Source organism: Malania oleifera, chromosome 5 (genome assembly GCF_029873635.1).
Source record: "Malania oleifera isolate guangnan ecotype guangnan chromosome 5, ASM2987363v1, whole genome shotgun sequence".
Taxonomy (NCBI): domain Eukaryota; kingdom Viridiplantae; phylum Streptophyta; class Magnoliopsida; order Santalales; family Ximeniaceae; genus Malania; species Malania oleifera.
In genome coordinates this window covers 55,417,988-55,490,076 of record NC_080421.1, presented here as the reverse complement: position 1 = coordinate 55,490,076, position 72,089 = coordinate 55,417,988, and the positions used below count along the sequence as shown (strand labels likewise).

The following is a 72,089-nucleotide window of genomic DNA, read 5'->3' as shown; positions in this document are numbered from 1 at the left end:
CAAATGAGTGTTATATGTAATGGACAATAACTTATAAAATCTTGATTGAATTGTTTGGAGTTTTAAATTGAATGAAATGCATTTCAATCTCAGCACATCTCCTAATGCCGAACTTTGTCTATGTTAGCTTGCATAGATTTCTTCAATAACCCATAAGATTTTCTTTCGAGAAGAATTTTCAAAATGAAAAAGTAAAAGAAATATGAAATTTAAAGCATAAAGGGGTATATAAAAATCAGGGAGAAACAAATAATAAGCAAGTTGTTGACTTTTTCAGTCCGATCCCTATTTTGATTATGACAAACAATAGCATCTCACTTGTGTACTTAGTGAATATACAGGTTTATAATTTTGGAAGTACAAGTGAAGGATGCAAAATGAAAGCCGTAAATGCACTTCAAGCTCGCACCAATTGGCGTATTCCATGGGAATCAGGAGAGCAAGCTTGAAGACTTTATTTATTTTTGGGTTGTAATAATTAATTAGGTTTAATTGTACATGTATCTCATGATTTAATTTAAAGCTCATATTTGACCTTAGACTGACCTTAGGCACTTTCTATTTCATGTAAAATCATTTCACAAATGTGTAAAAATTATTTCAAGTGCAAAAATCTTTTTTTGAAATGAAAAACTCCAAAGCAAGCTTTTCAAAGACCCCTTCATGTTTCTTCTATCTTAGTGATGGGCATTTTTCTCAATCCATAAATTATTATCTTAAGATATTTTCAACATAAAATTTATGTGATTTTATCTTATCTTTCTTTTGGTACCAATAACGTTCAATTTGGAGTTGTATAAAAAAAAGTTATGCTTAAAATAATGAAGGGTGTCCGCAGTAGAAAATTTTCCTTTATGTTTCTTTTGTCTCATTCATGAGCAATTTTCTCTATCAAAAACTCATTATCTTAAAAAGTGTTCAACATGAAAGCTGTGTGATTTTCTCTTATATTTCTATTTATACTAATAAAGTCTAATTTGGAGTTGTATAGAAAACGTTATTTCTAAAAAACCGAAGGGTGTCCTTGCAGAAAGCGCCCTAACGACCAAAAAACGGCTAGTTTTCAAATTAAATTATATTTTAATACTTCAGCAGCCATAAAACGGCTAGTAATGGGTTGTCCCTATAAACGCAAGCCAAAAAAACTTGAAAAATTAAGGAGAGACATCTTGAGAGCATATCTACACATTCTTTGTTTCTCCCTCATTTTCCATACCCCTTTTGTGCATTAAATTTCATATTTCTCCTACTCTTTTACTTTGAAAATTCTTTTTGGGACAAAATATTGTGGGTTATTGAAGGAAGCTTGGAGCATATATCCACTCGTATATTTCTACTTCAAAGGCTTCTTTTTCTTGAGGTAATTTTGAAAAGGCTTGAGCATATATTCAAGTTTATATATATTGCTTGAAGGCCTTTACTTTTTATTCTTGTTATTTTTCAAAGATCAAATTCCTTCGACTTTTCTTGAAAATATTTTTGGAGAAAAATATTGTTAGAGTTGGTGCAATCCCAACAGGGGGGGGGGGGTGAATTGGGTATTTAGATTTATCACATAGGTCAATTGGTTTAACAATAGTATTACACAACCTAGGGTCAGTCTATGCGATTAACAAATAAACATGCATGTGCAATAAAAGTAAAGTGTAGAAAAGTAAATAGTACACGCAATATGTCATCGAGGTTCAACCAAATTGCCTACATCCCTACCTTGGCTAACAAGTACATGGATTACCATTAGAGGCTCACTTAACGGGTGGAGCGGCACCTAAACAACCAAGTCAATTCAAGGGGCTGACCTCAACTGACACGCCTTAACAGGATAGTGCACCTAACTTTCCTAATTGGTTCTAAATCAATCCAGGACTATTCCATAGGGCTAGTTTCCCTTTCCAGACCCGTGCCTAGAATACAACCAATGTGTATAAAGTGTTTGTACATGGAAATTTGCTTCTAGACAAGTAGATGTGTGCACCAATATAGCTCAATCAATAATGCAAGCACAAATGATATATAAATATGTTCAGTGCTCTAATGTGTGCTTAAACACTCAATCACGTATAAGTTTTTAGTTCAAATCGAGAGTGTATACCCAAGTAATATTTGAAACACACTATGTAAATTATACAATATAGCAATATTTGAAACACACTATGTAAATAATACAATATCATATCAGAGTTTTAAAATATGCTAAGCAAGTTCAAGCAAACAAACTCAATAATAAATTCCAATATTCAAAGTACACTAGAGTTATTTGAAGCACTAGCTTTTGAGAAGGATTTTTGCACACAAAATCCTAGTTTAGGTATCTTGCAACAATTATGCAAGAACCATAACCCTCAAGGTTTTTCCACACTAAATTTATCAAATGAAATTGGTGGAAGAACCTTAATGCTAAACTCTCACAGAAAATCAATCAAGCAACAATGTAAATGAGAGTTCTAGCAAATGTGATTAAACACCCTAGTCTTACAAGACACTTACAATGCTTTTTGAGAATGAAGAATATGTGGGTGTTTAGAATTGGTATTTGGCGAATATGGGGTTTTGAAAGTTGAGAGAATTTTTCCCTAATCAAGTTTGCTAATCCTTGCTAATTAAGACAAATGAATGAGTATATATAAGCAAAGAGGAATTTTTGACCGTTGGGGATATAGTGGGTATAATTAAATTTGTTTAAAAGACCATTAAGAATATTAACCCCTTTTTACCCCATTTAAAAATTCGGTAAAAATATTTTAACCCGCGAGATTCGGGTGCCCGGCCAAAGGTTCAGGTGCCCGAACAAACACAGTCAAAAATTCATCTTTTAGAGGTTCGGGTGCCTAAAGGGTGAGTCGGTCAACTGAAACAAAGTCAGTAGCAATTATTCGATAGTTCAGGTGCCCGACTCACAGTTCAGTTAATCGAACTAGGCTGTTCAGTCGCCCGAGCCACCTTTTGAACGTAAACTTTCGGTCGCCCGAGTATTTGAAAAATGCTCTGACAGGCATTCGGGTGCCCGAGGAAGATGCATTCAAAATAGGTTCGGGTGCCCGAAGACCAAGTCAACATGTTGACTGGTTCGATCGCCCGAGCCGCTTTACACGACATAGGTTCGGTCGCCCAAACCTTCTCATCTTTTCCCATTAAGTGCATTTTAGTCTTATTTTGATTCCCCTGGTTATGATAAGTGATGTAGGGGACTTGTGTTCTTAGTGTAGGTACCTAAGGTCCAACTATGGTCGTTTTGAGCATACCTAACTATCATGCATGATGCAAGATATTACAAGTCATACAAGCGCATAGTTTATAATAAATTACATCCCAGAATGAAGAAGTAACAAATGAATACAAAATACAACACACAGATCTTCATTCTTTGGCACGCACACCCCATGTCATCATGATATGTCTTTTAGTCTTGAAGCGCGCACAAGGTGAACTTGCATGCAATTCTTAGTACAACCATTAGTACCAAGAGTATTTGTCATAATCAAAACTGGGTGTGACCTATAAGGTCAATGATATGCCCAAAATAAACTAGCCAATAAGAGCAAGACAACACCTAACCTGTAATCCCCCCTGAAGTCAAATAGTCTGACGAGAGCAATTAACTCCGACTCAATAAAGAGGAGGAGAGATCTACGCCAGTGGCTTAAATGGCTGAGTGATGTGCGCAACACTTGTTGACCCGGGAGCAATTCAAGCTCCGCGCAATAAAGGCAAATCAACCAAAGGGTCAACTCTAACTCCTATAAGAAGGGGGGCGAAGAAGAGGCTAAGGTAGGTCATTCAACTCATTCTACTGTTGCATTCAGCCTTTCTAAAAGCATTTCTCTTACTTAGGCATCGGAGTGATCCCCTGGAGTTCACCCCGAGTCCTCCAAGCCTTTCTTCTCTTCCCCTTTCAGGTCAGCGGAAGTCGAAGGAGCAACCCTGCTAATTTTACCCTGCAACAGTTGGTGCCGTCTGTGGGAACCTGCTTTTGAGAGGTGATCATATCTTGCTCTTGACTTTCGACATTCAGGCAATGCCGACCTCACATAGTTCTACTTCCATACCTACTGTGAGAAAAGAATTGTCCCAGTCCATCCACTCCACACCCACAAAACCATCGGGTGTCAGCAAGGAGGAATTCCTTGCTATCCAAAAGGAAATGAATGATATGCTCAACCAGCTCTTACAACAAAAGAGTCAGGAAAGGCACGTCCTCCACCAATGGCAAGAGAGCCCCAATACAAATAAGAAAGCTGACAAACCAAAGGAGAATGAGGAAAAAATCTACCTCAACAAGAAGGTAGAGGACGCACACTGCGTAGATGTCAACCAACAAAGATCCACGAAGCTCAAAGAAAGGATCAAGAAAATAGATCACATAGAAAAGATGATGAAAGAGGGAAAAACCAAACCCTTCTATGGGGAAGCGTCCCTAAGGTCCTCAGAGCCGCCATTCAACAAAAAGATCATGGAGGCTCCACTACCAAGTAGATTCAAAATGCCCACCTTCGAAAGGTACGAAGGTCTGTCCGACCCAATTGATCATCTAGACACCTTTAGGATGGTAATGCAGCTGCAAGGCGCTCCAAACACTATCATGTGCCGAGCTTTTGCAACAACCCTTAAGGGTACTGCCAGAGATTGGTACCAAACTCTGAGACCCGGATCGATCGGTTCCTTCTCAGAGATGGAACAACTGTTCACCGGCCACTTCCTTAGTAGCCGGAGAATTACTAAAACAACGGGCCATCTCATGAGTATGGCACAAAGAGAGCAGGAGACTCGAAAGAAATTCATGCACCGCTTCAACACGGCAACCCTAGAAATCTGCAACCTAGAGATGGGGGTGGCTTTAGCAGCCTTGACAACGACTCTTCAGCCCGAAAGTTTCTTATACTCTCTAGGGAAAAGGCCGCCGTTGGATATGGGGGAGCTGATGGATCGAGCACAGAAATACATCAACTTGGAGGAGATGATGGACACAAGAGGAAGTCGCATAGAACAGAAAAGGAAAAGTAGTAGCAGGGAGACGGAAGAATCCTATAAATCCACAAAAAGACAAGAGACTAGTACACTACACGCAAGCCCAAAGATAAGAGGGCAACCCAGTAAGTTCTCCACCTACACACCCCTGAATGTACCGCGCTCAAAATTATTGATACAGATTAGAAAGAAGGACTATGTCTCGTAGCCCGAACCCATGTGAACACCTCTTCAAAAGTGAAACATGTCCAAGTTCTGCGCATTCCATAGGGATCATGGCCATGACACAGAGAAATGCATCCAGTTGGAAGCCCTAATAAGAAGGGGATACCTGTCAAAGTTTATAAAGAAAGAAGATCCACAAAGGGAACCTTTCGAGTAGAGGAGGCCCAGCGTAAAAGAGAAGGAAAAGCAGGTCGTAGGGGAAATTGCTGTTATCTTCAGAGGATCCGCTAGTGGAGGAGATGGTAGGGGTGCTCGCAAAAGATATACTAAATAGGTGCTCTCGATGGAGAAGGGGGAAACAAGTAGCAAGTGAAACAAAAAAGATGATGACATAACCTTTGACAGCGGAGACGAAGAAAGGGTACAACAACCACATGATGATGCACTAGTGCTCTCCCTACTGGTGGCGAATTACAAAGTCAGACGCATATTGATAGACAATGGGAGCTCAGAAAAGGTCATGTTCTGGTCGGTCCTAGTCGGAATGAAAATTGGTAAGGAACGACTCAAACCAGTCTCAACTTCCTTGGTCGGATTCGGTGGATACGTTCTTCACCCCTTGGGTATAATCATGCTATCGGTGACAATGGGGACGACCCCACAGCAAGTTACTATGCTGACAAAGTTTCTTGTGGTTGACTGACCTTCAGTGTACAATATCATATTGGGCCACCGTTTCCTTAATGCAGTTCGGGCTGTAACGTCAACATACCACCTTAAAATAAAATTCCCTACACCGCATGAGACAGGGTTTGTCAAAGGAGATCAAGCAGCTGCTCGGAGCTGCTACGTAATGGCTCTGAAAGGAAAGATGGAGGCAAGAGAAACCCTAATGGTGGAGGACCTAGAAGTAAGGGGCGAGTATCCTCAGATCAGTACAGTGGATGAAGACATCATGCACATACCCCTAAATGGGCACTAGGAGAGAAGTGTGTAGATCGAAAATCACCTGCCCGACACCTTGAAAGTGGAGCTGAGCGAACTGTTGAACGAATTCTCTGATGTGTTTGCTTGGTCGGCCGCAGACATGCCAAACATCGATCCTGTAGTTATGGAGCATAGGCTGCAGGTTGACCCCAACCATTGACTTGTGAATCAGAAAAAAAAGGAGTTTCACAATGGAGCAGATCAAGATAATCAACGAGGAAGTGAAGAAGCTAGTGTAAGCCAACTTCATCAGGGAGGTAGACTACCCGGAGTGGCTGAGCAACGTGGTTCTAGCAAGGAAGCCGAATGGAAAATGGCGCACTTGCATAGACTTCACAGACTTGAATAAGGTGTGCCCAAAGGACAGCTTTCCTCTCCCTCGAATTGACCAACTGGTGGACTCGACCTCTAGGCACGAACTCCTTAGCTTCATGGATGCCTACTCGGGATATAATCAGATCCCTATGAGTCGAGCGGACGAAGAAAAAATATCTTTTATCACCGAAAGGGGCCTGTATTGTTACCGGGTAATGCCCTTCGGGCTAAAAAATGCAGGAGCCACGTACTAGAGATTGGTGAACAGGATCTTTAAAGATCAGCTCGAAAAAACAATGGAGGCGTACGTAGACGATATGCTGGTAAAAATCTTGGAGGCAAGGAAGCACTGTAAAGACCTGAGGGAAACATTTGAACTCCTTCGTAGGTACCAAATGAAACTGAACCCATCGAAGTGTGTGTTCGGTGTTTTTGCAGGGAAGTTCCTTGGCTTTATGGTGACCCACAAAGGCATAGAAGCCAACCCGAAAAAAATAAGAGCACTGCTAGATATGGAGGCTCTGCGAATGAAAGAGGAGATCTAAGTCTTGATAGGGAGGATAGCCTCCCTCAGTAGGTTTGTCTCCTGCTTGAGAGACAAAGACTTACCCTTCTTCAGAGCACTAAGGAGGAAGGGAGAATTTGAATGGGGGGAGCAACAGGCCAAAGCCTTCGAATAGCTCATGTAGTACCTCGGTTCCCCACCCCTTTTAATGAAGGCAAGGACAGGAGAAGACCTCTACCTATATATAGCATCTACGGAAAATGTCGTCAACTCGGTCTTGGTCTTGGAAGAAGGCAGGAGGCATCAGCCCATATACTATATTAGTAAGGTGTTGGGTGGAGCCGAAAAGAACTATTGTACGGTGGACAAAGCGGCCTTCTCCATCATCTATGTTGCGCGAAAATTGAGGCCCTACTTTTAGGCCCACAAGGTAATTATGTTAACAAACCTACCAATAAGACAGATTCTGTAGCGGCTGGAGAGTTCGGGAAGGATGACGAAGTGGTCAATCGAATTAAGTGAGTTCGACATACAATACTAACCAAGGCCCGTGGTCAAGGCCCAGGTGCTCGCTGACTTCATAGCCGAAAGGCTCCCCGAGTCAGCTACTAAGTAAGATGTATGGGCGCTACACGTTGATGGGTCATCTAACACGACTGGAGGGGGAGCTGGATTCATCCTCTCAGCCCCAGATGGCAGTGAAACGCTTTTCGCACTATAACTAGAGTTCTCAGAAACCAACAACGATGTGGAGTATGAAGCTTTGTTAGCAGGTATACGCTTGGCACTAGGGGTGGCACGGATCAAGGTATCGAGTGATTCCCAGCTGGTGGTTGAGCAGCTGAAAGGAGAATTTGAGACTAGGGATCAAGAAATGAAGAAGTATCTCGCCAAGGCCCAAGAATACGCAAAAGCGTTCGATCATTTCGATATAGAACACATACCAAAGGCCGAGAACAAAAAGGTCGATGCACTCGCGAAATTGGCCTCAACAACTAGCTCGGAATGGAAGGACGCTATTTATCTAGAGCGGATAGGGAAGCCCTCATATGAGGAGCACAACATTAACTCATTAGAATCTGAAATCAATAAGGAGGATTGGAGGGCGCCTCTATTCCTGTACCTCTGGGACGGATCCCTACCAGAGGACAACAAGGAATCTCTAAAAGTAAGAAGGAAGGCAGCAAGATATATGCTGATAGGCCGGGAGCTATACAGACGATCCCTAACATTGCCATACCTTCGTTGTCTAAGCAATGAGGAAGGGAAATACGTACTAAGGGAAATCCACGAAGGAGTGTGCGGAAACCACCTTGCCAATAGGGCCTTAGCCCACAAAGTCATGCGGCAGGGATTTTATTGGCCCACAATGAAGAAAGATGCGCTCGAACTCGTCAAACGATGCGACAGTTTCCAGAGACGCACAATAGTACCACATGTACCTTCTAATGTCCTCTCCCTTCTTACCAGTCCCTGTCCCTTCACCCAGTGGGGAATAGACATCGTGGGACCTCTACCGTAAGTAACTGGTCAAAGAAATTTTTTGGTGGTAGCGATCGACTATTTCACTAAGTGGGTAGAGGTCGAACCCCTAGCCACCATAATAGAGCGGAAAATTACGTGCTTCGTGTGGATATCAGTGGTTTTCCTGTTCGGAATCCCATGGGCAATAGTTATCGATCACGGGAGGTAGTTCGACAACGAGCGCTTCAAAAAGTTCTGTTCGGACCTATCTATTAAGCTCGTTTTCGCGTGAGTGGCACACCCCCAAAGCAATGGACAAGTAGAGAACATGAACCGAATGATACTGCACGGCCTGAGGACGCGACTCAAATCTATGCAAGGTAGGTGTACAAAGGAACTCTCGTCTGTTATATGGGCATACTACACCACCAAGATAGCGGCAACAAGGGAAGCCCCGTTCATGCTCGTATTTGGCGTAGAAGCGGTCATCCCAGAAGAAGTAGGGATCCCCTCCTGGCGAAGGCAATACTTTAACAAGCAGGCCAACAATGAAGAGCTCAGATAAAAAATAGACCTGCTGGAGGAGAGATAGGATCAGGCTAGTCTAAAAGTTGCAGCATACCAACAAAGGGTAGAAAAATACTGTGGTCAGAGCCCTCACGCGCTGCGAGGAAGACTCCATAAAGAGAGCGGAATATGGAGCGAATGAAATGAAGAACTACCAAACAGATCAAACAGACAAGTCTCCCACAAAAACAAGGGAGATAAGACACCAAAGGAGATCAAACGAACAAATTTTGTGAGAAAAACAACAAAGCTATCATACAAAGGAAGATTAAACAAGCAAGATTCTATCAAGAACAGTGAAGAACAATAAGACAAACATGCAAATCAACACAAAGACGGAGAAAAACAAGGAGAGAGGCCGAGCGAGAGCGTACCTAGCAAGAGGTAAAAACCCTTCGAATGAGATGGGGAGCAAATGAAGGGGCCCTGCCTTTATAGAGAAAGGCCTGTATGGATCCCCAAGAGAGTGGGAATCTCGAGAGAGCTCCTCTGTAGGGTGGGATTGCATCTTGAGGAAAAGGATTAAAAAATACTCGTACGTATGAAAGTCTCCGTAGACTTTAACGTTACACCAATATCAAGGACTCGCAGCTTTCCAAGGTACGACTGATTTAAACAGGTATTTATTACACTTTTGCAGGAAAGATGGTGCCTCGTCAGGCCAAAAACAGCCCAGCAGATGAGCACGACTCATTAGGCACAGAAGCCAAACTAACGAGCACGACTCATTAAGTATCAAAGGCCCAAATGACGAGCACGACTCGGAAGGCCAAAAACAGCCCAGCAGATGAGCACAACTCATTAAGCATCAAAGGCCCAAATGATGAGTACGACTCGTAAGGCCAAAAATAGCCCAGCAGATGAGCATGACTCATTAGGCACAAAGGCCAAACTAATGAGTACGACTCGGAAGGCCAAAAACAGCCCAGCAGATGAGCACGACTCATTAAGCATCAAAGGCCCAAATGACGAGCACGACTTATAAGGCCAAAAACAGCCAGTAGATGAGTACGACTCAATAGGCACAGAGGCCAAATTGACGAGCACAACTCGGAAGGCCAAAAATAGCCCAGCAGATGAGCATAATTCAGTAGGCATAAAAGGCCACGAAGCTGCTTAGTAAGATCAGTTCGGCAAAATTCGCCCCATGAATCAGTTCGGCACGAACCGCTCGACAAACTTGAGTCCCGATATGAAAAATTGCTCTATGAAGTTGCTCAGAAAGATTAGTTCGGCAAAATTCGCTCCATGAGTCAGCTCGGCACGAACTGCTCAGCAAACTTGGTCGACAAGCCTTGCCCCAAAAAAAAAAAATTACTCCATGAAGCTACTTGGTAAGATCATTTCGGCAAAATTCGCTCCATGAATCAGCTCAGCACGAATCGCTCGGCAAACTTGAGTCCCGCTCCAAAAAATTGCTTCATGAAGCTGCTCGGTAAACTCAGTTCGAGACATCAGCTCTGAACATGAGCTCAGAAAATGTCCTCCACCACTCAGCTCGGAACATGAGCTCAGAAAATGTCCTCCACCACTCAGTTGGAAACATGAGCTCAGAAAATGTCCTCCACCACTTAGCTCGGAACATGAGCTCGGAAAATGTCCTCCACCACTTAGTTCGGAACATCAGCTCGGAACATGAGCTTGGAAAGTGTTCTCCACCACTCAGCTCGGAACATGAGCTCGGAAAATGTCCTCCACCACTCAGTTTGAAACATCAGCTCGGAATATGAGCTCGAAAAATGTTCTCCACTACTCAGCTCGGAACATGAGCTTAGAAAATTTCCTCCACCACTCAATTCGGAACATCAGCTTGGAACATGAGCTTGAAAAATGTTCTCCACTACTCAACTCAAAACATTAGTTTAGAAAATGTCCTTCACCACTCAGTTCGGAACATCAACTCGGAAAATGAGCTTGAAAAATGTTCTCCACCACTCAGTTCGGAACATGAGCTCAGAAAATCTCCTCCACCACTCAGTTCAAAACATCAGCTTGGAAAATGTTCTTCACCTCAGCTTGGCAAATCATTTTATATATATATATATATATATATATATACATACATCTGGGGACTAAGAGTGCAGACACAACAATTTTTCAAAATTCCATCTAAAAATTTGAAACTGAGGGGGGGGGGGACAACTGATATGCCCAAAATAAACTAGCCAATAAGAGCAAGACAACACCTAGCCCGTAATCCCCCCCCCCCCGGAAGCCAAACAATCTGATGAGAGCAATCAACTCCAACTCAATAAAAAGGAGGAGAGATCTATGCCAGCAGCTTAAATGGCCGAGTGATGTGCGCAAACATTTGGTGACCTGGGAGCAATTCAAGCCCCGTGCAATAAAGGCAAATCAACCAAGGGTCAACTCTAACTCCTATAAGAAGGGGGGCGAGGAAGAGGCTAAGGTAAGTCATTCAACTCATTCAACTGTTGCATTAAGCCTCTCTAAAAGCATTTCTCTCACTTAGGCATCAGAGTGATCCACCGGAGTTCACGCCGGGTCCTCCAAGCCTTTCTTCTCTTCCCCTTTCAGGTCAGCGAAAGTCGAAGGGGCAACCCTGTTAATTTTACCCTACAACAGTCAACAAATATTTTAAAGATTTTATTTAGAAAGACTTTAGCTTACATTCAAGTTTATATATATAGCTTGATAGCCTTTTTATTATCATGTTCTTCAAAGATCAAATTTCTCTCATACTTTTTATTTGAAAATATTTTGAAGAAATTTATTTTGAAATTGTCTTGAAGGCTTAAACATATATTTAAGCTCATACATATATTGTTAGAAAGATTTATTGAATTTGCTTTTATAAATGTCAATTATTTTAAATGGAAACCCTAACTTCTCCCATTTATTTGTTTGGAAATATTTTTATTGGAGAAAATCTATGGGTTAGTTCAAGAATGCTTTGAGTATATATAATCATTGATATATATATTGTGCTTGAGAAACTTCTTGACAATGACTTGAGCTAATATTCACTTTCATATATTTTGCTTGGAAGCCTTATTTAAACTAGGTTTTAAAAGGTCATTTTCATAAAGAAAATCATTTTCCATACTCTCATTGGTTTACTTGAAAAATATTTTAAAAGGAATACCATACTCTACTGAGCTTTATTTTAATATTATATGAGAGTGCATTTTAGTGCTTCATATTATACATCATTTGCTTAGTATAGAAGCACTTTTATTGTACACAAAATTTATTTATCTATTGTATTCCCGGTGTGTGGTCAGAAGAGGATGGCACAGTCCTGTAAAATGCACTGGAGTAGCTTAGACCCGGTTAGGAGAGCTAGGAGCACCGTCATGTAAGGTGTGGTTGTAGGTTGTGGTCCATGTAACACCCCGACCCCGAGGGGCCTGGGATATTAACTTTTTACTACTAATTTACAGCGGAAGCAAAATAAACTCAATTTTTATTAAACTAGAGCGCTAATCATCCATATTACAATTATTTATTTCAAAAGAAGAAAAATTACACAAACATAAATATCTGAAACCATACTAATATTTCTAATCAATCTTTATTTTTCTAATCCCCACCCGCATGCTTGCTAAGCTTGATTTTCGACATGTCCTTCAGAGTTATCTGAAATAAAATATGATTGGGGTGAGACGACGTTCAGTAAGTAAATAAGATTATTATTAGTGTGTGGCCAAAATGAGCTTTTAAAGAATTTTGTAAAACAATATTTAATACTATAACTTCAAGACTGCTTTTAGAATAAACATAAATTTAAAAATTTCTTCATAAAACTTTTGTCATCAATTTCAACAGTAAATTTCTACAATCATATACTATAACTGTTAAATTAAACTTTTAACTTTAAAACTGTAAAAATATTTAATGATAAACATACATATACTTTTCCTTATATGTTTTCTTTAGATCGTCATTTAAGCACCAAAATGATCCTTTTCACGTAAACTTACACTTTTTCTTCAAATCATCAGTAACTTTGTACACGTAATTAAATATGTATAAACATATATTATAAAAACCACCCTTAGGCCTGTTTGCCGTAAGTCATGTTTACCCCCATGACTGGGTTGTGCGGTCCGAAGACTGGACTTAGCTGGCTGGTCAACCAAACTAAATCAACGTACGTAAACTTTAAGTGAGATTTTCCTCATTAAGTCCTGGTCCGGAACCAAGTGTGCATTCAGGAGAAATCCACTAACATAAATAACCACTCTGTAAACAGTGTGGGTGCACTCTGATCCGTATAAACTTTAAGCTGCGGTACCGAGCATCTGTAACTTTGAACTTTCGTTGCCATAAGGGGTTTTAAAATCATCTTATTATAATTTATGCAATTTAAAATAATATCGTAAAAATCTCATCTTTTCTCATATTTACATAAAATTGTAATGTAGAAATAAACTCATGCCACACAATTTTTGTGTTAAAAATATATATAATTTTATTTTTAAATAGAAAGAAATGCTGAAAATTTACCCAAGGGGATTAGAACATTTCTTAACCCAAAAATAGATGCAAGTATATTAAAGATAGAACTGGTATAATTAAATACGCGTAAAAATAAATTCATGGAAATTTTGTGGAACTAATTAACATAATTGAAATTTACTTATAAAATAAACTCGGGTATAAATTTTAAATAAAAAAAAACTAACATAATTAAAATTTACTTACCTTCTTCTTTTACCGTGTTCTACGAACACAATAACTATCTTTAAGAAATGAGATCGGAAAGAGTGGGTGATTGAGAACTTATTTAAAAATTTTCTCTCCACCACAATTTCTTTCACTCACTAATCCTTCTCTTCCTTGGAAAATTATTGTGAAAAATGAAGGTTGAGAGCTCCCTATTTATAGGAAAATTTTGGGGAAGAAATGAAATTTATAAAAGTGTGGGGAGATTGGTGAAATTATAATTTTTAAAAATTAAAGAATGGGCAAGGTATAGGTTGAGTATGGGATAGGGATGGAGATCATGTGGGAGTGCTTGCCACCATTCCCACTAAATAATTTTTTTACTTAATTACTTACCTAATTAATTAATCAATAACTTAATTAATTATTCTATTATTTTATTATTTTTTTCTAATCATTATTATTATCATTGTTATTAATTTTAAACTACTTTTAGTATTTATTTATTTTATTATTTATTTTTGAACAAGAATTAAATTTAAATTTTGAAAACTCATGTGGGCCCCACATGGTCTTGTGGGCCCCACACAACTTCGAGACCCGAATGGATCCTACGTAACTCGAATAATTCTTATACGATTTTATGCATCCTACATAGCTTTGAGACTTTTGTAAACCTCCATACGGCTTCGGGACTCATGTGGGCCCCACACAATCTTGTGGGCCCCGCATAGGAAATCTATATTATTATTATTTTATCATATATTTCTTCAAATTATATCAGTTAAAATATTATTTTATGTACTTATTTACGTATATAAACAGTGTCTTGTGGCTCCAGGACTCATGTGGACCCCACATAGTCTTGTGAGCCCCACATATGATACCTATATTATTATCATCTTATTATGTATTTCTACAAATTATGTTTGTCAAAACACTATTTTATGTATATATACTTATTTACGTGTACAAACAGTGTCTATCCTATTTATCCTATGAAATTCCATTTTGACTAGGCTGACCTCCAAGGAGCGACTGAGCCGCAATGGTCTCTGAGCACTCGCTAAGACAAGGTCTTTCTTAAGCATCAAACATGGAATCAAGGATCCTACAGAAAAACACTTCTGTATTGATATTAACTTAATGACTATTTTTATTATTTTATTATTATTGTACTTTAATCATTTATATATATATATATATATATATATATATATATATATATATATTTTGGGTCATCACAGTCCAGCCCCAAAATTTAAGCCAAGGAGACTCCACCTCGTAAGGAGATGTGTAACCAGCTTTTGCTCCACCCATTTAAGTGAGCAGGTTAGTGGAATCCTTGTGAGTATGCCCAAGGCAGGGACGTAGGCAGGATTGGCCGAACCTCGATAACAAATCTCGTGTCTCTTTGTCTCTCCCTATCTCATTTAAATTTCGCACTTTAATTTCCACATGTGTATGAATGTTTATGTATTGTCATTCTTATTTTTCATACTCATTTTAATTTTTAAATGAGATTTAATGTTGTGAATTGGTGAAATTTAAATTAGCAAAATATTTTTTAAATCCCAATTCACCCCTTCTTAGGATCACACCATAACTCTCACAAGTATACTCTCAAGGAGTTTCTTTTTTTTTTTTTCATATTTTTCAAGTGCTTAGGGTTGATATTTATAGGTTAAAACCAAAACTAGTCGTTTTTATGGCTATTGGAGGAAGATATAATATTTTAATTTGAAAAACTAACCGTTTTTGCCCGTTTGGGGCGCTTTCTGCGTGAACACCCTTAAGGTTTTTGAGCATAACTTTTACTATAAAACTCAAAATTGGATGTTTTTAATATCAACAGAGAGCTAAGAGAAAATCCCACAACTCTTATGTTGAATACTTTTTATGATAAGAAGTTATGGATTGAGAAAAATGCCCATCAATGAGACAGAAAAAATATGAAGGGAATTTTTCTGGTAGGTACACCTTTTAGTGTTTTGACCATAACTTTTTCTATATGACCCCAAATTAGATGTCCTTAGTATCAACAGAAAGTTAAGAGAAACTCCCACAATTTTCAAGTTGAATACTTGTTAAGATAAGAAGTTATAGATTGAGAAAAATACTCATTTATACCGTCTAGTTGGCTGGCTAGTCAATTGACGCCTTTGTAAAAATTAGTTTTTACCTTTTTTTAATTTTAAAATCATTTTAAAACATTTGTATAAGTTAGGCATTTTATGAAAAATGTTTTTCATATTACTTGAAGGTCTTATGGTTAATCTAAGACCATATTTGAGTTTCAATTAAATCATATGTAATGCATGCACAATTAATCCCTAATTACTATTACAACCCAAAAATTAAACAAGTCTTCACGCTTTTGCTTCTCGAATACACCATGGAATATGCGGGGGTTTGCTTGTGTAGGCACTCTTATGGCTTCCATTAGGCATCCGTTACTTGTACTTCCTGAGATGTAAACCTGTTTACACTTAATATACAAATGAGATGCTTGTTGTTTATCATAATCAAAATAGGAATCATACTCAAAAGATCAATAAGAAATAAAAATTAAAATCTAGAAACAGTAATTAAAAATTAGAAACTAGCCACCTATTTGATTTAAAAAATGTATAAAAACTGAATTAAACAAATTCTTATTTTTGTCCTTAAATCAAATAACAATTAAAAAATATAATTAAAATAATATTTCAAAAACTACTTTATAATAACAATATTATACATGATAGTTGAAAAATAATAAGAATATTTTGTAAATGACTCTTAATAATTTCTTTTTTTTTTTGAAATTTTATGGAAATTTTTATTTTAATATATTTTAGATTCAAATGATTATTTTTATTTTTATTTTAATAAAAAGTATGCATAAAATGACTGATTTAATGTAAAAAAAAGTTAATTCTGAATATTAAAATATTTTGAAATAGGATGCCAAAACAAGTAAAAATTATAAAATATAATTTTTATTTCTTTTTACAAAGAGCTGAAAGTCAACAACAAAAATAGAAGATTGACAATATAAACAAATGTGTTTTCATAAACTATTTCTTCACATAGAGAAATAAAAATAATAAAATAATAAAATTGAAATGATACCAAACAGACACTTAGAACTCGTTTAGTTTGTGGAAAATAGTTTCATTTTACAATTTTTAGTTTTTTTTTCAAAATATTATAAAAATTTGAACAAAAAAACACTGACCTCCCATGATATTTTAAAAATCATAAGTACCTTCCTTGAGGTTTCAAAAAATTCCACAAAACCTCCCTTGAAGTTTGTTTAAGAGACACTAACTTTCCCTTGTATTTTACAAAAAAAGACAAAAATTTTGAGGAATGTTTAAATAAAGAGTTTGTTTAAATGTGTAAAATAATTTTTTTTTATTTTTTTATTTTTAGTTTTCAAAATAATCATGAAAAATACAACTTATTTTTCAAATTTCCAAAATTATATAAGATAGTATTTAAAATTATAAATTTTGGGGTATGAATTTGAATTTGTGTTGATTTAAAAGAAAGTCTATATATAATCCATGCAAATTAAAGCTTAAGATCCGAATTCCATACTCCCATATAGAAAATAAGAATTACAAATTTGGAAAAATAATAAATTTTTTTTCTAACATTTTTGTATAAATTTTGAAAATTAAAAAATAATGTTGTATTTTTGTAATTAAATAAAAAATAAACTATTTTTACAGTTAGTGTCAAAATTATTTATTATTGTCTATTTACTTCATACAACTAAAATTGAAAAATTTACTAATTTTTTGTAATTTTTTTAAAAAATTAAAACAAAAAATGAATGTTATTTTTCAAAACTAAACAACTCTTAATTTTTTCATATATATTTTTGGTATCACACTACATTTATTCCTTTTGAGGCATACATAAAATCTTTTTCCTCCATAATTGTTATTATTTGATTTTAAATCTTGATTCATTTAAAGGTAACAAGTCATTCTCATCTTTATTTTGGTATTCAGAATATAAACTTCAATTATATATGAGAATGACTGATCTATTATTTTCTTAGTTTATGTCTAATACATTTATTTATTTTTTATTTCATTCTTAAGATGGTGGTTTGCATATTTAGATAATTTTTTTTAAAATTAAAAGTACAAAAACTGCTATCTTAAATAATCCATTAGGGAGTTGGTATCCTAATTTGCTTCTAGAAAAGCCTGCAATCTTCAACAAACTCAAAACCAAATCATAAAATTTGGCTAAGAGATTCCCAACTAGGCCAAAATAAATGTATTGCAATCATTATTAATTTGGTTTGGTACCCTCTTCAATACAAAACCTCATTCACTTTCTTTCTTCCTAATTAACTTCGTCTTCACGTAAACCTGCTCGCGCAGCCGTATGCTCTTTTAACCAGAGCGAGATCAAACCCAATGGGCTGTCAATGGCTGGCGTTGTACGCTCCTTTCGGAGCACTTTCTCTGAGCAGAGGAACACGAAGATCCATGGAGGTTTGGACGCACACTCGAAACGCTGCTGCCTCGGAATGACGTCGCTTTCAGCTGAGGTATGCGAAAAAGTACATTTCCGCTGTCTATTTGAAACACAACAAAACAAAAACGAAAACCCAGAAATTTAAAAGAGAATATTTGCTGTTGTTTTCTATCAGGAAGTTTCCCAATTCAATCGGTTCAGAGTTCAAAGCTTTCAACTCTTTCTTGTTGGCTTGTGAATCCCACTCTGTTTCCCAGAAATATCGGAGTTTTCCGGGAGCTTCCAGTTCAGGGGTTTGTCAACATTGTTTATGAACTGCAAGAGAAAGGAGGAGAGGAGAGCGAGGGTGTCTGGGTTTGAGCGTTTGTGTTGATCAAGGTGTATGGCTTTGCATGCTGTTCATTCGTGGACGTTAGGTGCTCTGGTGGGGGCTTTTCTTGATCTTGTTGCGGCCTATATCCTGCTCTCCGTATCCATTTTTGCTTTTATTGCTTCGGAAATTCTGGGCCTTTTTGGGGTCTGCTTGCCCTGTATTTTCAATGAAGTTTTTGGGTTTTGGGATGGTGGTATTTCCTTGCTGGAGCTGCTGTTTGATTGGCCGAGACAGAAGATCTCGACTGTCCAAGCGACCGCCAAAAGCAGGTTCCCTTTCAGTTCGATGTGCGTAAAGAATGATGAATTTTGCCACATGAATGTGAAGTTAATTGAAGATAGAAGCAGCAGCACTGATTGTGGAGCAGTTGAATTCGAGGGAGAAGTCTCTGAGCAATCTTTTGGGCACGGTAATTTCTTTTCTAAGCATTCCTTGGGTAGAATGAGATATAGAGCTCCGGCAAGCTTCGTTCCTGTAGATGGAGGGGATGGTTTTCATGGTAAGTGAGAATTGTGCCTGAACTTCTTGTTAAGTTTATATGTTTGTTGATATTTCATTGTTTCATAGTGTGAATCTGTGCAAGGATTGAAGTCCAAAAACTTGGGCCAATTTTTACTTCATCCATGGGTACATTCACTTCCCAAAAATATATAACAGCATCCACGTCTAGGGGTGTGCAATCAGTCGGTTCGGCCAATTTGACCAATTAACCGAATTATTTCGGTTAACTCCACCTCATAACCGAACCGACCAAATTGGTCTATTTAACCGAACTGAATTCTCAAGTAATTCGGTTAACTGAATTTAAAACAACCAAGTAATTCTCAAAAAAATTTCATCCTCCGTCCTTTTATCTTCTTTCTGTCCTTCTATGCTTTTGTACTAAAGAGAATTTTGCATCCACTAAATGAAGACAACTCATCAGACAAATTCTCAACTCCAAAAAACTTTTCCATGATACGCAAACAAGGGTTATTGGTAAGGGCAGGGAAGAACTGAAGAAGAAGAGAACAGGGTACTGGACTTTGGGTACAACAAAAGTAAGAAAACACAAATATAAAAAAATAAAAAAGGAACAAAACTCAAATTCAATGAACATTCAAACAAATATAAAAAAATAACACAAAGAAACCCATTTTAAAGAGGGAGACTGATCAACATGAATATAATAATTTGGAGGAAATATTCTCTCATACATTTAATCAAACACATTGTGCTCATCTTAGGGTATTGTAAAATTTCAATAAACATCAAACTACAAAGGCTTTTGAGTTTGAACACAAGGGAAAAATGAAAAACCTGAAGGATGGAAGGTCCGAAGGAGTACTGCGAGTTTGCAAGAGTGTGAGTTGCGAAGCTGGGAAGGTGGAATCCAAAGTCCGAAGGGGAAGACTGGATCTGCCAATCTAGAACAAGAGGTTTGAACTCACCGACTGCGTGCAAACTGCGAAGTGGGAAGGGAAGGTGAAGTTGAAGGGAACTGGGACTGGGAGTTGGGCAGTGCCGGCTGCCGGCAAAGTTGCAACTTGCGATCTTCGAACTTGGGAAGGGAAGAGCCAAAGAGGGAAGAGGGTAGAGAAGAGGGAAGACTGGATGAGGCAAATGGGAAATTGGGATTTAGGAATGGTTGAATTCCAAATGGAACCCTAGCGGCCAACCTAGCCTAAAAGTTAAAATCATAAGTAATATAATTTAATAATTTATATTTAATTATTAATTAATTAAAAATTTGGGTAATTCGATTAACCGAAATATAAATTACCCATAACTAAATCAAAAACTGAATACCCGAAATTACCCTATTCAAAATTGAACTAAACCGAACTATAAATTACCCGAACTGAACCGATTGAATTCGGTCGATTAATTCGATTAATTCAGTTAAAACCAAATTATACTCACCCCTATCCACATCCCAAAATTAGTCAAGTAGGGACTCCTTGCCAAAGTGCCATATGCCAATGATTAGATCTGCTTGCCCTTCATGAACAAAAACTACTTGCCCAAGTGTGACATGGTGTAATAAGATTTGCTTGTCTTCTGCGAGCAAAGGCTCCTTTCCAGAGCGTGACGTAGCAACAATCAAATTTCCCTTCCTTATGTGAGCAAGGCTTCCTAGACGGAGTGTAATGTAGTGATGGTTGCCCTTTGTGAGCAAGGACTCCTTGCCATAACCATAGTTTGACATGGTAGTGATCACATCTGCCTCCCCTCTATGATTGAGGTCCACTTGTTGGAGTGCGATGTGGCTGCTGTGATAAGCCCAGCGTAAATGCAAATATAGCATTCTCGAAAATATTCTCTTCGGGTGAGAATGTACCACAATTTCTGGAATAATTTTTCTCTGCAATAATTTTTTGCACTTCATTGATAACCCACAACTGCTTAAATAGACACCATGTTCAGAATACGGAGAATGCTGAAAACAGAGGAACAACCTAAGGCCACTACTAGTAACCAACACCTAACAATTGAATTAATAGAAATTGACTTCACGTACTAATTGAAAAAAAATTCTGAAAAAAAATGCAGAAAGATAACATCAAGCATAAATTTCTCCAACTGCTGTGACCCAGTCCATGCACTCATGCAAACCATCCCCCTGCATGATGCCATTACGTCAGTCCATGCATTGCAAGTCTAACCTCCTCCCCCCTCTCAGGCCTAACAAGCTGTCAAGTACGCTTGCCCTCCATGAGCAGGGACTCCTTGGGAGTGAGATGTGATAGTGGTAAGATCCATGAATCATTATGTCTTCTCAAATGTCACTGCTAGAGTAGAGGACATATGTTTTTTTTTTTGACATCAGTCACTGGTAATGTGCCAGACTTGACAATCTGCATTGGAGATGAAATCACTGTGAATTCTATCATCCAACGTGTAATCAACCTATCATTCATCTTGTTATTCACTGGAGTGAAGTGGTAGAAATCAGATTTGCTTGTCTTCAACAAGTAGGGACTCCTTGTGATTGTATGGCTTAGTGGTGACAAGATTTTCTTGCCCTTTGTGATCAAGCACCCTTGTCGGAGTGTGATATGGTAATGATTAGACCTGCTTGTCCTCTTTGAGTAAGGATTCCTTGCTGAAGTATGATGTGGCGGCAATTAGATCCAAGAACACAAGGTTCATTAGAGAAAAAACCCCAACTGCTAGGAAAGCTTGGGGGAAATTCTCAAGGGCAGCAAGCCCAAAATGGGCATGAACCGGGAATGTGAATGATCAATGATGAGCCAAGAATGGAGATGAGCTCAAAATTGGCATGAATCTGGGGTGGGAACGATGAGTTTAGAATGGGCATGAGCTTGAAATGGGCATGAACTTGGAATGGCATTGATGAGCCCAAAATGAGAATGATGAAATCGAAATTGGCATGACCCTGAAATGGGCATGAACCTGTAACTGGAATGATGGACCGAAATGGACACGAACTCGAAATGAGAAGAATGACATAGACCTGGAAATATATATACTTCCTTTATGCAAGAAGAAAAAAAATTTTCTAAGCCAAGAAAAACCAAGCAATCCTAAGACATAAAACTTGACAAAGGGGCATTCATAAGTGGGAGAATAACCATCGTCATACTAATCAGTGAGGGATCCCAAAGGGAAACCCTAGGCTCTTAAATACAACCCATAATGGAGGAGTAACCTCCCATAAGCCATAATGGAGTAGTAACCTCCCCACAAGCCATTATGGAGGAGGGACATCCCCATAACCAAGGTGTTAAATTTCAATTTCGACTAAAATTTTGAAGCTCCAAAAATACAGAAATTTCAATGGAAATTTTGATTTTGATTTGAAAAAAAAAAAATGATGGGAATTAGTAGTAAAACATGGAATTCTTTTATGAAAATTTAGAAATGGTTAATAGACATAATAATGTAAGTTTTAGAACTAATATATTACAAACTAAATACATCTATGTTGTGGATGAAGTGCAATAGTTGTAATATAATATGCGTGTAAAACATATTCCATTAATATAATTGAAATTCATAAATCAATTAAATATTATTTATTATTCAAATTAAGATAATTTAGACATGAATGGTTAAATAAAGTGTTGTAAGTCTAATTTTTTTCACATATATAATCTTTTGTTTCAAAAACAGAAATAAGATTAATTAAAAGAGAAATTTCACTTTGTGCAAAACTGTTAAAATCCCAATCCCAAGTATCATTGTAAATAATACACTAATTAGGAAAGTGGGTAAATGTAGAGGATTTGATTTTATTCAGTAAGGGGATTGTTTCCTTGTTTAGGATAGGTAATAGTATTATATATTGGGATGTACATATGAACAAACTTATGCTTGAATAAAAGATTCAAAGCTTCCGCTTACATGGTATCAGAGCTAGGGTTTATCAACCTTAGCTAACCATGGCCAACGGCACCGTCAACAGCAGAGGGTCGACCTCTTCGGCAAATATTGACAGTGACTCAGAGGCCATGTTTGTTGGGGGTTCGAATGGGCTAGATAACACAGCCTTTCCACTCTCATTAGAGAAATTAAACGGAAAAAATTTTCGTGAGTGGGCTCAATCCATAAAATTGGTGATTGAAAGAAAAGGGAGGCTAGGTTATCTTACCGGCGAACGGAGGAAATCAGACTCCACCGACGTCGTAGCCTTGCAAAAATGGAGGTCCGAGAACTCCATGGTCACTGCTTGGCTTGTCAACTCGATGCAACCGTCAATCAGAAAGGTCTACTTGTTCTTGCCAACGGTGAAGGACGTCTAGGACGCCGTTCATGAGACATACTCCGACGTCGAGAGTTACTCGCAAGTCTTTGAAATCAAGACCCGATTGTGACAGATGAAGCAAGGTGAGAGAGGAGTTACCGAGTATTTCATGGAGATGACCCATCTCTAGCAGGAGCTCAACCTGAGCATCGTCGAGGAGTGGGAGTGCTCCGGCAATAGTACGCGATACCGAAGGAGACTTGAAAACGAAAGGGTCTTCAAGTTTCTCGCCGGCCTGAACCTAGAACTTGACGACGTGAGGGGACGGATCCTTGGCTGGCGACCTCTTCCTTCCACCCGAGAGGTCTTCGCAGAGGTTAGGAGGGAGGAGAACAGGAGGCGTGTGATGCTGCCCCAGAATGATCGTGTTGGGCTGGATCATCTACCCGCACTCGTATCTGCCCAAAAATTAGATAGGCACACTAATGGGCCTGATGTTTCGGCCCTTGTATCAAAAGGCCTAGGGGGATCTAGTCAACGACCACAAAAAGGTAAATTATGGTGTGAACATTGCCGAAAAACAAGTCATTTAAAAGATACCTGCTGGGAGATTCATGAAAAACCGGTAGATTGGAAGCCGAGACAACACCAAAAAAATCGTGGGTACCAGGCTAGCTCCGAGGAGTCAACTGAAAAATTACACGGAGAAAAAATCAATACTTCTTCAAGTAGTGCATTCAGTCCTAAACAGTTAGATCAGCTGTATAAAATGCTTTCATCTATTCAAACATTGGGTTAGTCTTCCTCTGGTTCCCTGGCTCACCGAGGTAATTATTTGGCAGCTTTAAATACTACATCCTGTTACAAATCTCCATGGATAATTGACTTGGGTGCATCTGATCATATGACTAGTTCTTATCAATGGTTTTCATCCTACTCACCATATGTTGGGAATTTAAGAGTAAAAATTGCAGATTGCTCTCTCTCACCAGTTGCTGGAAAAGGAAGTATTCGCATATCAGACTCCATAACTTTACAATCTGTCTTACATGTTCCCAAGTTATCTTGCAACTTGTTATCCATCAGTCAGTTAACAAAAGACTCAAATTGTTCTGCGAAATTTGTTTCCTCTCATTGTGTTTTTCAAGACCTATCATCGGGGAAGACGATTGGTACTGCTAAGGCGTATGAGGGACTCTACTACTTTGAGGAGGCAAGCTTGAGTGAACTATGTAATACTGCAACTTGTGATTCTGCATCTATTTCTAGAGATAGTGAACTTTTGTTATGACATTCTATGGCATTCAAGGATGGGTCATCCCAATTTCCAATATTTAAAACGTTTGTTTCCTTCTATTTGTTCAAATAAATTGTCTTTTGAGTTTCAATGTGAAGTGTATGAGCTTGCAAAACACCGTCGTACTTCTTTCCCATCATCCATATACAAACCGTCTCACCCATTTACTATGTTTCACAGTGATTTGTGGGGCCCCTCACGTTCCCTCAATTGCACCAATACAAAATGGTTTGTTACCTTTATTGATGATCATACTCGTCTTTGTTGGGCCTACTTACTGAAAGAAAAAACTGAAGTCCGCTTCATTTTCATTAGTTTTCATTCCATGATACATACACAGTTCCAGACTCATATTCAAAATTTAAGTATTGATAATGGTACGGAATATTTTAATACTATTCTGGGGTGTGGATACCCCTCAACAAAATAGGGTTGTTGAAAGAAAAAATAGACATATACTTGAAGTAGCCCGGGCATTAATGTTCACTACCAATATGAAGCATTATTTTTGGGGCGATGCCATCTTAATAGCCACACATCTCATTAATCGAATGCTGAGTCGAGTATTTTCCTTTGTCACCTCTCTTCAGAAATTCCAGGAATATTTTCCTACCTCTCGACTCACCTTCAGTTTCCCGTTGAAAATCTTTGGTTGTATTGCTTTTGTTCATGTTCAAGCACACCACCGAGATAAATTGGATCCTTGTGCCATTAAATGTGTCTTCCTTGGTTATTCTCCTATCCGCAAAGGCTACAAATGCTATGATCCGGTCTCCAGAAGACTGTTTGTTAGTCTTGATGTTACGTTCTTTGAAACCACTCCTTATTTCCCAAAGCCCTCTCTTCAGGGGGAGAAATGGAGTGAAGATCGGTTCTTTGACCTCTTTACTACTAAGTCTGCACCAGTACCACCTATTGAACCTCCTGTTGCTTCATTCCCTGACCCATCTATCGAGTTTTCCATTGCATTACTTCCCGACTTGCCAAACACAACAGAATACTTAACCTCAGGGGGAGATACAGGAGAGCAAAACAATGCAGACATACTTGTTTACTCAAGAAAGCCAACAACAAAGAATAGGGAGAATCTCATACTTGAGGCACCAAGAGCGTTGGAACCGGTGATGGCTCCGAATAACCATGAGCCCACGCCTAATCCCGATCTGGTAATTGAGCTTTCTTCTGATAATCGTGTACCTGATGATATCAATTTACTTATTGCAATCAGAAAACAAATCAGGTCATGTACTCAATACCCTTGGTCTAAATACATGTCTTATAAAAGCTTGTCTACAGGGTATCGTGCGTTTGTCTCTAACCTTGACAGGATGAAAATGCCAAAGAACATTCAGGAAGCTCTAGTAATACCTAAATGGAGAGAGGCAGTCATGGAAGAAATGCGAGCCCTAGAAAAAAATGCAACTTGGGAGTTGACAAATCTACCGAACGAGAAGAAGCCAGTGGCTTGTAAATGGGTTTTCGCAATGAAATATAAATTTGATGGAACAGTTGAAAGATATAAAGCCAGACTTGTTGCAAAATGTTTTACACAGACTTACGACATTAACTATACAAAGACATTTGCACCAGTGGCAAACTTAAATACAGTTCGAGTTCTCTTGTCCTTGGCAGCCAATTTAGATTGGCCACTACAACAACTTGATATTAAAAATGCTTTCTTAAATGGAGAGTTAGAAGAAGAAGTATACATGACTATATCACCAGGATTCAATGGGAAAGGTGAAGAAAACCGGGTGTGTAAACTCAAGAAGTCCTTGTATGGACTCAAACAATCTCCTAGAGCATGGTTCGACAGATTCGCAAAAGTGATAAAGAATCAAGGTTATCGACAAGGGCAATCAGATCATACACTGTTCTTCCAACAGTCTGAAAGAGGTAAGAGAACAATACTAATAGTGTATGTTGATGATATAATTCTTACTGGTGATGATACTATAGAAATGGAGAGATTGAAGAAAGTTCTGGCTGCTGAATTTGAAGTTAAAGACTTGGGACAAATGTGGTATTTTTTGGGCATGGAAGTGGCGAGAATGAAAAAGGGAATTAGTGTTTCTCAGCGAAAGCATATTACTGATCTCCTAATTGAAACTGGCATGCAAACCCAGCGAAACCCCGATGGAAGCGGTAAAGAGAGCCGAAGACTGTGGAATACCAGTGGAAAAGGAGAGGTATCAGAGATTGGCTGGTAAGCTAATCTACCTATCACATACTAGACCAGATATTGCATTTGCAGTCAGTGTAGTAAGTCAACACATGCATTCACCAAAAGAAGCCCACTTAGATGCTGTGTACAAGATGCTTAGATATCTCAAGGGATCCCTGGGAAGATGACTTTTCTTTAAGAAATGTGAAAGCAAGAAAGTAGAGATCTTTATGGATGCAGATTGGGCAGGATCAGTGGAAGATAGAAGGTCCACCACAGGTTATTGTACATTCGTCTGGAGAAATCTGGTAACTTGGATAAGCAAAAAACAGAACGTGGTGGCTCGTAGTAGTGATGAAGCTGAATTTAGGGCAATCGCTCAAGGGATATGTGAAGGACTGTGGTTATGAAAACTCTTGGAGGAATTACAGGTTCCGGTGAACTTTCCTATCAAACTCTATAGTGACAATAAGGTAGCTATCAGCATCTCTCTCAATCCAGTTCAACACGACAGGACTAAACATGTGGAAGTGGACAGACACTTCATCAAAGAGAAAATTGAAGAAGGGATTATTTGTATGACATATGTACCTACCAAGGAACAAACTACAGATATTTTCACCAAAGGGTTGGGACGACAGAACTTTGATGATCTCATTAGCAAGTTGGAAATGATTAATACTTATGATCTAACTTGAGGGGGAGTGTTAAAATCCCAATCCCAATCCCAATCCCAAGTATCATTGTAAATAATACACAAATTGGGTAAATATAGGGGATTTGATTTTATTCAGTAAGGGGATTGTTTCCTTGTTTAGGATAGGTAATAGTATTATATATTGGGATGTACATATGAACAAACTTATGCTTGAATAAAAGATTCAAAGCTTTCGCTTACAAAAACTCACATTTGAATTCCAAGGATATTTCATTCTATAGTTAAAATTTTGATAAGTTTCGCTAAAATTTTGAGATTTTGTTGAATTTTGAATGATTTGTTGAAATTTCAACAGAAATTATGCAAGATGAAATTCAATAGCCATTTCGATTTTGAGGGTGATGGAAAGCAAACATTCTGACAGAAATTTCAACAGTTTAGTGAAAATTTAAGATCATGCCCATAAGCCATTATGGAGGTGTAACCCTTCATAATGTCAAGGATAACTCCCTTGGTGACTTGGGCATTACACTTCCTTAGAATAAGCCTATATAAGGGCAGCTAGGGGGAGGGGAAAGGTTCCTTAGAATAAGCCTATATAAGGGCAGCTAGGGGGAGGGGAAAGGTAAGTAATCTATACCAAAGCAACAAATGGTCATTCCCTATTTCCTCATTTTCCATAACAGACTTGAGCACTGGAGAAAGACCTAGATGCCACTGGGTCTCCTAACTATGGTTGCAAGGGTAGCAGGTGAATGCCATTCGACCATTGGTGCAAGGATCAGAGTATGACTTGTGCTGATTTTCACATCAACCCAGTTCTATTTGTTTTACTTTTGTGATACTTAAACTGTTGGGGTTATCCCACATCGGTTGTAGAAGGGGCTGGTGGTTAGTTATTAAGTGTGAGGAAAAACCTCACCCCATGAGCTAGCTTTTGGGATTGAGAAGGCCCAAGACCATCTATCACTGGTATCAGAGCCATGGATCAACATTCTCCTCGGGATGCCGGGTACATGGTGCCGCCGATTTGGTGCCCGATGTGTGAGGGGAAGATTGTTGGGGTTATCCTACATCAATTGTAGAAGGGGTTGGTGGTTAGTTATTAAGTGTGAGGGAAAGTCTCACCCCATGAGTGAGCTTTTGGGGTTGAAAAGGCCCAAGACCACCTATCATAAACCGCATTGTTTTTAATTTTTTTTTGCCTGTGTGTTTGTGATGTTGCAGCGTTGCCTACTTCCATTGGAAATGCTGTAAATTTTTTGCAAAATATTGAATTGTGGAAAATTTTGAATGACTTGAGAAATCAAAATTAAGGTCTAATTTTATACTTTGGGCCACTGTGGCAGATACAGCTATTCGTTTTGACTATTGCAGTATAATTCATACTGATGTTTATGATGATGCTTTTCAGATATTAGGAATACTCCAACTTGTGCAAGTACTCAGCAGATTATGAAATTGAGTGGAACAATTAGTGATGTTGAGGCAGTGGACAAGGATTCATCGTCTGCCAAAGGCTTCGTCAAAAATCCTCAAGATAGAATGGGGATTTCTCAAAACAAAGTGAATGCAATTAGAGAATTGGAACAAGCACTTGAAGAAGAGAAAGTGTTTTGTGCAGCTCTTAGCATTGAACTGGAAAAAGAGAGAGCTGCTGCTGCCACTGCTGCAGAGGAAGCTATGGCCATGATACTTCGCTTGCAAAAGGAGAAGGCATCAATAGAAATGGAAGCTCGCCAGTATCAAAGGATAATAGATGAAAAATCTGCTTATGATGAAGAGGAGATGAATATTCTCAAAGAGCTCCTTTTTATAAGGGACAGGGAAAAACATATCTTGGAGAGACAAGTTGATGCTTATAGGCAGATGACATTTCTAGGGAATGAGCAGGTGGGAGATGACATGCATGATATGGAAATTAATTGGGGACAGATGCTTGCATCTTCCCATTATTTGAATGAGGAACCTCTACTGTTGCAGCAACAGATTGATGAATCCATAAGTGACAAGGAAATGGGAGAAAATATTCTCTGTTCTTCAAATAATGAAGCTCTACATGTTCAGAAACAAAGTCCTAGCTGGAATTTACATGGTGATATTGTGAAGCAAATAAATCTGGAGAAAAAAGTTGGAGAAGGTGGGGACCAGATAGGCAGCAATTTGCATGGTTGCAAGGTTGATACAGCGTTAAATGTCCACGAAAATAAACCTATCCTTGCAGATGAAGGAAGTGCAAAAGAAAGTGGATCATCTGTATGTGCTGCTTTGGGTGGATCTAGAAATTGTGCTCCCTCAACTGGAGTTTCTTGTGCCAGCTGTGGTAGAATTCTAAGTGATTTTCCTGGCATGGGCATGCCAGAAACTGAGCATGGAATTCACAGAAATAATTCAAATGTGAGTAGTGGGTCATTGGTGATAGTTAATTCACCAGGCCAAACCCTTTCTGTTGATCCAGGGTGGACTTGTACACCTGCAGTTAGTGATGAAAGGATGAAAATTGAAGCTGAAATTGAATCTTTCAGAGGAAGGCTGCATGAAGTTCATGAAGGCAGGGATAAGTATAGCTTTTCCTCAGAGCACTTGCAAGTGGAAAAAATGTTGAAACTTTTGGTGGAGATAACAGATGAGCTGAAAGTGATTCGACAGCTAACAGGACCAAGAAAGGCTGTGCAGCCAGCTTCTCTACCTCGACCACCTTCTAAGGTGCATCCTAGAGTTCCCATTTTATAACTATTTACTTTTTTTTTTTTGTGAGTTAGCTCATGCTTTCTGCTTTCGTAACATAATCGTGTTGACAGCCACATGCTTCTATTAATAAGATCCTGTTCTGTAGATTTCCCTTCTCAGCTCTTGAAATATTTGATCTGGTTTTATGTAACAAGGACTCAAAATATGAGTGTTGGTGTTTGGCACCATTATAAGTATGTAGACAAACATAGGCAAGTCTTTTTCTTCTTTTCCTTGTCTTCCAGTTGATGAAAGCTGTTATATAGCACCATTAGGCAAGTACTCTCAATAGTATAGTGGTAGTTTTATTCAGCCTTTAGAATTTATGAGTTATGAGTTATTTAAACATTAGAGTATAAAGATTCTATATTATATGCTTTAGCGCTGGTGTCCACCATCCCAGATGCTCTTCCCATTGATCCACAGATCCACAAACATTACCCTTTCGCCTGGCTAAATTTTGGTTCTTTTGCCTGCCTCTCCAACGCATTGAGTAACTGCAATGCACCCATCCTCGAGGTTTCCTCCTCATCCTCATCATCTCTTTGTGCCCATTCCGCAATGCAAGCTTGCAAGGCATTGAGTCCTGACTTGTGAGGGCAATCCATAAAACTACCAATGAAATGGAATATTATCTCTTCTAAATTCTTATTAGTGTCTTAAAGATATAATCTGTGGCTGAACAATTTCTAGCTCTTTATATTACACATTTAAGAACTTTTTTTCACTTGCCATTTCCAGATTTCATCATGTGAATTGGAATGGTTTTCAGAATATTTTTGCTGATGCATGCTGCAGCCTTATGTCTTAATGTGCTGAAACATTTAATATTTCATCATATCCGCAGAAAAATAAAATCAGCTTTAAGTAACATAAATATGCAGGAAAATTAATACACACACACACACAAATATTATAATATCCCTTGATTCCCTTGACTTCATCCAAGGACCTGAAGTTAATACTTTTGGCCACCTGGATTTTTGTCATGTTACAACTGTTTTTGTTTTTTAAATATTTGACCCCTTTTTCTAGGGTTAGATCTTCTGTTGAAGCTTCATCTTCAGATCTTTTCCCAAGATTTTCTTTTTAGTTTCTCTTTGTCTTGACGCTATTTTACTTTTTATGAGGTGGTCTATCTCATTTATGCCATTGCTGATATAACATAGTTTCAATTCTCAATTCCTTTCATTTCTGTTGCCTGTTTACAATTAAATGTTGCTTACTTTGTCTCTTGGTTTACATGCTTTCTTGTGAATTTTTTTTTTTTTTAATAGTAGAAGAAGAAATTCATTAAGAAAGAACTACAAAGAAGAAGATAAACCATCACAAGACAAAGGGAAATTGAAAACTAATCTAGTTATTGTGAAAAATAAAAGCAAAAGCCAAGGTAAAAAGGCGGCCAACCAATCACGCTGAATTTGAGAGAAGGCCATACTAGCAACACTTGGTAGGCAGGCAAAGAGGCCACAAAAGACCCACAAAGGGGCCACAAAAACTATCTGCCTGAAATTAGATCTATTGATGATGCTCTTGATCTGCATCTAATGGCTAGTAGATAATTATGCAATATTTTTCTTACAAAAATTTGCAAAACCTGATGTCACACTCATCTGATGGCTAGTAAATACTTCTGTGATTCATGTGACTTGTGTGGTTGCCCTTCATCAAATAAGAGGGATTGTGATATCATGACAGGGACCTCTAATAAACTTAAATTCCACATTGCCTAGTGCAGATTGAAACGCCCTTATCTTACATCAAATAGGCAGTAAATGATTGTGATTCTCAATTTCTGTGAAAATAACTAGCAACATGGGATTAAGAATTTTAGACTCGAGCCGGGTGAGGGCATTACATACTCCATGAATGGTAGGACGCATACCAGTAAAACCAACACTTACCTGGAACATGTTTTTGCTGAGGAGACAAATGGAAAATCCTAGAGAGCTTGAGAATGCAGCCACAGCACACTGTAATTGAAAGAGACCTCAGCCACAGGAAAAGCGTTGGGTTCAACCTCCATAATTTATGGTTTATTTCGAAAATTATGAAAAAAAAAATTAGAAACGAAAACTAGAAACAGAAATTTAAAAGAAAAAATCAGCAATTAATTTGGTTAATATTTCTAAAACTAAAGCAAAGTTAAAATTTGATTGAACAAATGCTCATCTTTGTCCCTCAATCAAATAACAATTAAAAAATATGATTAAAATAACAAAATTACAAAAGAATACAAGTTAAAAATATTATAATCAATATAAATTATTACAATTGTTTTACTTAATCATTATATTTAAGAATAAAATTATTAAAATAATAAAAGTACAAAAGAATACAACTTTAAAATATTATAAATAAAAATAAAATTATTATAATTATTTTACCTAACTATTCTATTTAAGAATTCACTTTGCATGAACAATCTTATTGTACATGACAAATGAGAAATTGTAAAAAAATAAAAAAATAAAAAAATCTAAATTAATTTATTATTTTTAAAAAAAATTTAGAAAATTTACGAATATTTTTATTCTATTATATTTTGAATTCATATGTTTATTTATTTTTATTTTAATTAAAAATTATGTATAAAATGAATGTTTAATCCACAAAATTTAATTCTAGATAACTGACAATGTAAACAAACACATTGTCATAATTTGTTTATTTACTTTACTGTATAGAAATTAAAAAAACAAAAATACTATAAAATAGATCTTTAAATTTTTTGTGATAAACTTAAGGAGGCTATCATGTTGGTGGATGAGAAATGATGGATACTAGAATGGCAAAGGAATTAAGGTCAAATTCTATGAGAGAAACCGCTTATTTCCCAAAATCACCATGGACGAAGAATTCATGGAGGCTTTAAGCCTTCTGTGGAAGAAAGCTCTTATTGTTAAGCTTTTATGTTTACTTGTTGGATACCAGTTATTAACTCATTACTTAGAAGGATTATGGAACCATGGAGGCCAAATGGGGAAATAGAGATGTTGAATCTAGGAAATGATTTTAGTTTTCTTGTTAAATTCACTCTTGAGGATAGGCGAAATGTGTCAACAAGGAGATCCATGGCCAAAGTCATTACCGAACCATACCTCAATGCAATTTAGACTTAGTGGCATGGTTTTAAACAATTGTTGTGGGTAATGTCGTGTAATGGTCATAGGTGTTGTGGGATGCAGGAGAAGCGACTGTACCTAGCAAAAAGCGGATTGTACAACGAGCATGAACTCTTCTAAAAAATGATTTTGAATGAATTTTTTGGCTACTTTTATTCAACCTACAAACACTCTTTAATCATCAATATGATTTTTATATTAATTGTAGTGGGCTATTTGCAAAAAAAAAAAAAAATTCATATATATATATATATATATTGCAGTTTTTGATACTCTAATTACTTAAAAATTTAGAAATATAATAGAAATTGAAAACCATTAGAGACATAAGTTGACTCTATATACACACACAGACATGAAATTCATTACAATATAGTAGTCACCACCATATAGAATGACATAGAAGCTCTTCATGGTCTCCATCTCTATTGTCAAATAGGTTTGGGACCAAGAGTAATCTTCTTACTTTTGTGGAAATACACAACTAAATAAACCTAAGTTCACATCATTTCACCATTGCTCCTGAAAATCCATAGGTGGCAAAAATCCAATCAATAAGGGAAGTGCAAACTCTCCTCCTTAGTCATACCTTCCATCATATGATTCATATCCATACCTATTGGTTGGGGCTAAGACTAGGACTGGGGCTAATCTTCTCCTTAACCATATCTGGGATATCTGTAACTACTGGTTGAGAGAGCTGGGTAGTGACTGGAAGTGTTCACTAGACCAATTGGAACAATGATATGCAAGGTGTGGATTATACTAACTCTGAGGCGGTGGAGGTGCATAATAATTGCTGCATGAGATCCATGTGACTCTGGGAATCATGTAATCCAAAATCTCCAAAAATATGAACAACACCAGACAAATCTGTAGAAGGAAGCGTCATGATATCAATGGTGGGGTTTCTTGTAGCTATGCCCCTACCCAGTACTAGTAGCACTCCTCCTCCTAGGTTGTGAAGATTGGTACTGTGGAGGACCCTCATAATTTGTAGGCACATCTTGTAATCTATATTCTAACATGACTAGCATGATATGTGTTCTACAAATGATGTCCCTATGTCATTCCTATAGCCTTTTGTTTGACTTTGCCTGATGTTGACACCCAACTTTTTTTAGGGTCAATTTGATTAAACTCTTAACAATTTTTTCATTAATTGGAAACTAGAAAATAACTAATTGATGGCTCTCTATCATTCTCTAGACCCTTGCTAGCACAATTCAAGCTTGAGCTTAGGTAGAGCTTCGATTTGATATTTGTAAGGTTGAAAACCCTTATTGTTTTATTATTTAAAATAATATATTATTATCCTTAATTGAGTTAGGGATTTCACATTAGGAATGAGGGAAGCTTGCGCCCAAGCACCCTTGTAGGACAAGGAAGATTTACTCCTTGAGCTATGAGGATACTTTTGGAAAGGAAGGGATTAGGGAAGCACCATAGCTTTCAAAAGTTTATAAAAATGAAGCTAGGGCTCCCAAGGAGGACACACATTACATTCAAGAGAAAAAGATAGCACACACAAGTTGACTTTGGAAAGACGTACTTCATGTTAAGAGAGGGAGGGAGGGAGAGAGGCATATGGGAGCAAGTTGAAGCATACTTTTTTCAAAGTTAGAAAGCTAGAGAGCTAGATCTTCTTGGTTTTTTGTGAGTGTTCTTGCTTGGCCCTTGGAAGAAATCTTGCAAGGTACTTTTTTTTTTCTCTCTTAAAATTCTTTGGTGTTTATCTATGTTGACATGATTATAGGATGTAAACTTGGGTTTTATTGGGTTCTTGGATGTTTCGTGTCAATCTTAGTCTAATAAATCTGTAATGATTTTTTTTTGTGTTGCATGCATAGACCATTGATTACAACATTTGAATCCCAAATTATTCTCTCATCCTACTCTCTTGTATGCTCTGTTTCACTGCTTTTCTTTGCTTTTTAAGTGATTCTTTTTGGGTTTTATTTGGTAATTAATTCAAGTTGCTCAAAGGGGAGAAGAACCAAACTAGGTTGGAGAGTGGGGATGTGCAGGATTTGGCTTGAGGCTATATGGGAGAAAGGAGGTTTGATGGGGAAGTCTTGTGGCCATCTATGATAAAACTGAAATAGAAATGGAAGAAAGATCGAAGAAGTAAGAAAATTTTGCTGTGTTTTTATTTCAATTTGTACCGGCCCTATTTATACAAAAATGTTCAAACAATCTGTACACTAAGATTGACTTTTCTGTACGCCAAGATTGACTTCTCCCTACGTGATTTCGGCTGTGATTTGAACGCCTGATTTGCGGCATTTTTCAATGCTTGATTTATGCCGTGAAGTGCGGCATTCTTCAACACTCCCCCTCAAGTTGGCGTGAATATTTATGACGCCCAACTTGCTAAGTAAATAATTAAACTGTGTGAATCCAAGAGTTTTGGTAAAAAGGTCAGCAGGTTACTGACTTGTATGCATGTAAGCCGTTTGGATGATCCCACTTTGGAGTTTCTCTTGAACCACATGACAGTCTATATCGATATGCTTGGTTCGTTCATGGAACACTAGATTTGAAGCTATGTGAATAGCAGCTTTGTTATCACAGTACAAATTGATTGGTTGAGAATGCATTACATCAAGATCTAAGAGTAGAGACTTTAACCAAGTGACCTCACAACATGTGGAGGCCATAGACCTATATCCTGCTTCGGCTGAGGAGCGTGAAACCGTTGTTTGTTTCTTGGTCTTCCAAGAAATGGGTGATTTTCCAAGTAGGATTGAATACCCGGTGATCGATCGTCTGGTATTCCTACACCGTGCCCAATCTGCATCACAATATGCATGGAGCTGAATTTCACTAGAAGCTGATAAGAAAATTCCTTGACCTGGGGTTTTCTTAAGGTACCGTAAGACTTTGTGTGCTCCATCCAAGTGTGGTATTCGTGTCTTGTCCATAAACTGACTTAGCACATGCACCGAATAGGCTAAGTCGGGTCTTGTGATGGTTAGATAAATTAATCTTCCAACAAGTCGCCTGTATGACGAAGGATCCGAGATAAGTTCGCCATCACTCTCGTTAAATGCAAGATTTTGATCTATGGGAAAGTTTCCAGATTTAGCTCCAAGGAAGCCTGTATCTTCTAATATCTCGAGTGCATACTTTCTTTGGAATAAAAATATTCCTTTGGCTGAACGAGTAACTTCGATTCCCAGAAAGTATTTAAGAATTCCAAGATCTTTGAGTTTGAAATGATCGCTTAGATATTTCTCGATCTCATTGTTTCAAGCTATTTCCTGCAACAATAATGTCATCCACATAGACTAGAATGATAGTGAAATTACCCTCATGGGATCGGATGAATAGTGAATAATCTGCCTTGGATTGTTTGTATCCTGCATTAATGAGAGTAGAAGAAAGTTTGGCATACCATTGCCTTGAAGCTTGTTTGAGACCATACAAAGACTTAACGAGTCTACAAACTCTAGTCTCCCCCTTTCGTCCAAATCCCGGAGGAAGCTGCATATAGACTTCTTCAGCAAGGTCGCCATAGAGAAAGGCATTATTGACATCAAGTTGATGGATGTGCCAATTGCGAGTGGAGGCAAGGGCCAAAATGGTACGGATGGTAGTCATTTTAGCAACCGGAGCAAATGTCTCATTGTAGTCAATGCCTTCTTGTTGACTGTAGCCCTTAGCAACTAGGCGAGCTTTATATCGGTCGATGGATCCATCAGAGTTGTATTTGATCTTATATACCCATTTGCAGCCAATGGGTTTCTTACCAGGAGGAAGATGAGTAAGTTGTCAGGTGTTGTTGAGTTCAAGAGCATCAATTTCAGCACGCATGGCAGTACGCCAGTTGGGATCTGTCATGGCCTGTAAAAATGATTGTGGTTCTTTGGCAAGAGAAAGAGCTGTGGTGAAAACACGGTGAGAAGGAGATAGACGAGAATAGGATAAAAAATCCGTCAGACAATAAGGGTTACCTGACGAACGAACCATTGCAGAATCAGATGATTGAGCGGGCCGAGATGGTAAGACCTGTTCCACATGAAAATCTTGCAAGTATGTCGGTGGCTGAGTAGGGCGATGAGATCGTCGGGGAGGTGGAGAAGAGGGTAAAATATGAGATGGGGATGGGGTAGAGTTTGGTGGTGAAGATGGTGATAAAGGTGGAATGTCAGTGATGTCAAGAGAAGAAATAGGACATGGTAAGACGGGTTCCAGGGGTTTGGGAGTAGATGAAGCAAAAGGGAAGGAATCTTCATGAAATAGGACATCTCGAGATACAAAGACATTGTGTGTTGCAAGGTTATAAAGTCGGTAGCCTTTTTGGCCATATGGATAACCAAGAAAAACACATCGAGTAGCTCTAGGGTCAAATTTTGATGGATTTTGTGAGTGAGTGGAGGCAAAGCATAGGCATCCGAAGACTCGCAAATGGTTGTATGTAGGTTTGACATTATATAATTTTTCATAATGAGACAAACCATCTAGAATAAGGGAAGGAGTTCGGTTAATGATATAAGTTGCAGTAAGAATGACATCCCCCCAAAAGTGTTTAGGCATATGTGCTTGAAAAATTAATGCACGGGCAACATTAAGGAGATGACGATGTTTGCGTTCAACTACTCCATTTTGTTGGGGAGTGTTGATGCAACTAGTTTGATGTATGATGCCTTTGGGTGCATAAAATGAAGGCATGTCAAACTCAGGCCGGTTAATTGGTTTTCGATAAGGTGGATATAGGATTGCAAAATAGGGCGCGTGTCAGATTTGTGGTGCATTAAGTAAACCCAGGTACAACGGGTATAGTCATCAACAATTGTGAGGAAATAGTGTGCACCACTAGTAGAAGCAACACGATGACTCCCCCAAATGTCAACATGCAACAAGTCAAAAGGTTTAAGAGAAGAAATGGAACTAGACGGAAAAGGTGCACGAGTTTGTTTTGCCAATGGACAAATTAAACATGGGTCTGAATTAGAATTACAAATTTTTGGAAATTTATTGGAAAGAAAAGACAAGTTTTTATTAGACAGATGGCCCAAACGACGATGCCAAAGTTGGGAGGTGGGTGTGGATGTAGCCACTTGGCAACTAGCATTCCTGGTGAATCGGTATAACTCATCTTGCTCAGTTCCCATCCCAATCATCCTCATCAAGCGTAGGTTCTGAATGAAACAAAAATCAGAAGAAAAAATAATGAGACAATGATGAATTTTGCACAATTTACAAACAGAAATTAAGTTGAAATGGAAAGTCGGGACACAAAGGACATTGTCTAAAACAAGATCAGAAGATAAGTGAACTGATCCAATATGAGTAACAGTGGCATGAGATCCATCTGGTAATTGAACGGTATGCCCATGTACGGGGATATACTGTGTGAAAGTGGCAGGTGAGTAGGCCATATGGTCAGTTGCGCCACTATCAAGAATCCATAGTAAATCATTATGAGATTTATCTGATAATGGTGACTCAACACTACCCACTTGGTGTGTCATGGGTTGAGTGGGAGCAGAGTTGTTAAGGATGGCGAGAAGCTGCTGACACTGTTCAGGAGAAAAAGGAGAGTTGCTAGTAGATGGACGTGAAGAAGCTTGATGAGCACTATGCTTGGGACCTTGATTAGGTTTTGAATTGCGATGCCCTGGAGGGAAGCCATGGATACGATAGCATCGATGTATAGTATGACCTTCTTTGCCACAGTGCGTACATTTGAAAGACTTCGTGGGTGGACCAGGTCGTCCTTCCTTTCGTGTCTGATGGTTGGTGGTAGCCAAAGCAATACCACCAATGGATGGTGGAGACAAGATGCTGCGATGACGTTCTTCTTGAAGTACAAGAGTATAAGTACGGTTGAGAGTAGGAAGTGGATCAATTAGAAGTATCTGCCCACGAACTGCAGTGTAGCAATCGTTGAGCCCCATTGAGAACTCTAAGACATGGTCTAGTTCTTGCTGTTTGAGGGTCTCCTTGCCTGCGCTACAAGTGCAAGTAGATGTTCCTTGAATTGCGCATAATTCATCCCACAAACTCTTCAATTTAGAAAAGTATGCACCAATGGATAAGGATCCTTGAACAAGATTAGCAATATCTTGTTTAAGCTTGTATAGGCGAGGGCCATTGACTTGGGAGTAGCGATCCTTGAGATCGTCCCATATGGCATGTGCAGTTTTATAATAGATCACACTGCTAGAGATTTCTTTTGAAATAGAATTGAGAAGTCAAGAGATTACCATAACATTGCATCGTCTCCATTGCGAGTATTCTGAGGAATCAAAAGGTGGTGGAGATAGTGTGCCATCGATGAAGCCAATTTTATTCTTCGCTTGAAGTGCAAGAATCATTGCACGGCTCCATGTAGAATAATTATCTTCCGTAAGCGGTGAAGAAATTAAAATCAATCCAGGATGATCTGATTGTTGGAGATACAAGTGATGATTTGGATCATCATATTTTTCCATTTTGGTTGCCTCTTGAGCCATAAAGGTTAACCCTCTTTTTTTTTGTAAATACTAACTTTTATAATAAAACAATCACTCAGTACTATGTATCCAGCAAATGCCTATTTGCTGTACATCACTCTTCAGCCATATAATATTCAGAACTCATATAATAGTCTTACAATAATAATTCCTATTATCAAAAAAAGGCATGCTCCCTTAGGACCCTCACCAACTTTATGCAGTGAGCAGCAGATGTGCTGTAGCTGAGACTACGGAGAATGGAAGAGACGTCGGAGAAGGAGAAGGAGAAGGAGAAGGATAAGGAATCGGAACAATAAATACCAAAGAGATCGGCGGCGAAGCACAATTGCGACAGCGACGGTTCCGATTTGGTAACCGATGATCGTCTCTGTGTTGGTGCCGCTGTAGTGATCGGCAGCGGCTGTGATAGTAAACTGATTCCAAAATACCTTTACCGATGAGGTAATGAACAGAAATATATATATATATATATATATATATATATATATATATATAGAATCAAATAATTGGAACAAAGGTTGTAGAACTTTACTCTGATACCATGATAAAACTGAAATAGAAATGGAAGAAAAGATCGAAGAAGCAAGAAAATTTTGCTGTGTTTTTATTTCAATTTGTACAGGCTCTATTTATACAAAAATGTTCAAACAATCTGTACACCAAGATTGACTTTTCTGTATGCCAAGATTGACTTCTCCTTACGTGATTTCGGCTGTGATTTGAACGCCTGATTTGCGGCATTTTTCAATGCTTGATTTATGCCGTGAAGTGCCGCATTCTTCAACAATCTACGACGGGGTTGGTAGCCAAAATGGCGTGTGGTAGCAGGCCAGGTATGCCTACATATGGAGAAGGTGTGAACGTTAGCGACACGGCTTGAGAGGTATTGGTTGTAGTGGATGTAGATGATGCCATTAAAGGCAACGGGTGAGGTCGTCAGTGGACATGCAGGCTTGATAGGATGGTGGTGCAGTGCTACGGCAACCTAGGGTTTCTAGCTCAGTGATGAAGATTGGTGGAGGAAGGGTGGCGCTCGCGTGCGCTACATGTGGCCATTTAATTGATGTTGAATCAGTCCGCACCCCAGTACGCGTTGGGGCAGCTAGTTCTCAAATTTTCTTTTCTTTTTAATAGTTTTGTATTATTTTCTTTTAATGTTTGTTTAAAATTGTTAGAAATACGTAAAAAAACAAATCTCAAAAAAAAAAAAAAAAAAAAAAAAACCAGAAAGACCTAAAAAAATCCTGACTTTATTATGAGGGTTTGTAAATTTTTTATGTTATTATTATTATTATTATTATTATTATTATTATTATTATTGTATTTCTCTAAAATAATAAAAAATGATAAAAAAAAAACAATTTTTTTTTTACTATTCCCTATTACATAAATTTGCATTTAATTAATACTACAGAACTTTTATTTTATTTTATTTATTATCTTCAATTTTTGCTATAAAAATGATTAAAATCCATAAATATGCAGAAAAAAATAGTAGGAAAAATTCTAAGGAAATTATAGAGTAATTGTTAAGGTTCTAGGGTTTATTTGGGCTTCTTTTAATATGTTTTCTAAAATTTGGATCTCTTATCCACCAAAATTGGTAAAAAAAATGAAAAAGTGAATATTTCCTTTTTGCAAAAATGGAAGGTTGATCTTTTGGCATCTTTAGACTTAGGAGAGAGACTTCATTGTGGTGCCTTAGAGACTTTCTTTTAGCAAATTGCGTGAGATTCCCATATCTTTGGACTTAAAATATGGTGGTTTCCCTCTCTTGGTATGCTTATCTTTGTTATTAGGTTGCTTTTCCATGTTTATTGGATATGGTATGACTTATATTTTTTATAATCATGCATCTCCAGGGGAATGTGCTTGTGTATGTGTGTGTTGGATATAAACCCTAAAATATTAAAATCAATTCGACGATGGACCTCAAGGTTATGTCTTGTGCATGCCTTTGAGGATCTTGAGGAGTGTGTTTTTTGTCTTGTGTGGGGCCACCAAAAATTTAATGGATGGGTAAAATTTCACTAAAACTCATATGTCAAAATTAATCTAACGATGGATTCAAGAGGTTTGTCTTGTGCATGCTTTTGTGAATCTTGAGGTGAGGATAGTAGCTGGCTTGTGTGGGGATATCCAATATCATAAAGGTTGGTAAATATTAAAAAGGAAAGAGTCCAAGTCATGATGGGTTTCATTCAAAGGAAGTGTTAGGCTAATCAAGTACCATTCATAGGATAGGTGTATAGGGCTCGTTGGTACCTTCCCTTGCATGATCGTACTCTCGAACTTGTCTCTGGTATGCAGAGCTTGACTATCAATTCCTTGGACCCTAGGTGTAGTTAGTTGACCAATCCATTGATAGTAATTAATTAGATGTTCTAACCTTACCTAGGATAAAGTAGGTTAGGGACAATACTACTAGTATATGTTTTGACCCATATCTCAACCCCATTCAAAATTTTCATCTTGAGTACACCATTTGTTTTGGAGATTCACCCAGCAGGTGGTGGTCCTCCAGCACGTTGCAACTCCTACAAGCACAATTTGTACCTTCAACATTAGCACTAGCACTAACACCATAAGCACCACCACCACCTTCACCCGAGCACCACTATCACCACCACTAGCTTCATCATCATGACTTGGTGGGCTCATACCTTGATTATCATCACTTTGTTTACATTCAAGACTTGAACTTGAATCTTGCACATTTATTGGTGGTTGGTCACTTGTTTTTGTAGTACCGCCAACTTATTCATCTAATTATCCTAACCATTGGCATGGAGCAATGGGGTTTCTCTCCCTTCTAGCCCTAGATTCAAAAAAATTATCTTCTTCAAAGATGTAGTCCAAGTTAGTGGGGTTAAACTATCTTCTTTGTATTGTTTGCTTCTCCTCATCATTTCATTTTATTATGAGTGAAAACAAGTTTTTGTAACTTTATGCACCTTAGCCTATTTCTTGTTTTGTGTGAATGAGGTTAAATGTGCACTAATTAGATTCACAGTTTGAAGATCAAGAGCACACATGCCATAATAAATCCACCATTTGGTTGCACTGAATTGTTGAATAAAAACATATCTCAGTATAGCTAAGTTTTGAAAGTAAAATTTAAACATAGAATAAAAATAGGTTTGAAACATCCTTAAATTATCAAGATTAACTTTCAATAAGTTTGTAGATTTGAAGGAAAGTCATGATGATGCTCACAATGACTCTCTTTGCCATCTCCCTCCTCCAAGCTTGCCACCATGGCAGGCCCTCTCAACGACCTAAACCTTCAACTCCCTTTGATGCCCCCCTCTTCACCTCTTTCTCCTTTCACCCTCTCCTCCTTTTGCGATAAACCCTAAACCTCCTTCCCGTCTTTCTTTTTTAAACCTACAACTTCTTTCCACCTCCTCTCTTGCTGTAAACCTTAAACCCCCAACATGCTCACTGTTTAGACTTCAATCCCCGCATCTTTGACAATGGCCAACAGAAAAAGAACAATTATGTTCGAGTGAACGTCCTTCGACTTGGTCGTCGAAGGTGAGGACACCAACATCATCGAGCTTAAGGAATACTGCAGAGGCAAATGAACCTCCATTATTTTGGAGCTTGAGGAGTTTGTTTGGTTCCTTCTTATTTGGGAGGACTTTTGGGCGACGAGAAGAGACAATCTCAAGACATCTTAATGGTTTTGTTGGAGCAAAGGCAAGTCGCTAATGCCGCAACTAAACTTGAACAAGCATGGAAAATTTCTTACTTTCCTGTAAACCAATTGCGGAGGATGGAGAAAGTTGATCTTTCCAAACAGTCATGAATCAAAAGAGGTGACTGAAAATTTTTGTAGCAGCAGCTGAACTGGGTTGCCATGTTCTTCCACCTTCTAAATGGAAGCTCAAGGCCATTGCGCGTACAGGACCATCATCGCACTTGGAGAAGAAGATACCAGCCTCCCTGAAAGTCCTTTGCTATTGTTTAAGCCAACTCCTATCTGTTCTTGCCTCCTATGTGGTAAGATGAAAAGTTGATATTAAGTAATGACCAGACGCAAGGCTGGCAGGGGTTGGGGAAGATGAATGAAGCCACGCACTCGTTCATGAGTGTTGTTATTAAGAGCAGCAGAATGCTAAATTTGAATTTCTTGGGACAAAGACTTTCAAGCCTAAATCCTTCTCCTCCGCCGATATTCGGATGGGCCTTGAGGTGGACTTGAGCAACTTGAACTTGGAGGGTTTTCCTTCAGCCTCCCAGCCCATAAGAATTTCATGATAACACAACCCAACTCCTTTAGGTCCTTCAAACTCTGTGAACGTCCAACCAAGATAGTAGAGAAGGTGGTATGGTTTGGGGAGACTACCCCTCTCCCCCTTGCTATCAGCAACTCCTAAAGTAGAGGACAACCTACAAGAAGAATACCACATTCCACAAGCTGCTATCAATGACCTTGCTCTGGTTTTAGCCCCCAATTATCATTAATCACAGTGAAGCTATGCACTTTCAATCTCAACCTAGTGGTTGTGGAGCACAACTTAGAAATTATGAATGGGCAAAGATTGTTTGGAGAAATTTGGAAAAAAAAAAAAAAAGGGAGAATAGAGGATAAGTGTCATAGGCCGAATATTTCACACCTTTGTGAAAGGACCGTGCGGTGCTAGATAAAGTCTTCTTATTTAGCTAGTCAGCTTAGCCTTTACCAAAATTATCAACAAAACACTTTCACTATCATACAAGCAAATATAAGCGGAAGCAATAAGCCACTTATGAAAGCAATGACACTTAAGCAGTAAACATTGAAGCAACATGATTCATTATCAACACCTCTATTAACAATGTGTGTCTAGCGAAGGAGGCAAGTTGTAACGACCTCGACCCGCCACGTGGGTCCGGAATGCTACTTTAGTGACATTTGTGTATCTAATACCTTATTCATCATGTATAAAACACATATATGTAACGGAAATAAAATACAAAATCTTCAAATTACATACCAGAGTTCTAACTATCTTTATATACAAATATATCCATTTTCACATAATTACATCTTGTAAAACTAAACAAAAATAAAATCTCTATCTACACACTACATATGTAAAATTTACACTACTAGCTCGGCTCCTATAGCTTGCAAGACCCAATTTCTAAGATTTTCTGAAAAGACAGTTTGTAAAGTAGGGGTGAGACACATGTCAGTAAGGGAAAAACTAAGTTAATGTCAGTGTGTGGCAAGCATGCATTTAGTGTATAGAAAATAATCAGTTCAGTAAGTAAATAAATACATTTATGAAAACAATCTTATTTTACACACACACACACAATTAGCCAAGGATAGGGAAGATTACCTGCCCATACAAGTAGTTTTCCTATACTCTAATACCATTACTACTATTAGGGTACTCGTCTTTTTCAGCAAGCCCTCGAAATTATCTTATTATTTATTCGTATTCACATAAATTAACAGATATGCATATAAGACACTCATTGTGATAAACACGCCATTTACATCCCCCATAGCACGGGTTGTGCGACTCGAAAGCTGGACTAATGTCTTGGGGGATCCACTCAGACAGTAATCATTTATACTGTAGTGATCTAAAAATAAAAAATAAAAAAAATGAATTAAAATTAAAATTAAAATTAATTAAATAAAAATAATAAATTAAATGATAATTATTATTAATTAAATTATATAATATAATATATTAATATAATATAATATATTATTATAATACATATATATATATAAAGGATCCTAAAGTTGGAAGCTTGAGGATAAATTTAGTTTACAATAACAGAACAGAGAAAGCCCCCCCCCCCTTGAATTCTCCTGCGGCATCTCCGTCTCTTTCAATTTCTTGACGGATTTGCGGCGGATTAGGAAACAGAAGGTGTCGTTAGATTGCTAACTCTGCCACCGATATTTTTACTAGAGTAGATTTGTCGTGAAAGTGGCGTAGGCACCATTCTTAGGGTAAGGTAATTTTTCCCTAATTTCTCAATTTCTCTTTAAATCTGGTGCTAAATCGACGATCGGACACTATCATGTGATCCTAGTCGTGATTGTTATCATTTTGGCGTGAGTAAATTTTCAATTTGGGTTTTCTAGGCCCACTCTAAAGTGAGTGAGATTTGAGAAATTAAGTAAATTGGTTATATTTGAGGGTATAACTATTTATTTGAAATTTATGACCATAAAAAATATTAAAATAGTATTTTATTTATGATTAATTTAATGAAATTAGGGTTTTTGAGTCAGGATCCGGGTGAGCGTTGCGGGCATCTGTGTGGGATTCCTGTCAGTGCAGTTTAAGAATTTGTATATTAAATCAGATTTTATGAAATTAAATGTAATAAATTATGTTATATTTATGTATATCTTTTGGTGTGGATTATTAAAATGTCAATCATGTAAATTAGGTTTTCTGAGCTTGGAACCATTTATTTAGCTACGTATATGCGAAAATGAACTGATGAAAGTGGAAAATATTTTCAGGATAATTATATAAGAAATGAAAGGTATTTTCAGTATATAAACATTAAATGTTGATTGACTTATTTTACAAGTAATGTATGAATTGTTTTTGTTAAATTATGTGACATGAGTAAATGTAAATTCTGTACAAATATATGTTAAATGTATGAGATGCAGACTAAGTAAGTAATGCATTGAGAATAAAATATGATATGAACCATGTTGTTTGTGTATGTTAAATGCAACTATATAAATGTATGACAGCTGAAAGCCGTGTTAGCAGATTCTAGCGCATTTATATGTGAACTAACTGATGATAGCTAAAAGGAACTGTTTTAGTAGATTCTAGCGCATTTTTATGTGGACTAACCAATGACGGCTAAAGAGTGGCTGTAGTATGAATGAATGAAATGAAAATAGAATGAAATGACAATGAAATGAAATGTGAAATGTGAATGATGTAAATGAGAAATAGTCACTTAAAGTGATATGCAATGCATTGTTTAAGTTATGGATCAAAACAAATATGAATGGTTGAATAATGACAGAAAAAATAATGTATTATGATATTAGAAGTATTTATGTTAGTAGAACATGTTACGTTTCGGCGAGGCAAATTCTTCGCCTGAGGGCTTACTGAGAAAGGTGAGTGCGCTAGTAACTTCAGATGTGACAGTAGTTGCATAACGTACTGGGACAGAGTAAACCTACTTGTATGGGCAGGTAGATTTCCCTATCCTTGGGCATTCGCTGGTAAACCTTTGTTTGAACTGTGTGAGTACGAGATCAATCTAATACTTGAGGGCTTACTGAATAAGGTGAGTGCCCTGGTATGCTTTAACAACGATCCTAGGGTTGCCTAAGTATCAGAGCAGAGGGGTACTACTTGTATGGGCGGGTAATCACCCTTATCTTTAGGTAATCTCGTGGGTTAAATCTTTTACATGTCATTGATTAGGTTCAGAGAATGATTTCAGAAATTATGTTATAGATTTTCAAATGTTAAATACTACGTTATATAATCTCATGTTAATCATACAATGTTTTTAATATATTTTTTCTTCCCTTACTGAGATGTGTTTCACTCGAATATGAATATTTCTTTTTCAGGACATTCTCGCGGTCGGGCTTAGAGAGCTCGAGGGTTCATAGCATTTTGAGTATTATAAAGAGAAATTGTATATTTTGATAATATTGTTGGGTTGTATAAAGTTTAAGTTTATGTTTTTATGCTTTATGTTTTAAGTCTGTTGAGAAAGAAATGATTGTGAATACTGGTTGTGGATTAAGTTTTTGAGGGTTTATGGAGTTGTAAATACAGGTGGATGAATGGTTAATATGGATTATATGTAGAAATAGTAAACTCTGGTATTATATTTATGTAGATTATGTTTATGTTTTCCACTGCGTATATATTGATTTATGAATTATTAGGATTTTATTAAGTATAACGCACCAAACCCGGGTTTAAGGGTTCGGGACGTTACATATACTCTCCACTAATATACTCTGCGGGTATACACAGCTCCAACTGCTGGTCTGATTGCCCTCACCCAGGGGGGACGCATTCACTTCAGGTAGGCAAATCGGATAAGGCCACCCTACACCTCTTAATACAGGTGTGGGTGCACACGGCTACATGACAAATCCCTAACAACGGTACCGTGCTCATAATACATTAATCCCCAGGGTTCCGAAAGTATATCATGCAATTTAGATAATAAAAAACACAATTTAAAACATCAATTCACATATATTTTCTGTTATTCCAAAAATTCGGTTCCCGGCCATAAATACAATTTTGCTCATGGCCATTTAAACAAAACCTTGGCCCTCGGTCGTCATATCAAATCCCTGCATTATTCACAAGTATTTCCAATATTTCACAAACAATTTCAGTTTTTCAAAATCTCAAATCTAGATATACAATAATCCATACTAATTAAATCATTTGCCACACGATTTTCACATTTTAACATAACCATATAAACAAATAAACTTTTTACCGTTCATTTTATTCAAAAATGCCATAACATATATCCTAAGTTTGTAAAGTCCATTTCGAACAGTTGGTTTCTAAAATAACCTTTAAATTCTTAAATGAATAAATAAAAAAATAAATTTATGTAAACATAACAATTAAATTAATTCAAATTTCATAAAATTACTGACTTAACTTAATCCTTTTATCTGATTCCTAAAAAAGCCCGCTAACATCCTGATCTACGCCCCACGACGTTGCAAATCCCTAAAACCCTAAAATTCAAATTTCACTACATTACTCATTACAATTCCTAGAATAATTTTTCCTAAAATTCCTCTAGGTTTTAAATACCCTAAATAGCCTAGTAAAACATAAATTATTAAACTTACCTCCGATTTAGGATTGGTATCCCGGAACTCCAATTCGAAAACCCACTCCAGTTAGATTGTAAAGAATCTCTCCACGAATCTCTTGACAATTTGCGTTCGTTAATTGGACTTATAGTTTAAGAGAAATTAAGATAAGTTTGAAAATTGACCTTACCCTAATAAATATGCTCCCACGACAGATCCGTTCCAGTAGAAGTGTCGGTGGTGGCGAACAAAGCCCAACGGTATTTTCAGATTTTCGATCGGGCAAATATTAGAGACGAGATTGAGAAGGGTGGGAGAGAGGAGACAAGGAGACGAAGGATGCCAGACTTATGTGCGCAGAATGAAAAAAAAAGAAAGAAAAGAAAGGGAAGGTTTGATCCTTCAAGATAACTTAACATATATATATATATAAAATATTTTATTATATATAATATTATATTATTTAATTAATAATTAATTAATTAATTATTTTTTTAAAAAATTAATTTTTATTTAATTTTTATTTTTTTAATAATAATTTTTTAGATTTAAATTTAAATTTTTTTTAGGATTACTACATTTTCCCCTCACAAAAATTTCATCCTCGAAATTTGTTAACTATTACCAATCACATTCTTAACTCACTACCCATGTCTACAGAAGAGTCGGTAACCACTCATATAGCGGCCTTATCCCACGTTTATTAACTACCATCACTTATGACGAAGGAATACCGTGATTACAATACTATCTTTGGAAAATTATAATAGTCATAACAAATTTTCTCAAAGACAATCCATGATTAAAACTACACACCACTAACTATACAACCTACTCTAATCCCTCCATATACAACCATACCCTTACCCGTCTGGCACTAGCCCTCACTGCAAAGCTGTGGGTACTTCTAGCGCATTTCCGCTTCTAACTCCCAGGAAGCTTCCTCAATTGCATGATTACGCCACAATACCTTCACTAATGGTATATTCTTAGTACGCAGTTCTTGTATCTTCTGATTCAAAATCTGAATTGGTACCTCTTCGTATGCCAAAACATCCTCAATCTCTAACGACTCATAAATGATCACATGTGAGGGGTCTGGAACGTACCTCCTTAACATGGACACGTGGAACACGTTGTGTATACTGGACAGCGCTGGGGGTAGTGCTATCCTGTACACAGTCGAACCAATCTTCTCTAGAATCTTGAATGGTCCAATGTATCTAGGTCTCAACTTGTCATTCTTTCTATACCTCATCATCCCCTTCATCAGAGCAATTTTCAAGAATATCATATCACCTACTTCGAATTCTAGCTCCCGTCAGTGAGTATCCGCATAACTCTTCTGCTGACCCTAGGCTGTCTTGATCCTTTCCTTGATAAGTTTGACCTTTGTAGAGGCCAGCTGAACAAGTTCTCGTCCCAAAATCTGCCACTTGCCTACCTCATCCTAGTACAACGGAGATCGGCACCGGGGACCATACAAAGTCTCATATGGTGACATTCCAATATTGACTTGGTGACTGTTATTGTTTTAAAACTCAACCAACGGTAGATATTGGATCAAATTGCCCCCAAAGTCTAACACACATGCCCGTAGTATATCCTCGAGAATCTGAATGGTTCGCTTGGACTGTCCATCCTTTTGAGGGTGAAATGCAGTACTAAAAGTGAGTTGAGAACTCAACGCTCCATGCAAACTCTTTCAGAAACGGAAAGTGAACTGTGAATCCCTATCTGAAACGATGGACATGGGCACACCATGTTGTAGTGATCCTAAATAAAAAAATAAAAAAATTTATTAAAAAAAATTAAAATTAAAATTAAAATTTTAAAAAATATAAATTAACTAATTAATTAAATTATTATTATTATTAATTAAATAATATAATATATATATATAATACATATCCTGAAGGATCTCAGGATCCTTCAGGAGGAAGTAACAGTGCCCCCCTTCTTCGTCTCCTCGTCCCCTCTCTCCCACTCTCCTCAATCTCATTTTTAATATTCGGCCGATCGAAATTCGAAAATACCGTTGGGCTCTACTCGTCGCCATCGACACTTCTACTAGAGCGGATCTATCGTGAAAGTGGCGTAGGCATATCTCTTGGGGTAAGGTCAATTCTTAAATTTACCTCAATTTCTCTTAAACTATAAGCCCAATTAATGAACGGAAATTGTTAGGAGATTTGTGGAGAGATCCTCTACAATCTAGTCGGAGGGGGTTTTCGAATTGGAGTTCTGGGGTACCAATCTTAAATCGGTGGTAAGTTTAATAATTTAGACTTTATTAGGCTATTTAAGATATTCAAAGTTTAGGAGAATTTTAGGAAAAAGTTACTCTAGGGATTGTGATGAGTAATGTAATGAAATTTGAATTTCAGGGTTTCAAGAATTTTGAGCATCGTGGGGCGTAGGCCGGGGTGTTAGCGGGCTTTTTTGGGATTCAAGTAAGGGGATTAAGTTAAGTAAGTAATTTTATGAAATTTGAATCCATTTAATTGTTATGTTTATATATATATATATATATATATATTATTTATTTGAGAATTTAAAGGTTATTTTGAAAACCAGCCGTTTGAAATGAATTTTACAAACTTAGGGTATATGGTATGATATTTTTGAATAAAATGAACGGTGGAAAGCTTGTTTGCTTATAGGGATATTTTAAAATGTGGAAAATTGTGTGTTAGATGATTTAATTTGTATGGATTATTGTATATCTGGATTTGGTATTTTGAAATATTGAATTATTTGTAAAATATTGAATTGTTTGAAAAATACTGAAATTGTTGTGAAAAATACTGGAACTGCTCGTAAAAAATGCAGGACTTTGATTTGACGGCTGAGGGCTGGGGTTTTGTTTAAACGACTTTGAGCCGGATTGTATTTTGTGGTCGGGGGCTAGGTTTTGGAATAACAGGGAATATATGTGAACTGATGTTTTAAAAGATGATTTCTATTATCTAAATTGCATGATATGTTTTAGTAACCCTAGGGACTAGTGTATTGTGAGTACGATACCATTGCTAGAGATTGGTTATGTGGCCGTGTGCGCCCACAATCGTGCTGAGAGGTGTAGGGTGACCTTATCCGATTTGCCTACGTAAGGTGAATGCACCTCCTTGGATGAGGGCAATCGAACCAGCAGTTGGAGCTGTGTGTACCCGCGAAGTATATTAGCGGAGAGTATAGATAACTACTGTCTAGGTGGATTCTCCAGGACATTAGTCCAGCCTTCAGGCCGCACAACCCGTGTCATGGGGAAGTAAATGACATGTTTGTCACAGGAAGTGTCTTATATGCATATCTGTTAATTTATGTCAATACGATTAATTAATAAGATAACTTCGAGGGTTTATAGAGAAAAGTGAATGCCCTAGTTGCAGTAATGGTACTAGAGCAGAGGGAAGCTACTTGTATGGGCGGTTAATCTTCCCTATCCTTGGCTAATTGTGTGTGTAAGTGTAAATAAGAATGTTTTCATAAATGTGTTTATCTGCTTAGTGAATTGGTTATTTTCTATACACTAAATGCATGCTGGTCACACACTGACATTAATTTAGTCTTTCCCTCATTGAATTGTGCCTCACCCCTACTTTACAAACTGTCTTTTTAGGGAATGCTAGAGATCGGGTCTAGCAAGTTAAAGGAGCTGGGTTAGTGGTGTAAATTTTATGTAGGTAGTATGTAGATAGAGATTTTATTTTTATTTAGTTTTATGAGATGTAATTATTTGAAAATGGATATATTTGTGTATAAAGATAGTTAAAACTTTGATAATGTAATTTTAAGATTTTATATTTTATTTCCATTGCGTATGTGTGTTTTATATATGATGAACAAGGTATTAGACACACAGATGTCACTAAAGTAGCACTTTGGGCCCACCTGGCGGCGGGTCGGGGTCGTTACAGGTGGTATCAGAGCCTAGGTTTGTTAGGTGCTGCAGACTTTGAGGATTGATAATTACTAGGGTATAGGTTGAGATAAGATAAGGATAGAATTGGGTATGTTAAGGTGGGTTTTGGTCTGGAAGCTTGGAGGCAGAAATCATTTGACGGACTTCTGTGATTTTTTGAATCAGTCGTGAGTTTCAGAAAACCATGGTAAATCCATCGATGGTTTCGTTTTTTGGTTGAGGGACTTGAACTTAGGAAATTTAGGTTGTAATGTTAGTATGAGTAGGTATATGTGTGAAGTTAATGTTGGGATGAAGATTTTTACCGCAATGGTTTGGTGATAGAATTGGAGTATAAATTATTAAATTAGATCCTATATATTATATCAATTTCATTATTCCATATTTGCATTGAAATTTCTAAATTGGGTTATATCCTATTTACATATTGTCATATAGTGTTGTTGTATTATTTGATTCAGGTGCAACTCACTCGTTTGTGTCTGGGGGATTTGTTAAATTATGTGGGTTAGAAACTCAATTAATAGAGACAGAGTTAGTAGTGGGCATACCGACATGGTTAGTGCTAGTATGTAACAAGGTGATCAGGGATTATTTAGTTGAGATTCAGGGGAGAGTGCTGCCTGCTAGTTTGATAGTTCTTGATATGCATGGTTTTGACATTATTTTAGGCATGGATTGGCTAGCATCCAGTTATGCGAGCATTGATTGTTGCAAGAAGGAGGTGGTATTCAGACCTCTTGGGGAGCAGGAGTCTGTATTTGTTGGGTTGTGTGTGAGTTCGGCACCACGGATCCTTTTGACTATCCAGGTAAAGAGGTTACTTTTGGGGGGATGCCAAGGTTACCTTGCAATGGTGAAGGAAGCGCCAAAAGAGGAACTCAAGTTGGAAGATATCCTAGTGATATGGGAGTTCTTTGATGTTTTTTTAGAGGATTTACCTGGGTTGCCTCCTGATCAAGAGGTGAAATTTGCAATTGATCTGATCTCAGGGACAACACCAATCTCCAAAGCCCCATACAGAATGTCTCCAACTGAATTAAAGGAGTTAAATGAGCAACTACAAGAGCTTCTAGATAGGGGGTTTATCAGACCGAGTGTATCACCCTGGGGTGCACCAGTGTTGTTTGTGAAGAAGAAGGATGGGTCGATGAGGATGTGCATCGACTACTGAGAGATTAATAAGGTAACAGTGAAGAACAAGTATCCATTACCCCAAATTGATGACTTATTTGATCAACTTCAGAGTACGCAAATTTTCTCTTAAATCGTTTTGTAATATAGAAATCATCAAGTGAAGGTTAGATTAGATGATGTATCGAAGACTGCTTTTCGGATTCGGTACGGCCATTACGAGTTCTTGGTTATGCCGTTCGGGTTGACGAAGGCTCCAGTGATATTTATGGACATGATGAACAATGTATTCCACGAATACTTAGATCAGTTTGTTATTGTATTCATATATGATATTTTGGTCTATTTAAGGAGCCTTGAGGAGCATAAAGTTCATCTGAGACTAGTACTTTTGGTGCTCAGGGAAAATAAGTTATTTGCTAAACTTAAGAAATGTGAATTTTGGATAGAGCAGGTTGCATTTCTAGGTCATGTGGTATCCAAGGAAGGGATTTCAATGGATCCGAACGAAGTAGAGGTTGTAGTTGATTAGGTAAGGTCAAAGAACGTGCAGGAAGTCAGAAGTTTTCTAGGCCTTGCTGAAAACTACCGCTAATATGTCAAGAGGTTCTCTAGATTATCAAGGTCTTTGACACGACTTACGAGGAAGAATGTGAAGTTTGATTGGACTGACGAATGTGAGCAGAGCTTTCAGGAATTGAAGCAGCGTCTAGTCACTACCCCAGTGTTGACCCTTCCATTAAATGAGGGTGGATTTATAATTTACAATGACGCGTCGCAGAAGGGACTTGGTTATGTTCTAATGTAGTAGGGAAAAGTCATTGCATATGCGTCTCGCCAGTTGAAAGAGAACAAAAAGAACTATCCTACATGTAACTTGGAGCTAGCAGCAGTTGTGTTTGTGTTGAAGATCTGGCGACCCTACCTTTATGGTGTAAGGTGCGAGATCTTTACTGACCATAAGAGTCTCGAGTACTTCTTCACCCAGAAGGAGTTGAATATGAGACAACGCAGATGACTCGAGTTGATAAAGGATTATGACTGCATCATTAGCTATCACCCAAGAAAGGCGAATGTGGTAGCCAATGCATTGAGCCAGAAATCTGGGGGTACGTCAGCCTTAGCAGTTATGGTTTTGCACTAGATTGTGATGGACCTGGAGAGGTTGGGTGTAGAATTGACAGAAGGGAATCATCAGACGTTCATTTGTAGTCTAGTGGTTCAACCGAATTTACAGGAGAGAATTGGAACAACTCAGTTGAAAGATGCAGAGTCGATGGATATTGTAGAGAAGATACAGGATGAGCAGCACATAGACTTTAATGTTGCTGAGAATGGAGTTCTCAAATTTCACATTCGATTGTGTGTGCCAGATGGCGCAGAGATAAAGAGGACGATTTTGGGAGAAACTCACTGCTCTCTCTATACTGTTCACCCGGGTAACACGAAGATGTATAGAGACTAGCGAAAATTGTTTTGGTGGAGTAACATGAAAAGGGAAATTGCTAAATTTGTGGGTCAGTGCTTGATATGTCAGCAGGTGAAGGCAGAACACCAGAGGCCAACGGGACCACTTCAACCATTGGACTTCCCTACGTGGAAGTGGGAGCATATCTCGATGAACTTTGTATCGGGATTGCCTTTAGTGTTGTATAGGCAGAATGCCATATGGGTAGTGGTTGACAGATTGACAAAGACTGCCCATTTCATTCTAGTTAGAACTCGTTATTCCATGGATAAGCTGGCAGAACTCTATGTTCAAGAAATAGTCAGAATACATGACGTGCTTGTGTCCATCCTTGCAGATCGAGATCCGCGATTTACTTCCCAGTTCGGGAAGAGTTTGCAGGGAGCGTTGGCTTCTCAACTCACTTTTAGTACTATATTTTACCCTCAGGCGGATGGACAGTCCGAACGAACCATTCAGATTTTTGAAAATATGCTACAGGTATGTGTGTTAGATTTTGGGGGTGGTTGGATCCGACATTTGCCGTTGGTTGAGTTTGCATACAATAATAGTCACCAAGTTAGCATTAGAATGCACTATATGAGACTTTGTATGGTCGGCGGTGCAAATCTCCGTTGTACTGGGATGAAGTAGGCGACGGCAGATTTTGGGATTAGAACTTGTTCAGTAGGCCTCTGCAAAGGTCGAACTTATCAGGGAAAAGATCAAGGCAGCCCAGAGTCGGCAGAAGAGTTATGCAAATACTCGGTGATGGGAGTTAGAATTTGAAGTAGGTGATATGATATACTTGAGGATTGTTCCGATGAAGGGGGCGATGAGGTATGGAAAGAAGGGCAAGTTGAGCCCTAGATACATTGGGCCGTTTAAGATTCTGGAGAGGATTGGTTCGACGGCGTATAGGATAGCATTACTCCCAGCACTGTCTAGGATACACGATGTGTTCCCCCTCACATGTGATCAGTTATGAATCATTGGAGATCGGGGATACTCTAGCATATAAGGAGGTACCAGTTCAAATTTTGGATCGGAAAATACAAGAACTGCGTACTAAGGATATACCATTAGTGAAGGTGCTGTGGCAAAATCATGAAGTTGAGTAGGCTTCTTGGGAGTTAGCAACGGAAATACGCGAGAAGTACCCGCAGTTGTTCAGCGAGGGCTAGTGCCAGACGGGTAAGAGCATGGTTGTATAAAGATGGATTATAGTAGGTTATGTGGTTAGTTGTGTATAATTTTAATTATGGATAGTCTTTGGGAAACTTTGTTATGATTATTGTAATTTTCCAAATACAGTATTGTAACCACGGTGTTCCTCCGTCATAAGTGAGGGTAGTTAATAAACTTTGGACGGGGCCGATATGTGGATGGCTACCGACTCTTCTATAGATAAGGATTGTGAATTAAGGAGATAATTGGTAATAGTTAACAAATTTCAATGATGAAATTTTTGTAAGGAGGGGAGAATGTAGTGATCTTAAAATTTTTTTTTTTAAATTTTAAAAATTATTATTAAAAAAATTTATATTAAATTAAAATTAAAATTTTAAAACAAATATAAATTAACTAATTAATTAAATAATAATAATTAGTAATTAAATAATATAATATATTAATAATATAATAATAATAATAATATTATTATTATTATTATTATTATTATTATTATTATTATTATTATATATATAATACATATCCTACGGAAGTAACACCGCCCTCCCTTCTTCGTCTCCTCGTCCCCTCTCTCCCATTCTTCTTAATCTCGTTTTCGATATTCGGCCGATCGAAAATCCAGAAATACTGTTGGACTCTGCTCGTCGCCACCGACACTTCTACTAGAGTGGATTTGTTGTGAGAGCGGCGTAGGCATATCTCCTAGGGTAAGGTCAATTCTCAAACTTACCTCAATTTCTCTTAAATTATAAACCCAATTAACGAACAAAAATTGTCAGGAGATTCGTTGGGAGATTCTTTACAATCTAGCTGGAGTGGGTTTTCGAATTGGAGCTCTGGGGTACCAATCTTAAATCGGGGGTAAGTTTAATAATTTAGGATTTATTTGGTTATTTAGAGTATTCAGAACTTAGGGGAATTTTAGGAAAATTACTTTAGGAATTGTGATGAGTAATGTAATGAAATTTGAATTTCAAGGTTTCAGGGATTTTGAACATCGTGGGGCGTAGGCCGGGGTGTTAGCGGGCTTTTTCAGGAATCACGTAACAGGATTAAGTTAAGTCAGTAATTTTATGAAATTTGAATCCATTTAATTGTTATGTTTATATAAATATATATATTTATTTATTTATTTACTGATTTGGGAATTTAAAGGTTATTTTGAAAATCAATCGTTCGAAATGGATTTTACAAACTTAGGATATATGGTATGGTATTTTTGAATAAAATGAGCGGTGGAAAGCTTGTTTGTTTATAGGGATATGTTAAAATGTGAAAAATCGTGTGGCAGATGATTTAATTTGTATGGATTATTGTATATCTGGATTTGATATTTTGAAATACTAAATTATTTGTGAAATGTTGACTTGTTTAAGAAATACTAGAATTGTTGTGAAAAATACTGGAACTGCTCTTGAAAAATACAGGACTTTGATTTGACGGCCGAGGGTCGGGGTTTTGTTTAAACGACTTTTAGTCGGATTGTATTTTGTGGCCAAGGGTCAGGTTTTGGAATAACAGGGAATATATGTGAATTGATGTTTTAAATGGTGATTTCTATTATCTAAATTGCATTATATGCTCTAGGAACCCTGGGGATCAGTGTATTGTAAGTATGGTACCGTTGCTAGAGATTTGTTATGTGGCCGTGTGCGCCCACAATCGTGTTGAGAGGTGTAGGGTTGCCTTGTCCAATTTGCCTACGTGAGGTGAATGCACCCCCCTAGGTGAGGGCAATCAGACCAGCAGTTGGAGCTGTGTGTACCTGCAGAGTATGTTAGCGGGACTATAGATGATTACTGTTTGGGTGGATCCCTCAGGACATTAGTCCAGCCTTCGGGCCACACAACTCGTGCCATGGGGAAGTAAATGACATGTTTGTCATAGGGAATGTCTTATATGCATATCTATTAATTTATGTGAATATGGTTAATTAATAAGATAACTTCGAGGGTTTACTGAGAAAGGTGAATGCCCTAGTAGCAGTAATGATACTAGAGTAGAGAAAAACTACTTGTATGAACGGGTAATCTTTCCTATCCTCGGCTAATTGTGTGTGTGTGTAAAATAAGAATATTTTCATAAATGTGTTTATCTGTTTAGTGAACTGGTTATTTTCTATACACTAAATGCATGTTGGTCACACACTGACATTAACTTAGTCTTTCCCTTACTGAGTTGTGCCTCACCCCTACTTTACAAACTGCTTTTTCAAGGAATGCTAGAGATCGGGTCTAATAGGCTAGAGAAACCGGGCTAGTGGTGTAAATTTTATGTAGAGAGTGTGTAAATAGAGATTTTATTTTTGTTTAGTTTTATGGGATGTAATTATGTGAAAATAGATATATTTGTATATAAAGATAGTTAGAACTCTGGTAATCTAATTTGAGGATTTTATATTTTATTTTCATTGCGTATGTGTGTTTTATAGATGATGAACAAGGTATTAGGTACACAAATATCACTAAAGTAGCACTCTGGGCCCACGTGGCGGGTCAGGGTTGTTACATATGTATTTTGATTTTCTCCTAAACATAGAATGTTGTCAGCTTATTCATGGAATAACTTGTTCTAACCGGAATGAAATAGGCAATTTTTTTCAATCTGTCAACAACTACGGCATTATGCCCATGTAACGTTGAAGGCAATTCTGATACAAAGTTCATTGAGATATGCTTCACTTCCACATAGGGATGTCCAGTGGTTGAAGTGGTCTCGCTGGCCTCTGGTGTTCTACCTTCACCTGCTGACATGTCAAGCACTGACCCACAAATTTAACAATTTCCCTCTTCATGTTACTCCACCAGAATGTTTCACGCAAGTCTCTATACATTTTCGTGTTACCCGGGTGAACAACATAGAGAGAACGGTGAGTTTCCCCTAGAATCATCCTCTTTATCTCTATGTCATCTAGCACACACAATCGGGTGTGAAATCTGAGAACTCCATTCTCAGCAACATTAAAGTTTGTGTGCTGCTCATCTTGTATCTTCTCTACAATCTCCATCAACTCTACATCTTTCAAGTGTGCTGTTCTAATTATCTCCCGTAAAGTCAGTTGAACCACCAGACTAGAAATAAACGCCTGATGATTCCCTTCTACTAATTCTACACCTAACCTCTCCAAGTCCATCAAGATCTGGTGCGAAGCCATAATTGCTGAGGCTGATGTACCCCCAGATTTCTGGCTTAATGCATCGGCTACCATGTTCGCCTTTCCTGGGTGATAGTTAATGGTGAAGTCGTAATCCTTTATCAACTCGAGCCATTTGCGTTGCCTCATATTCAATTCCTTCAAGGTGAAGAAGTACTTGAGACTCTTATGGTCAGTAAAGATCTCGCACCTTACACCATAAAGGTAGTGTCGCCAAATTTTCAACGCAAACACAACTGCTGCCAACTCCAAGTCGTGCGTAGGATAGTTCTTTTTGTACTTTTTCAACTGGTGAGATGCATACGCAATGACTTTCCCCTGCTGTATTAGAGCACAACCAAGTCCATTCTACGATGCGTTGTTGTAGATTACAAATTCACCCTTACCTGATGGAAGGGTCAACACTGGGGTAGTGACTAGACGCTGCTTCAACCCCTGGAAGCTCTTCTCACATTCTTTGGTCCAGTCAAACTTCACATTCTTACTCGTGAGTCGTGTCAAAGACTCTAATAATCAGGAGAACCCCTCAACAAATCGGCAATAGTGTTCGGCAAGACCTAGAAAACTTCTAACTTCCTGTGCGTTCTTCGGTCTCGCTCAGTCAACTACAACCTCTACTTTGCTCGGATCCACTTAAATCCCTTCCTTGGATACCATATGACCCAGAAATGCAACCTGCTCTAACTAGAATTCACATTTCTTAATTTTAGCAAATGACTTCTTTTCCCTAAGCACCTAAAGTACTAGTCTCAGATGAGCTTCATGCTCCTTAGGGCTCCTCAAGTAAATCAAAATATCATCTATGAATACAATAACAAATTGGTCTAAGTATTGGGGGAATACCGTGTTCATCATTTCCATAAATATCGCTGGTGCATTTTTCAACCCAAACGGCATAACCAAGAACTCGTAATGGCCGTATCGAGTTCAAAAAGTAGTCTTCGTTATATCATTTGATCTAACATTCACCTGATGATATCCAGATCGCAAATGAATTTTAGAGAAAATATGCGTACCCTGAAACTGATCGAACAGGTCGTCAATTTGGGGAATGGATACTTGTTCTTCACTGTTACTTTATTAATCTCCCGGTAGTCGATGCACATCCTCATCGACCCATCCTTCTTCTTGACAAATAACACCAGTGCACCCTAGGGCGATACACTCAGTCTGATAAACCCCTTGTCTAGAAGCTCCTATAGTTGCTCCTTTAACTCCTTTAATTCAGTTGGAGTCATTCTGTATGGGGCTTTAGAGATTGGTGTTGTCCCTAGAATCAAATCTATTGTAAATTCCACCTCCCGATCAGGAGGCAACCCCCGGTAAGTCCTCTGGAAAAGCATTAGAGAACTCAATTATCACTGGGATATCTTTCAACTTGAGCTCCTCTTTCGGCGCTTCTTTCACAATTGCAAGGTAACCCTGGTATCCCCCTAAAAGTAACCTCTTTTCCTGAATAGCCGAAAGGATCTGTGGTGTCGAACGCACACACGACCTAACAAATACAAACTCTTGCTCCTAGGAAGTCTGAATACCATCTCCTTCCTGCGACAGTCAATGCTCGCGTAGCTGGATGCTAGCCAGTCCATGCCCAAAATAATGTCAAAACCATGCATATCAAGGACTATCAAACTAGCAAGTAGTACTCTCCCCTGAATCTCTACTTGATAATCCCTGATCATCTTGCTACATACTAACACTAACCCTGTCGGTGTGCCCACTCCTAACTCAATCTCTCATAGTTGAGTCCCTAACCCACATAGTTTAACAAATCCCCGAAATACAAACGAGTAGGTTGCACCTGAATTAAATAGTACAATGACACTATCTAACTTAGAAATTTCACATTTAACATAATTAATGCAATTATGGAATAATGAAATTGATATAATATATATGGGTTCTAATTTAATAATTTATATTCCAATTCTATCACAAATCATTAAGGTAAAAAAAATCTTCATACCAACATTAACTTCACACACATACCCACTCATACTAACATTCCAACCTAAATTTCTTGAGTTCAAGTCCCACAACCTAGAAATGAAACCATCGATGGATTTACCATGGTTTTTTAAAACTCGCGACAGATCCAAAAAATCACAGAATTCCGTTAATAGATTTCTGCCTCAAAGCCTCCAGACTAAAACCCATCTTAACCTACCCAATCTTATCCCCATCTTATCTCAACCTATACTCTAGTAATTATCAATACTCAAAGTCTGCAGAACCTAGAAAACCTAGGCTCTGATACCACCTGTAACGACCCTGACCCGCCACATGGGCCAGAGTGCTACTTTAGTGACGTCTGTGTACCTAATACCTTGTTCATCATATATAAAACACATATATGTAGCGGAAATAAAATACAAATTCCTCAAATTACATTACCAGAGTTCTAACTATCTTTATACACAAATATATCCATTTTCACATAATTACATCTAATAAAAGTAAACAAAAATAAAATCTCTATCTACACACTATCTATGTAAAATTTACACCACTAGCCCGGCTCTTCTAGTCTGCGAGACTCGATCTCTAGGATTTCCTAAAAAGACAGTTTGTAAAGTAGGGGCGAGACACAGCTCAGTAAGAGAAAGACTAAGTTAATGTCAGTGTGTTGCTAGCATACATTTAGTGTACAGAAAATAACTAGTTCACTAAATAGATAAACATATTTATGAAAACATTCTTATTTTACATTCACACATACAATTAGTCGAGGATAGAGAAAATTACCTGTAATAACCTAGAGAAATGACACGTGGCCTCGTCGATGAACATAGGGAGTTCGTTAACGAGCGCATAAGGGGGCCTCGTCGATGAAGTCACGCCTCATCGATGAGAAGATACTGAGAGAGGGTTTAAGACAGACTGAAACTCGTCGACGAGGGTGTAAGTTCGTCGATGAGGTGACGTGTCTCGTCGACGAATTCAACCCTATAAATAGCTAAAACTCGGATTTTAATCAAAATCTTCAACGCAGAAACCCTCTTCTCTCTCTCTCTCTCTCTCTCTCTCTCTCTCTTTTCTCTCTCTCTCTCTCTCTCCTCTCTCTCTCTCTCCTCTCTCTCTCTCTCTCTCGCTCTCTGTTTCTCTCTCACAATCCCCTCCCCTTCTCTCTTCGATCTTGGCTCTATTTCTCGCCAAATTGAAGATCTAAGGTCACCACGACGCTCTTGGCAAAGTTCTCTGCAAATCTGCCAGAGCTGATCGTGGGGAAAGCTAGTTTGAAATTCATCGCAAATTTAGGGTAAGGTGTTTATTTAGAATCTGCTTTCCCTACAGTCATAAGAAGTGTTGTATACATAAAAATACTTATATTTTTTTCTGGGAGATATTGTTTTCGGGATGTTAAGTTAGGAACCCTGCGAGTATAGGGTCAGAATTTAGTAGGAGTTTTTCAGATTTATGGTAAGAGAAATATGTTATGCTAGCAGTTTTCAGGAGATCTAGTTAGGTGAGCAGATCAGGCTCACAGATAGAGATTAGCTTATGCTGCCTATATAGGAAAGGGTAGGTATTTGAGATACCAGAGTTTTGGGATAATTTTCAGAGTCACTAGGTATTTTTGTATTGTAAGTATATTTTAAAACAGAGTAGTTATCTGGTATTGTATATGACAGTTCCCAATTTGTGTGCCGCTGCTTGGTTGTGTATGATTTTCAGAGATTTTTTAGTGCTCTTTTGGGCCTGAGATGTTATTATTAGTATTTCAGACAAATGATATTATGATATATAGATAAATATATATATATATATATGTTAAATAAGTAGCAGGTCGTTATAGTTTGGTATCAGAGCCTATATTGCTAAGTTCTATAGACTCTAGAATGCAGCGGATACAATACCAGAATATAGGAAAAGAATTTGAGAATTTGTTCTGTTGTCTGAATACAAGATTATCATGGTGGTTTCTGTATTTTTCCTAGGGTGACGATTTCAGGAAATCCATAGTAAACTATTGACGAGTCGTCTGTTTAGGTCGTAGGATTGGATTTTGGGAGAGGAACAAGGGAAATAGTTGACTGTGAATTTGAGGTTTTAGTTGGATAAAGTAAAGTAGATCTGTATAAGATTTTAAGATAGCGTTTTGTCTATTTTCAGGATGGATCCAGGTAGCAGGGGTACAGATGCTGGAGGTGACAGATCAGGACCCTCTAGTATGGGAGGTGGAGATACAGATGTCGTACTACGCAGTGTCACCCAGCAGGTGATGGCTGAGATGGCTAGGAGTGGAGGAGAGCGTAGCTGCACGACCGAGCAGTTTACGCGAATGAGGCCTACTTTTGTTGGAGGACCTGACCCTATTGTGGCTGAGAATTAGGTTCAGGATGTTGAGGAGATTTTAGCAGTCCTGGCATGTACAGACAAGCAGAAAGTGGCGTTTGCGACGTTTAAACTAACAGGAGAGGCAAAGCACTGGTGGAGATCAACGCGTATGATTGAGGAGCAGAGGTCGGATCTAGTGCTAATGTCGTGGAGTCGGTTCAAGGAACTATTCTTCAAGCGATATTTCCCTGCTATCATTCGGAGCGCAAAGGCAGCAAAGTTCCTGCATTTCTCTCAGGGATTGATGATGGTGACATAGTATGCTGCACAATTTCTTGAGTTATACTGTTTCACCCCACATTTAGCACCAGACGAAGAGAAAAAGGCTAGGAAGTTTGAAGAGGGATTGAAGTAGAGTTTATTTGAGCAAGTTATTTGCTTTCGAGCTCAGACATTTGTAGAGGTGGTGGATAGAGTTGCTGTTATTGAGAGTAGTATGCAGAGAAGCGCTGCAGCTCAGGGTCAGAGAAAGAGGTCTGCGCCTTAGGATTTACAGGCGAGCTCTAGCTGAAGGCCATGGAGAGGAGATCACTATGGAGGTGGTCAAGGACGGATGATGGGCTGTGGTGGTTTTTAGGGTGGACGGGCTGCTCGTACCTATCTTAATGTGGCCACAGACATTCAAGTGAATGCAGGATGGGTGAGGACGTCTGTTACTGTTGTGGGAGACCCGAGCACAAATCATGGTCATGTCAGGGATTGATAGTTCAAGAACCAACTCCCAGACCATACCAAAGTGGTTATCAGGCGCCCCGTGGAGGACAGAAGAGGCATACGGCATCGGCGAGAGTGTACGCGTTAACGTCGGGTGACGTCGATGCAGCTGGAGACGTAGTTACAGGTACCCTTACTGGTTTCTCATTTATAACTATTATTTTAGTTGATACAGGTGTCACTCACTCTTTTGTTTCTGCGGTATATGTTAAGTTAATGGGATATGAGACATAGTTGTTAGATATTAGGTTAGCTGTAGCTATGCCGATTGGGTCAATGGTGAGATGTAGAAGGGTACTCCGGGGTTTTCCAGTATTTATTCAGGGAAAAATATTGCCAGCTGATTTGGTGATATTAGATATGCAAGGATTTGATATAATTTTGGGTATGGACTGGTTGACAGATAATCATGCTAGTATTGACTTTCATTTAAAAGAAGTGATTTTCAGACCTCCAGGTGAGTTAGAATATAGATTTCTTGGTTTGCGGGTACGTTCTTTGCCACAGCTCGCGTCAGTTGTTCAAGTGAGAAAATTGATCCAAGAAGGCTGCTAGGGATTTGTCGCTTACATTAAGGAATCGCCGAAAGAAGAACTGAAACAAGCTGATGTCCCTTTAGTTAGAGAATTTTCATATGTATTTCCAGAAGAATTACCTGATTTACCCCCAGACTGTGAAGTAGAGTTTATAGTGGATCTTCTACCGGGGTCAGCACCAGTATCTAAAGCTCCTTATCGAATGGCCATAGCCAAGTTAAAAGAGTTAAAAGATCAGTTGCAAGAATTACTGGATAAGAGATTTCATCAGGCCCAGCGTGTCACCCTGGGGAGCACTAGTCTTATTTGTGAAAAAGAAAGATGGAACCATGAGAATGTGTATCGATTACAGGGAGATAAATAAACTGACAGTTAAGAATAAATATCAATGTGTATCGATTACAGGGAGATAAATAAACTGACAGTTAAGAATAAATATCCTTTTCCCAGGATCGACGATTTTTTTTATCAACTCCAAGGGACCTAGGTTTATTCTGAAATCAACATACGGTTAAGCTATCATCAAGTGAGAGTGAGGGCAGTGGACGTCTCAAAAACGACGTTTCGTATGAGATATGGGTATTACGAATTCTTGGTGATGCCATTTGGGTTAATTAATGCACCAGCGGTATTCATGGATTTAGTGAACCGAGTGTTCCATCAGTATTTGGACCAGTTTGTGGTTGAATTCATCGATGATGTACTGGTCTACTCGAGGAGTTTTTAGGAGCACGAGCATCATTTGAGGCTAGTATTGCAGACAATGAGAGAGAGAAAGTTATGAGCGAAGTTCAAGAAATGTGAATTCTGGTTGAAACAGGTTTCTTTTCTTGGCCATGTGATCTCTGAGGTAGGTGTATCTGTCGATCCGAGTAAGATAGAGGTAGTGGTAAATTGGATGAGGCCTGGAAATGTTCAAGAGGTTTGGAGTTTTCTGGGTTTAGCAGATTATTATCAACGTTTTGTGGATGGTTTCTCTAGTTTGTCAGGTCCGTTGACGCGACTTATGAGGGAAAATGTAAGGTTTGAATGGACTGACGACTGTAAGCCGAGGTTGGTAACTACCCCAGTGTTAGCTATTCCATCAGGAGAGAATGAGTTTGTGATATACAGTGATGCATCCCTAAAGGGACTTGGGTGCGTACTGATGCAGCATGGCAGGGTCATTGCATATGCTTCTAGACAGCTTAAAGAATATGAGAAAAACTATCTTGTGCATGATCTAGAGTTGGCCGCGGTGGTGTACGCTTTTAAAATTTGGAGGCATTACCTGTATGGTGGAAAATGTGAAATCTTCAAAGATCACAAGAGCCTGAAATACTTTTTCACGCAGAAAGAATTGAATATGAGGCAAAGAAAGTGATTAGAACTTATTAAAGATTATGACTATACTACTAGTTACCACCCAGGGAAAGCGAATGTAGTAGCAAATGCTCTGAGCAGGAAATCAGTAGAACAAGTACTGACAGCCATAGAGATTCAGCACCCGATTCTGATAGATTTGGAGAAACTCAGCGTAGAGTTGGTAGAGGATAGTCCTCAAGCTTTTGTTGCTAGCCTAGTTATACAACCTTCCCTATATGAGAAAATTAAAGCAGCTCAGAGTGATGATGCAGAGTTGGCAGAGGTTATGACTAGAGTGCGAGATGGCCAGGAAGAGGAGGTCAACATATCAGATGACGGAGCCCTACGGTTCCATGCTAGGCTTTGTGTTCCTGTAGATACTAAGATCAGGAGAATTATACTAGGGGAGGCTCACAGATCACTATACGCAGTCCATCTTGGCAGTACTAAAATGTACAGGGATCTGCGAGAGTACTTCTAGTGGAGTGGAATGAAGAAGGAGATAACCAAATTTGTTCAACAGTGCTTGACGTATCAGTAGGTTAAGGTTGAGCACTAGAGGTCAGCAGGACAATTGCAGCCACTCTTCATTCCAGAGTAGAAGTGGGACCACGTTTCTATGGATTTTGTTACGGGGTTACCACTAGTGTGGCAGAGATTGAATGCAATTTGGGTGGTTGTTGATCGTCTGACGAAGACTGCCCATTTTATCCCTATTAAAATCGGCTATTCTATGGACAAACTGGCAGAGATATATGTTCAGGAGATAGTTCGTGTTCATGGAGTACCAGTATCCATAGTATCAGACTGGGATCCTCGATTTACTTCACGATTCTAGAAAAGCTTTCAGGAGGCTATGGGTACCTAATTAGCATTTAGTATAGATTTCCATCCCTAGACATATGGTCATACTGAGAGGACAATTCAGACCTTAGAAGATATGCTTTATGCTTGCGTTCTGGATTTTGGAGGTAGCTGGACTCAATTTTTATTACTAGTTGAATTTGCCTATAATAACAGCTACCAAGCTAGTATCGGCATGGCTCCATACGAGACATTGTATAGCAGGAGATATCGTTCTCCTCTTTTCTGGGATGAGGTAGGCGAGAGGCGAGTTTTGGGTCCAAAGATTGTTCAGCAGGTGTATGATAAGGTTTGACTAATTAAAGAAAAGTCAGTACCGCGCAGAGTCGACAGAAAAGTTATGCAGACACTCGCTGCTGGGATCTAGAATTTGACGTGGGAGATCGGGTATTCTTGAAAGTAGCTCCTCTGAGAGGGGTTATGAGGTTTGGAAAGAAGGGCAAGTTGAGCCCTAGGTATATTGGCCCTTTTGAGATACTAGAAAGAATAGGGTCAGTTGCCCACAGGCTAGCTTTGCCACCAGTTTTATCCAGAATACACGATGTGCTTCATGTTGTTATGTTGAGGAAATACGTTCCAAACCTATCCCACATCATTAGCTATGCAAAGATAGAACTTAAGGATTCATTAGCTTATGAAGAAGTACTAAAACAAATACTGGACAGAAAGACTCAGGAATTACGCACCAAAGAAATTTAGTTAGTAAAAGTTTTGTGGAAGAATCACGCTATAGAGGAAGCTTCTTGGGAGCTTGAGGAGTAGATTAGACAAAAATACTCGCAGTTGTTCCAAGAGGTATAAAGGTAATCAGGTAAAATATGATAGTTAGATAAGTTTCTTTTGTAGGTACATGTATGGATTTAGTTAGTAGATAGTTTTTAGTTTTATATGTGTAACTTCCCAGAACATAGAATGTAACCATGGTATTTATCTGTCATAAGTGAGGATAAGTAATAAAATATGTAAACCATTTGCTTCAATGGGATGATAGATGGTACGGATGGTGTTCAACAAAGATAGTAAATTTCAAGGACAAATTTTTATAAGGAGTGAGGAATGTAATAACCCAGAGAAATGACACGTGGCCTCATCGACGAACACAAGGAGTTCGTCAACGAGTGCATAAGGGGGCCTCGTCGACTAAGCCACCCCTCGTCGACAAGAAGATACCGAGAGAGGGTTTAAGACAGACTGAAACTCGTCGACGAGGGTGTAGGTTCGTGGACAAACTTTCTATAGGACTTGTCAACGAGGTGACGTGTCTCGTCGACAAATCCAGCCCTATAAATAGCTTAAACTCAGATTTTTAATCAAAATCTTCAGTGCAGAAACTCTCCTCTCTTTCTCTCTCTCTCACGACCCCCTACTCTTCTCTTTTCGATCCTGGCTCCATTTCTCGCCGGATTGAAGATCTAAGGCCACTACGACGCTCCTGGTGAAGTTCTTTGCAAGTCTGTCAGAGCTGATCATGGGGAAAGTTGGTTTGAAATTTCATTCCAAATCCAGGGTTAGGTGTTTTATTTAGAATCTGGTTTCCCTACAGTTATAAGAAGTGTTATATACAGAAAAATACTGATATTTTGTTTTGGGAGATATTGTTTTCAGGATGTTGAGTTAAGAACCCTGTGAGTATAAGGCTAGAATTTAGTAGGGGTTTTTCAGATTTAAGGTAAGAGAAATATGTTATGCTAGTAGTTTTAATATGCATACAGAATATTATGAATATGCATTTACAAGCATGCAGATCAAATTATCTTTCTAGAGAATTATGAGTATTATCCTTATAGCATAATTACAGAAATTAAGCATGAGATTGTGTTTGCTCAAATGTGTGACATGAGTTTATTACAGTACAATATGTAGATTTTATAGTATTATAGATATTCAGATATTTCAGATTATTAGCAATGAATGAGACTTACAGTATTTCCCAAAAAAACATGATTTCTAAACCATAACACTCAGACAGTTTATTCAGACATATTATACAATTATAGCATCAAGATGCTACAGCAAATTATTCAGAGATTACAGATATTATCTATAGAGTATACAGATACTATATACAAATATATTATACAGATATTACAGATGGTATAGACAGAAAACACAAAAGTTACAGACAGATAATATATATATTTCAATCAGATATCTCAGATAATACAGGTCAGAATTATAGTGTTATAGTTGTTTTTGAAATCATGTTAGAATTTGAAGATGATTATATATTTATATATGTATACAGTATTACACAATATCAGATTCCTATGGAAATTATAAAAAGATATATATACAACAGAGCACGGTATCGTTGTTAGTTTCTTATACGTGCAACCACATGACTCAGATAGTATGTGGATTCCGTCTAACCGTGCTAGGAGAGATTTGCAGTCTCCCCAGCATACTGGATTGAGGTAGCCGGTTAGACGATGACAGAGGTTTGAGATAGCTCAGAGTGATTGGAGTGGGCTAGGATCTACATAGATCGTTACAAATTGGCGGATGATAGAGATTGACTTACCTGGAGGGCCAATCAGAGTAAGTCCAACCTATGGGCCGCATAACCCTATTATGAGGGGATATATCATAATATACAGATCCCAGGGTATAGCAGAAGTTCTTATGTACAGATATATCACATAGCAGTAGTTTATACTGTTATATTAGCAATACCTTCAGATAGTAAACTCATATACACAGTTATATTTTAAAGATTACATGATAGATATATATTCTATATAGTTTACAGTTTTCTCAGATTACAGTATTATTTTTGTATTTTAAATATTTAACTTAGCTGCCACACACTAGTAATGGCATATTTCCACTTACTGAGTGTTGTCTCATCCCAGTGACTTACTATTTTTCAGGAGATCCAGTTAGGCGAGCAGATCTAGCTCGCGGATAGAGATTAGCTTGTGCTGCCCATACAGGAAAGGGTAGGTATTTGAGAGACAAGAGTTTTGGGATAGTTTTTAGATTATAGTGACGTCATTGGGTATTTTTGTATTGTAAGTATATTTCATAACAGAGTAGTTATCTAGTATTGTATATGACAGTTCCCAGTTTGTGTACCGCTGCTTGGTTGCGTATGATTTTTAGAAATTGCTCAGTGCTCTTTTGGGTCTGGGATGTTATTATTAGTATTTCAGACAGATGATATTATGATATACAGATAATATATATATATATATATATATATATATATATATGTTAAATAAGTAGCAGGTTGTTACATTACCCACCTATACAAGTAGCTTCCCTCTGCTCTCTAATACCATTACTGCTACTAGGGCACTCGCCTTTCTCAGCAAGCTCTCGAAATAATCTTATTAATTCTTCATATTCACATAAATTAACAGATATGCATATAAGACACTCCCTGTGAAATACACGCCATTTACTTCCCCCATGACACGGGTTATGCGACCCGAAAGCCAGACTAATGTCTTGAGGGATCCACCTAGACAGTAGTCATCTATACTCTCCGCTAACATACTCTGTGGGTATATATAGGTCCAACTGTTGGTTTGATTGCCCACACCTAGGGGGGTGCATTCACCTAACGTAGGCAAATCGGACAAGGCCACCCTACACCTCTCAGCACAAGTGTGGGTGCACACGACCACATAACAAATCCCTAGCAATGGTACTGTGCTCACAATACAATGGTCCCCAGGGTTCCTAAAGCATATCATGCAATTTAGATAATAAAAAACACTATTTAAAACATTAATTCACATATATTTCCTGTTATTCCAAAAACCCGGCCCCCGACCACAAATACAATCCGGCTCATAACCATTTAAAAAAAACCCCGGCCCTCGGCTGTCATATCAAATCCCTGCATTATTTACAAGTATTTCCAATATTTCGCAAACAATTTCAATATTTCACAAACAGTTTAGTATTTCAAAATCTCAAATCCAGATATACAATAATCCATATCAATTAAATCATCTGCCACACGATTTCCACATTTTAACATAACCATATAAATAAACAAGTTTTCCACCTTTCATTTTATTCAAAAATACCATATCATATGTCCTAAGTTTGTAAAATCCATTTTGAGCAGTTAGTTTCTAAAATAACCTTTAAATTATTAAATGAATAAATAAATAAATAAATAAATAAATTTATGTAAACATAACAATTAAATTGATTCAAATTTTATAAAATTGCTGATTTAACTTAATCCCCTTACCCGATTCCTAAAAAAGTCCACTAACACCTCGACCTATGCCCCACGACGTTCTAAATCCCTGAAATCCTAAAATTCAAATTTCATTACATTACTCATCACAATCCCTAGAGTAATTTTTCCTAAAATTCCCCTAAACTCTCAATACCCTAAATAGCCTAATAAAGTCTAAATTATTAAACTTACCCCCGATTTATGATTGGCACCCTGGAGTTCTAATTCGAAAACCCGCTCCAGTTAGATTGTAGAGAATCTCCCCACGAATCTCCTAAAAATTTTCGTTTGTTAATTGGACTTATAGTTTAAGAGAAATTGAGATAAGTTTGAAAATTTGTCTTACCCCAGGAGATACGTCTATGCCGTTCCCACGACAGATCCGCTCCAATAGAAGTGTCGGTGGCGGCAAACAGAGCCCAAAGGTATTTTTGAATTTTCGATCGGCTGAATATCAGAGCCGAGATTGAGGAAAGTGGGAGAGAGGAGATGAAGGACGCTAGGCTTTTGTGCATAGAATGAAAAAAAGAAAAGAAAAAGAAAGGGAAGGCTTCCCGAGGGATCAAATAGGATAACATAACATATATATATATATATATATATATATAAAATATTTTATTGTAATATTATATTATCATTATATTAATTAATTAATTAATTAATTTTTATTTTTATTTTTATTTTTTTAATAATACTTTTTAAAATTTTTAATTTTTAATGTTTTTTTTTTTAGGATCACTACATAAATAGACTTAACACGTTGACAATAGGTAGTGAGTTTTGCAAGTTGATGAAGACTTACCATTCCCTAAATAGCTTTCTATGCTATTCTCACTTTGGCACTAGGAAACATCAATATGATCGAGG

The 72,089-nt window shown here is 37.9% G+C and overlaps 1 protein-coding gene across 2 annotated transcripts; it reads left to right on the top strand.

Moving 5' to 3' along the window:
* The first annotated feature begins 17,783 nt into the window (after positions 1–17,783).
* LOC131156740 (probable myosin-binding protein 6) lies at positions 17,784–47,442 on the top strand. Of its 2 annotated transcripts, none has more exons than XM_058110636.1 (4): positions 17,784–18,152; positions 18,255–18,951; positions 28,673–29,964; positions 47,151–47,442. In XM_058110636.1, exons 2-4 carry the CDS (start codon positions 18,462–18,464, stop codon positions 47,190–47,192), a joined length of 1,824 nt encoding a protein of 607 aa, XP_057966619.1. In that variant the 5' UTR covers positions 17,784–18,152; positions 18,255–18,461; the 3' UTR covers positions 47,193–47,442. The 2 variants fall into 2 exon arrangements, with proteins under 2 accessions (XP_057966619.1, XP_057966620.1); XM_058110637.1 differs by lacking the exon at positions 47,151–47,442 and adding an exon at positions 39,778–39,935 and having other exon boundaries at positions 17,868–18,152.
* The last annotated feature ends 24,647 nt before the right edge of the window (positions 47,443–72,089 follow it).

Bases quoted from the DNA above. Each gene is read 5' to 3' on its own strand.
- LOC131156740 (XM_058110636.1), top strand. From the start codon at position 18,462: ATGGCTTTGCATGCTGTTCATTCGTGGACGTTAGGTGCTCTGGTGGGG. The intron at 18,952-28,672 runs GTAAGTGAGAAT...GATGCTTTTCAG, and splicing joins TGGAGGGGATGGTTTTCATG to ATATTAGGAATACTCCAACT. The intron at 29,965-47,150 runs GTGCATCCTAGA...TTTCTTTTTCAG, and splicing joins TACCTCGACCACCTTCTAAG to GACATTCTCGCGGTCGGGCT.